Here is a 61,896-nt window from a genome sequence, read left to right as displayed (position 1 = left end):
AGTTTCAATCTTCTGCATGTAGCTATCCAGTTTCCCCAGCACCATTTATTGAAAAGAGATTCTTTTCCCCAGTGTATGTTTTTGTCAGCTTTGTCAAAGATTACATTACCGTATGTAGATAGATGGTTTCATCTCTGGATTCTCAGTGCTGTTCCAGAGATCAATGTCTGTGTTCTTGTGCCGGTACCAAGCTGTTTTAGTTACTATAGCCTGGTAGCACGGCTTGAAATCTGGTAGACTGATACCTCCCGGTTTGTTCTTTTTACTTAAGATTGCTTTGGCTATACGAGGTCTTTTCTGGTTCCATACAAAGCATAGAATTATTTTTTCCAGATCTGTGAAGAATGATAATGGGATTTTGATAGGGATTGCATTAATTCTGTAGATCACTTTAGGTAGTATGGACATTTTAATGATATTGATTCTACCAATCCATGAGCAAGGTAGGTTTTTCCATCTGTTTACATCTTCTACAATTTCTTTTTTTAGTGTTTCGTAGTTCTCCCTGTATAAGTCTCTTACATCTTTTCTTAAATATATTCCTAGATATTTAATTTTCTTTGAGGCTATTGTAAAAGGAATTGCGTTTTTGATTTGATCTTCGGCTTGACTGTTGTTGCCATATATGAATGCCACAGATTTGTGTGTATTGATTTTGTATCCTGAGACTTTGATGAATTCATTTATCAGTTCTAGGAGTCTCTTAGATGAGTCCTTGGGATTTTCTAGATATAATATCATATCATCAGCAAAGAGCAAGAGTTTGATCTCATCTGTCCCCATTTGGACACCCTTAATACCCCTCTCTTGCCTAATTGCTGTGGTGGGGATTTTGAGCACTATGTTGAATAGAAGTGGAGATAGAGGGCAGCCTTGTCTAGTTTCGGTTCTAAGTGGGAATGGTTTCAATTTTTCCCCATTCAGTATGATATTGGCAGTGGGTTTGTCATAAATGGACTTGATAATTTTAAGGAATGAGCCATCTATGCCTATTTTGATGAGAGTTTTTATCATAAAGGTGTGTTGGACTTTGTCACTTTTTTTTATATTTAGACAGAGTCTTGCTCTGTCACCCAGGCTGGAGTGTAGTGGCATGATCATAGCTCACTGCAACCTTGAACTTATGGGCTCAAGCAATCCTCCTGCCTCAGCCTCCCAAGTCTTTGGGACTACAGGTGTATGCTACCATGTATGGCTAATTTTTCTTATTTTCTGTAGAGATAGGGTTTTGCTATGCTGTTTAGGCTGGTCTAGAACTCTTGGCCTCAAGCAATCCTCTCACTTTGTCCTCCTAAAGTGCTGAGATTACAGGTGTGAGCCAACATGCCCAGACATGGGGCTATGTTAGTAACTGTGCATGCCTAGGGAAACGTGAAGGCTCAGAAAAGACCTGAGAGGACCTTCAGTTTACACTTCAGGCTGGTCCCTGGCACAGACACAACCTACAATGGTAATAATAATAACACAGAAAACCCTGGGGAAGGGGGAGAATCTGATTTCCAGAGTTACCACATTATAATTCAAATGTCCATTTTTAAACAAAAAATCATAAGGCATACAAAGAAACAGGAAAGTCTGGCCCATTCAGAAAACATCTCTGGGAAAGACAAGATAATGAACTTACTAGATAAAGACTTTAAAACAGCTGGCTTAAAGATGCTCTAAGAGCTGAAGGAAGATATGGACAAAGTCAAGAAAGCAGTGTATGAACAAAATGAAAATATCAATAAGGAGATAGGAAAAATAAAAGCGAAAAAACCAAATTCTAGAGATGAAAAATCAAGAACAAAAATGAAAAATTTACTAGAGAGATTCAAAAGTAGATTTGAGCAGGCAGAAGAAAAAAATTAGTGAACTTGTAGGTAGGAAAGTTGAAATGTTTGAGTCTGAGGAACAGAAATAAAAAAGACTGAGAAAAGTGAATGAAGCTCAAGGAACACTATCAAGTGTGTAAACATATGCATTGGGAGAGTTCTAGAAGGAGAAGAAACAGAGGAAAGGGTAAAGAGATTATTGAATAAATAATGACTGATTATTTGAGTAATAAGTAATGGATGAAAAGTTCCTAAATTTGAAAAATAACATCAATGTAAACATCTAGGAAACTCAATGAACTCCAAGTAGAATAAACTGAAAAAGACCCACACCAAGAAACATTATAATCAAACAGTCAAATGTCAAAGACAAAGAGGGAATCTTGAAAGTGGCAAGAGAGAAGTGACTCATCACATACAAAGGATCCTCAATTACACTGGTCAGTTGATACCTCATTAGAAACCTTGGAGACCAGAAGGTGTGGGTTGATATATTCAAAGTGCTGGGAAAAAAAGTCAACGAATAATTCTACATCTGGTAAACTGTCGTTCACAAATGAGGGAGACAGAGAGACATTCCTGGATAAACAAAAGCTGAAGCAGTTCATTACAACTACACGTGCTCTGAAATAAATGCTGAAGGGAGACCTTCAGATTGAAATAAAAGACACTAGACAGTGATGTGAAGCCATATGAAGAAACAAAGATATCTGTTAATGGTAAATACATGGAAAATTATAAAGGCTAGCATTATTGTTACTTTGGTTCGTAAATCAGCCTTTGATTTTCTATATGGTTTAAGAGATTAATGCATACAAAACTAATTATTAGTCTATGTTTTTGGACACACAATGCTTAAAATGTAATTTTGTGGCATCAATAACTGAAAGGGAGTGGGGACAGAGGTGTATAGAAGCAGAGTTTTTGTATGTTATTTAAATTAAACTGGTATAAATCAAATTAGAGTGTTATAATTTTAGGATGTTAAATGTAATTCTATGGTAACCACAAAGAAAATAGCTATAGAACATATATAAGAGAAAATGAAAGGGAATTATAACATTTCACTACAAAAGAATCAACCGAACCCCAAAGAAGACAATAATGCAGGAAATGAAGAACAAGAAAAAGCTAGATGGCATATAGAAAACAAATATTAAAATGGCAGAAGTAAGTCCTTTTTATCTGATTACTTTAAATATAAATAGCTTAAACATTCCCGTAAAGAACAGACACTGGCAGAATGAATTTAAAAACAATATATAATCATGTGCTGTCTACAAGAGACTCACAATAGATCCAAAAATACAAATAGGTGGAGGGTAAAGGTATGGAAAAAGATATTCCATGTAAATAGTTATCAAATGAGAGCTGGGGTAACTTTTTTGATTTAAATCAAAAAAGTTTTACAAGATGCAAAAAAAGATGTTATATATTAATAAAAAGTTCAATATAGCAAGAAGATATAGCAATTATAAATATCTACTCACTTAATAACATATTATCAAAACATATGAAGCAAAAATTGACAAAGTTGAAGGGAGAAATAGACAGTTTGTACAATGGTAGTTGGAGACTCCAATACCCCAATCTCAATAATTGATAGAAAAGCCAGATAGAAGATAAGTAATGAAATAGAGGACTTGATGAAAACAGTAAACCAACTAGATCTAATAGATATGTACAGAACACTCAACGAAAACAGAACAACAGAATACCCTCTTCTCAAGTGCACATGGGACATTGTCCAGTATAGACCATATGTCAGGCCACAAATCAAGTCTTATTAGATTTTAAGAAATAAATATTATACAAACTATCTTCTATGATTACAATGGGGTGAATTTAGAAATCAAGAACAGAATAAAAACTACAAAATTAACAAATTTGTGGAAATTAAACAGCACACACTTAACCAAAAGATCAAAGAAGATATCATAAGGGAAATTAAAAAATAATTAGAGATGAGTGAAAATGAAAACATAACATACCAAAACCTGTGGGATGTATTAAAAGTAGTGTTAAGAGGGAATTTATAGCTGTAAATATTTATATATAAAAAGGAGAAAGATTTCAAATCAACAAACTACTTTACAACTTAAGGAACTATAAAAGAACAAACTATACCTAAAGTTAGCAGAAGGAAGGAAATAATAAAGATTAAAGGAAAGAGAGAAGAGGAAAATGATAAAAAAGGTCAACAAAATCAAAGATTAATTCTGCAAAAAGGTTAACAAAATTGATAAATATTTAGCTAGATTGGCTAAGAAAAAAGAGGTAAGACTCAAATTACTAAAATCAGAAATTAAAGTGGGGGCATTACTACTGATTTTACAGAAATAAAGTGAATTATAAGATAGCACTATGAACAAAAGTATGCCAACAAATTAGATAATCTAGATGAAGCAACAAATTCCTAGAAATACAAAACCTACCAAGACTGAATGATGAAGAAATAAAAAATCTGAATGGACCTATAACTGGTAAAGAGATTGAATTAGTAATCAAAACCTCCTGACAGGCCGGGGGCGGTGGCTCACGCCTGTAATCCTAGCACTCTGGGAGGCCAAGGCGGGCGGATTGTTTGAGCTCAGGAGTTCGAAACCAGCCTGAGCAAGAGCGAGACCTCGTCTCTACTAAAAGTAGACAGAAATTAATAGGACAACTAAAAATATATAGAAAAAAAAAATTAGCCGGGCATGGTAGGTGGGCATGCCTGTAGTCCCAGCTACTCGGGAGGCTGAGGCAGAAGGATTGCTTGAGCCCAGGAGTTTGAGGTTGATGATGCCACAGCACTCACTGTAGCCAGGGCAACAGAGTGAGACTCTGTCTCAAAAAAAAAAAACAAAAAAACCTCCTGACATAGAAAATCCCTGGACCCATTGGCCTCACTGGTGAATTCTGTGAAACATTTAAACAAATAACATCAATCCTTCTTAAACTTTTCCAAAAAATTGAAGAGAAGAGAATACTTCCTAATTCATGCTGTGAGACCAGCATTGCTCCAATACCAAAGCCGGACAAAGACATTACAATATGAGAAAATTACAGCTGAATATACCTTATAAACTTTAATTTAAACATCTTCAACAAAATACTAGCAAACTAAATTCAGCAGCATATTAAAAGGATTGTACACCATGACCAAGTGTGATTTGTTCCTGGAATGCAAGGATGATTCAACCAACAAAAACTGATCAATGTGGATCTGTCTTTATTTTGCTTTGATTCTCCAATGAGATTAAACCACTTTTAAAAAGCAAGAAAATATGTGTGAATATACAACTACTCTCAAGTTGGAGTGATAAAGAATGCAAAGATCTCGTGAACTTTGTATATTGATTACATGTTGAAATGATAATATTTGGATATGATTGGGTTAAATAAAATACATTGTAAAAATAAAAAAATTGGTCAATGTAATATATCATGTTAACAGAATGAAGGAAAAAACACCTCACAAGATAATCTCAATTGATTCAGAAAAAGTATTTGAAAAAGTCAATACTCATTTATGATTAAAAAAGCACCACTCAACAAACTGGGAATAAAAGGAAATTAGCTCAACATAATAAAGGTGTATATGAAAAATCTACAGCTAGAATCATACTGAATTGGTAGAAGACTGACAAATTTTCCTCTAAGATCATGAACAAGGCAAGGATGCTCACTTGTCCTGTTCAACAAAGTATTGGAAATTCTAGCCAGAGCAATTAGTCCAGAAAGATAAATAAAAAGGCATCTAAACATGAAATAAAGATGTAAAATTATCTCTGTTTGCAGAATATATGATCTTATATGTAGAAAACTAAAGATTCAACAAAAAGCTGTTAAAAATAATAAATGAATTAAAGTTTCATAATACAAAACTAACATGCAAAAATCAGTTTCATTTCCATAATCTAACAATGAACAATTCAAAAAGGAAATTAAGAAGATAATTCCATTTATGATAGTAACAAAAAGAATAAAATCTTAGGAATTAGCTTAACCAAGGAGGTGAAAGATTTGTATATCAAAAACTATAAAGAGTTGCTGAAAAAAATTAAAGAAGACAAAAAATAAATGAAAAGATATATGTGTTCATGGACTAGAAGACTTAATATTGTCAAAATGTCAATACTACACAAAAAAAATCTACAGCTTTAATGCAATCCCCATAAAAATCACTATGGCAGTTTTTTTTTTTTGCAGAAATAGAAAAATTCATCCTAAAATTCATATGGAATCTCTAGGAGTTTCAAATAGCCAAAACAATTTTGCAAAAGAACAAAGTTGGAAGTATCACACTTCTTGATTTCAAAATATATTACAAAGCTACAATAATCAAAACAGCATGATACTGGCATAAACATATAGATCAATGGAATAGAAAAGAGAGGCCAGAAATAAACACTCACATAAATGATTAAATATTTTTCAAGAAGGTTACAAAGACCATTCAATGGGAGAAAGGATAGTCTTTTCAATAAATGATGTTAGAAAAACTGGATATCCACATGCCAAAGAATGAAGTTGGACCCTTGCCTAATGCTATATACAAGAACTAGCTGGAAGCGGATCGAAGTTCTAGACATAAGAACTAAAATTACAGAACACTTAGGAGAAAACTCATGGGGAAAACTATGTATGACCTTGGATTTGGTGATAGTTTCTTAAATATGATATCAAAAGCATAGACAAAGAATGAAAAAATAGAAAAATAGGACTTCATCAAAATTAAAAAGTTTTGTATATCAAAGAACATTGTGATGGTTTAATTTTATGTGTCAACTTGACTGGACTATGGGGTGCCCAGGTATTTATTTGGTCACACATTATTCTGTGTGTTTCTGTGAGGGAGTTTTTGGATGGGGTTAACATTTTATTTAGTAGAGTAAAGCAGATTGCTCTTCATAATAAGAGTAGGCTTTATCCAATAAGTTAAAGGCCTAAATATAACAAAAAGACTGACCTTCCCCTGAGTAAGAGAAAAAATTCTCTTCAGACTTCATCTGCACCATCAGGTCTCTGGGATCTTGAGCCTGCTGGCCCACACTGCGGATTTGGACCATAATCATGTGAGCCAATTTTTTATATTAAGTTTCTCTCTCTATCTCTCTTTCCCTCTCTCAGTATATATATTCATACCCTACTGGTTCTGTTTCTCTGGAGAACCCTGACTAATAATATAGTCACTATCTACAGATGTAAAAAGGCAACCTACATAATGGGAGAAAATATTTGCAAATTACATATTTAATAAAAGGATTCATATCCAGAATATATAGAGAAATTCTAAAACTCAACAACAACAACAAAACAAGCCAATTCAAAAATGAGCAAAGACTTGAATAGACATTTCTCCAAAGAAGACCTACAAATGGCCAATAAGCATATGAAAAAATGCTCTATATCACTGATAATTAGGGAAATGCAAATTAAACCCTTAATGAGATACCACTGCACACCCATTAGGATGGCTATTATCAAAAAATCAGAAAACAGTAAGTGTTGGCATGGATGGGGAGAAATTGGAACCCTTGTGCACTGCAGATGGGAATGTAAAATGGTGTAGCCACTGTGGAAAACATTATGGTGGTTAATTAAACCTAGAATTACCATTTGATCTAGAAATTCTAATTCTGAGTATATTGACAAATTAATTGAAAGCAGGGACTTAAACAGATATTTGTACATCAATGTTCATAGTAGCACTATTCACAATGGTCAAAAGGTGTAAACAACTCAAGTATCCATCAGTGGACGAATTAATAAACAAAATGTGGTATATACATACAACGAAATATTATTCAGCCATGAAATTCTGACACACTACAACATGAATAAATCTTGAAAATGTTATGCAAAGTGAAATATGCTAGACACAGAAGGTTAAATATCACATGATTCCACTTATATGAAGCATATAGAATAGGCAATTCATAGAGACAGAAAGTAGACTAGAGGTTATCTTGGGGTAGGAGCAGGGGATAATGAGAAGTTATTCTTTACTGGGTACAGAATTTCTGTTTGGGGTGATGAAAAAGTTTTGGAAATAGTGGTGATGGTTTTACATTGTAAATATAATTAATGGCAAGAATTATACACTTAAAATGGTTAAAATGGCAAATTTTATATCATATATATACAATTCAACAGTAATAAAAACAATCAAACTCCCTTTACACAAAAAATAAATGATTAAAAATTTAAAGAAAACGGTGGTGAATATTTACTTGGTCTCTGAATAGGAAAGGATAAATCCTATAAGAGACTTATAAATTAAAATAATATCAGGTTGCTCAAATGGAAATTAAAATCTCTTTAATTTCCCAAGAAGATATACAAACAAAATGAAAATGCTACAGGATGACATTTTAAAAAATCTATAATATATTTGACAAAAAGTTAATCTTTAAACTACAGTGTCATATAATTTAATAAAAATCACACCACATCCCCCCAAATTCATGGGCAAAGAACAAAATAGGATAATTCACCAAAGAGAAACTGCTAGTACTTAGTAATCATTATATACAATTCAGCCTCATTGGTAAACAAACTAAAATTAAAAAATGAAATATTACTTACTAATTGTCATGAGACTACCCAGGACTGGTGAAAGGTTGTAAATTTCTCCAACAATTTTTTAGTGCCTTTTGAGTGGTGTGTACCAAAGAATGTTCATATTCTTTAAAAGAATAATTTCACTTCTAAGAACTTAGCCTAAGAAATGTTTTCCTAACTGTAGAAAATGTTTTATGAAGAATTATTTTCATTTAAACACTATTTAAAATTATGAACAATTGGCAACAGGATGAACAATAGGGGAATATTTTTGAAATATTTTGAAAAAGCCAGAAGACAAAATTGGATACTGTGCAGGATGGCAATGAACCACTGCGTCTGCATAGAAATACATCAACGTTTTCATAGTTTTTGACTCTTGGTAGTGACACTTTGGCTACCTTTTTTTTCTTTTCTACTTCTTAAATTGTCTATAATGAACTGTTATTTTTGTAATGAAGAAAAGAACTTAACCAATAGTATTGTATAGTAAGAAAATGACTTAGCAAAACAGCTGGCTATATCTGAAAGGGTAGTATTTATCTTGATCCCTTGGTGGAGAATAAAGTCAAAGCAACCATCTTTCTAATTAAATCAAAATGATTTGAAGAAAAAAAAATGAAATCCTGACTTAATATGAGAATCTGAAGATTTCTATTTTAAAAGACCTGGCTTCTGGCTTTTCTAGAATCATGTGTAGGCAACAATTATTACTGTTATTGTTGTAGACTCAATTGTTTAGTCTCAAAATATGTAGTCTTATTTGTGTGGGGCTCATATTCATGCAATTAATATTTATTGAGCCCCTACTATGTGTCTTGGACTGCTCACAGAAGGGAAAAGGAAAGTTTATTAATAACAGCTACCACTGATTGAGTACCTACATGAATGCTGGGGGTGTTACAACTCCACAAGGTGGGCACTGTGATTCCCTCTTTACAAAGGAGGTAACCAAAGACCGGAGAGGAACTTGCTCCAGATCCAATAGCCAGAAAGCAGTGAACTGGGTCTTTAACCCATCCCACAGTCTTTCAATTGTACTGTGCTATGTTTCCAAAATAGTAAGTTGATGACATTCCATTAGGGAAAACAGGTACATCACTCCATGACCAATCTTGCTTGTGGTCCCAGACTTGGCTGTGCTCTCTCCCCTGGTGTACTGTCTCCATCACGTGCCCTTCCCACCTCTGAAGTACAAATATGCCAGGTGGACAAAACACCTAGATCTCCATGGGGGTGCAAAACAGGCAGCCTCTCTCTTGACACATGCTGGTCTGGCAGGTTTGCCTTGGTGCCCAGATCCTATCAAGGTCTTGAACCTCTCTTGAGGGAGGACTGTTGACAGACAGGTGTGCAGGGATAACATATTTGTCAGCGAAGTCACGGAGAGGTAAGCAGAGCTCTGCTGGCAGCCCAGTTTCTGTGGGATAAAGAGACACATGCCTTTAGTTGGTGTACACACAAAGCAACCAATAGGCCCAGCCTTTCTGGCTCTGTCTCAGCTTAATCAGACTGAAAATCTCTGAGGTATTAAAACATTTTGGAGAAACACAAACAACTCGGTCTTCAGGTGTTTCATCTTGTACAATTTGTAAGATGGGCTGGAACTAAATAATTACTAAGGTTTCTTTACGGCTCAAAGAGTTCATGATCTTGTTGGTATAAGACTTGGGAAAATATTTATCAGTTAATATTAAATGAAAACCTAAGATATAAAACTGCATTCCCAGGATAGGCCCCAAATAGATTTAAGATAAATTCCATTTGCATAGGAAAAAGGCTGGAAGAGAATTCTAAACATATTTACAATGTGCAATCACAGGTGATGTCAATTTTCTTCTTATGTCTCATGTGGGTCTTCTTGTTAATGATTAAATGTCTATATTTTTTAAGCTGTTACTTGCAGCTGAATGAAACCTAATAGAAGAGGTTATTTTCGACAGAGTGTTTGGGGAAGGCTCTCTGAGCTGGTGACGTGTATGATGTGAAGAAGTGAGCCATGTGAAAATACGGGGAAGCACATTCTTGGCAGATGGTACCAGAACAGAGTCGGTCACTCCAGGGCAGCAAGAAGGAAGGCCGGCGTGGCTGAGGCATAGGGGGGTGGGAGGTGAGGTAGATGGCGAGAGTCAGGGTTGGAGAGGGAGGCATGACCTAAACCACAAGGGCCTTGGGGCCATAGTGTGGGCTGTGATTCTAAGTCTAATGGTAAGCCACTGTTGGGTTTTGAGTACAGTGGCATTCTGATTCATAGTTTAAAAAGCTAACTCTGACTGCTATATGTAGAAAGACCAGTTAGGAGATATTGTATAGTCCATGTGTGAGATGATGGTGGCTTGGATCAGGGCAGCAGCAGCCACGGAGATGAGGAGAAGTGGTCAGATTCAGGCTTTGTTGATGGATTAGATGTGTGATGTTAGAAGTAGAACTCCTGGGCTCTTTGCCTGAACCATTGGGTGGATGGTAGTGCCATATTCCTAGAGCGTAGGAGTGCAGGAGGGAGAGGCTAGACAGTGGGATAAATTGAGAGTTTTACTTGGACATACTGAGTTTGAAATGTCTACTAGACAACCACGTTGGGATGTCAAGGAGATAATTGTTGTGTCTGGAACTTAGGAAAGATTTACGAGCCAGAGAAATACACATGGGTGTCACCAGCATAGAGACGGTGTTTGGAACCAAGGCTCAAAGATTGTTGACAGAGGGAGCATAGAGAGAGAAGGGAAGAGTCTGAGGACTGAGCCTCAGGCACCCTAATGTTTAGAAATACAGAAGGAGGAGCCCGAGGAATGAGCTGAGAAGTGATCAGTAGGGTAGGAGGGAAAACCAGAGAGTTCGGGGTCTTAGAAACATGTGAAGAAAGTGTTTAAGGGGGTGGGAGTAACCAACTATGCCAGATGCTGCTCAAAGTTTAAGTAAGACAAAGCTATGGAATTGATCATTGGATGTGGCAAAACTGTGTTCAGTGGCGTGGATTAAAGAGCAAAAGAGAAGTGAAGAAACGGAGACATCAAACATAGGCTGTACCCAGGAGCTTTGCTATGGAGGCAAATGGGGAAATGGCACAGTGGGTAGAGAAGAACATGGAGTCACAAGAGAAGCTTGTGAAGACAGAGAAGCTGGAGCATGTTTGTACGCTGCTGAGGATGGTCCCAGGAGAAATCCATGCTGTAGGAGAGAAAGAGAATTACAGGGCAAAGTGCTTGGGAGAGGGTAGAGGGAATGGAATCTGGGTAAGAGTGGTGGCCGAAATTTGGATAGAAGATGGGTCAGTATATGCACAAAGCTAGAGGGTAGGAAGCCACGTGGGGACAGAGGCTGCTGGGCTGGGAAGTTTGGTGGTGGGAATATAAGACTGTTCTCCTCTCTTCTGGTTGGTTTTGTTTTCTCAGTGAGTTAAGGACAAAGCCATCAGATTCCAGTAGGAAAGTGAATGGACTAGGTTGCGCAGTTCTCAAACTTCTTGGCCTCAGGACCCCATTACACTCTTAAAAATCCAGAACCTCAAATAATTTTTGTTTATGAGGTTTATCTCTATCCAAATGTACTGTTTTAGAAATTAAAACTGAAAAATATATTTATACATTTTAAAATAAGAATAATAACCTCATTACGTGTTAACATGAAGCACTTTATTGAAAATAACTATTATCCAAAACCAAAGAAAAAAAAAATTAGTGAGAGTAGTGGCATTGTTTCACATTTTTTTAAAGTTGTTTTAATATCTGATTTAGTATAAGATAGCTGGATTCTCATCTCCTTCTGCATTCACTCTGCTGAGATATACACTTCCTCTAGACTCTGGGAGAGTCCACTGTACATTTGTGAGAAAAGAGGAATAGAAAAAGAAAAAGCAAATAACTTAATATTGCTATGAAAATTTGTTTGATCACGTGGGTCTCTTGAAAGCGTCTTAGTGACCCCTAAAAGTTCTAGCCTAGATCACACTTGGAGAAATACTGGACAAGGGAAAGGTGGTAAGATTGCTGGGCAGAGTCCAGACTCAAATTCAGATTTGTCTCACTCCAGAGTTCAAGGGAGATCACCAGAACAGTGGCCCTGGGTTGATGAGCCGCCCCAGACAAAGAAACATGGTTCTCAACTCACCTGGGAAGTTAATGCTGAAATGCTGTGGTTCAAAGACCTCTGTGGTGCAAGGATCAAGATGGGAATGATTTAACCAGGAGACATTTCAGAGGTTAACATTGACCTGAAGTTTCTATAATCTCAATGAAAGGAGAACTGAAGTGTTGGCACAGCACTGACTCAGCTGGTGCTGGTTGGGGCTTAGAGCTGAACTTTGTGTTTCCAGCTGCAGTTTCTGATTTCTTTTGGCTCCATTTTATCCAACTTTTCTTGGAAGGTCCACTGGACAGCAGGTGCTGTGGGGAGGCTAATTTGTGGCTGCTCACTTCTTATACACTGTAGGCAATGGAGAAACATTTCCTGAATGGATTGACCTTAAGGAGGCAAACACATGGGGAACACCATCCCACTTCTTCAAAGGGACCCCTTGCATTCAGCAGACCCTGGCTGCAACACGAGGTGCAGAGAGGTGTCTGATGGACACAGAGAGGAATGCCTCTGTTGACCTGGTCCCTTCGAAGCTGTATCTACCCAATATGGTGCCCCAGGGGTATCTTAATCCATCTTGAGTTTCCTTTAAGTGTACCAATAATGTCCTTAGTGTTCACGTCTGGGGTCATGTTTGCAGCTGCAGGTGCAGCTGACCTTAGGTACTCACTTTGCATTACAACAGGAAAGATGTCCATAAACTCTCAATCCTCATTTCCCACAGACTTCACTGTCCTTGGTGTATTATTTCTATCAGTTCTACTGGAAGGTAGTTAGCACAATTTCTAGCCCAAAGAGGGAGAAATTGCTATAAATATGGATTTGGGGTGATGATAAAAAGCTACAGCAAGGGTAGGATTAGGGTCTAGTTCTACCATTGCACAGCACAGTGTCGTGTGACCTCCACAAACAGTAGAGATCATTTTAAGATGATATGCTCACTCCTGACCCTCTCTGCTATTTGTTCACTGATCTTGTTTTTCATTGATTCGGATCTGGGTGTTTATTCCATGAGCCAGGCCAGCAACATTGAAGAACTTGAATTTCCTCTACTATTCTTTTGATCAAAGCTGTTTTTTTCCTTCTCTAAGCCATTCCCTGTATATGACTGGTGACACCTAGAGACGGTAAAACTGCCGACGTGGCCCGTTTTCTAACCCGGTCGCTAGTCAATCAGCCAGGCTGATTCATGGGCTTCTCGAAGATATTTGTTTATTAAGAACTTGTTTCAGATACCACCTCTTCTGGAAAATCTCACTTGAGTCACCATCAGGTTCCTCTAAGAATCTGTAAGCCACTCCTGACCACAAGGAAACCCCAACACAGGCAAAGAATGGGAACATGAATATTTTTTTGAGAAAAACTTAGAAAGGCCTAATTTAGATCTGAGTGATTCTTTGATGTAAAATAAACGAGATTTTATTTGTGCCAAAGTGGTCCACATGGCCTCCAGTTTTCTCCATATAAGTTAACAGCAGTGCAAAACTCGAGTATATTTCCATCTCTTTCTTCTGTTGCTGTTGAATAAGTTCTCAGTCTGTTGATTCTAGTTAGTAAACCATGTATCTTTATAAACACTTCACTATAGTGAGTGTCTTTCCCTGTTGGTGAATGCCAGTGCTACTGTTATATATTTCTACACGACATTTCTTAATGTTTACTCTATGTTAAGTTCTCTGCCAAGCATCTTCTAGCATTGTTTCACTGACTCCTTGCCACGGTCCTACGAAGACATCGTGATTGTCTTCATCCAATGACGTGGAAACTGAGGCTGAGAGAAATTACCAACTCACCAAGATCACACAGCTTGTGAGTAGAAGAGGTAGAATTTGAAGCCAGGCAGGATAACTTCAGAGCCTGTACTTTTAATCACTATTATTTTACTCTACCCTCCCCAAATAACTACATATTTTTGTGATTGTATTGTTTTCTGTCGTAGATGTACTGGTTGATTTCACCAATACCATAACGTACGCTGCATTTGGTTCAGTTTTCATTACTACAAACTGTGTTGCAATGAATGTCCTTGTGGTCAAATCTTTACAGGTTATGAATGACCTTTCCTTAGGACAGATTTCATAAGCCTGCCCTGCTCAGGTTGATGGGTGTGCACATTTCTACGGCCTTGACGTGTATTACCAAGCTGTTCTTCAGAAAGGTACTACACACCCCATCGCATCATATGACAGCACCCTTTGCCCTCCACCTTTGACTCTGGGTATTATCCATGTTTTAATTGCTGCTGATATGATAGAAACACAATGCTGGCCCATTGTTGCTTTAATGCGTGGGCTAGAACATTTCATTGCACATCTGCTGTGTTCTTCAGATTTATTTCTTGCTCCCATCTTTTGCCTTCTGAGGCTTGTCTTTTTCTGATTTTAGAGCTCTTTCTATATGTCCTACACTTTAAAAATTAATAAATTTAGGACACAAATCCAGTACAGAGAAAAGTAGACTCATTCTGTGTTTTGCATAGCATCCTGTATCCTGTCCTCTTTCAGTATTGATAATAAGTATAAGAAACAATTTGTGTGCCTAGAGGATAGAAGCATATCCATTTTAGCAAAAAGTCACTTGGAAGCATTCACCTTCTCCAAAATAAGTTCCCACCCTCTTTTCCTGCTCTTCAGTGTCACAGAAAGAGGAGATGTCGAGGGGAGCACCAAAACCCACTCCCTAGAGGGCCACACCACTAGAAATCCAGCTAGCTCAGGTCCTATACCATCTTTTATTGATACCATGACGAGGCAGGAGAGTCCAGGACTGGTATGGATGTTTTGGTTGTAATTCTAGGTGGAGTTGTCTTGCAATTATTTATACTTATTTTCCCTTTATTACTATTTATTACTATATTTCTGCATCCGTGCTTCAGTTAAACATCACTTTTGGTCCCTGCACCATCCAGCTGTGCTCAACATTTTGGTTTTGAACTCATATTGCAAAAAAATCATCTTATTTGCTCACACCAACTTCCCTCACCCCAAATCTTGTCAACATTTCCTACAGTCTAATGTGTTTCCAGAAGAGAATAAATGTTCACAAGACTTCAAATACTGTTTTTTAGCAAGACAGTTCCATGATCTTCATGTAGCCTCTATTTCTTCAGGTAGAAAACGAACTGAAATGACAGAGAACATTCCAAAGCATTGCTACAGCCAGAGACTTGAATATTTATATATGCGCTTCTTGGAAGAAAGTACATCTTGATTAGGGTTGTAGTTGCATGTCTATGCGTCTGTCAAAACTCATAGAACTGTATACCAAGAAAATTGAATTTCACTGTATGTAAATTAGAGAAATTTAAAAGTTAACATAAGAGGGTACAAGCATTTACATCAATAATTCAACAGGAGAAAAGAAATTTTTAGTGTCTACTTAAAATGTCAGTCCAGAAAATAGTACAAATGTCTTCTTTGGAAATTCATAAAAAATGATATGCGTGCAAATTGTAAATTATCCTGTGAGATGTACTGCTTACCACCTACTGAGGGCATGAGACTCACTTAGCACATTTACTATAATAGCTCTAGTCCCCACCCTTCCCTTCACATTGAACATGCCTTGTCATTCCAATAGGAAACATCAAGAAAAAAATATAGCTGAAATTTGATTTTTAACTTTGTGGAGCTGTTTGGAATCCAAGTGTGAAGTGTATTATCACATCACCTCTTAAGGTTACCTTCCTTATAATTGAGCAACATACTTCTGAGGCTTTAGAAACTACATGAAAAATATGTATTTATTTGTGGCTCACAAAATCCTCAGCTAATGTGGGTCCTGAGTGGCCCTCATAGGACAGATAGAGGGTACAGAATCCATCTACTCTGCTTCCTAGCAGCACCAGCCTCAATTTCTACTTTGAGCAGTATGAGAAGCAAGATTATAAGAAGCAACTTCTAATTACAAACTGACACATATACATTGTGAAAAAATGTGAATATAAGTAAATTGTTTCTAATTACAATACTTGGAAATAATTCCCTTTAACATTTTAACAAAAATGGAATTAAACATATTTTAATAACATTATGAATGTCACTAAATATCCTCTTGTTCCCTATTATTTTAATAAAAATTTCAAACAGAAAAGTTAAAAGAATTTACAGGCAGAAAACACCTGTATTTCCAATTATATTCTATAATTAAACTTTTGCTACATTTGTTTTATTAAATATTTATTCATTTCTCCATCACTGTATCCATCCATTTTATTTATTTATTTATTTATTTTTATTTTTTATTTTTTTGCATCCATTTTTTTTTTAACAGATTCCAAGAATCTTAGTCCATTTGGTCTGCTATAACAAAATACCACAGACTGGGTAGCTTATAAACAACAGAAATTTATTTCTTGCAGTTCTACAGGCTGAGAAGTCCAAGATCAAGATGCTGGCAGATTTCTTGTGTGGTGAGGGCCCACTTTCTGGTTCATAGATGACATCTTCTTTGTGTGTCCTCACATGGTAGGAGGGCTAGCTATCTCTCTGGGGTCTCCTGTACAAGGGGACCAATCTCATTCATGAGAAAAGAGCCTCCATGACTTAATCACCTCCCCAAAGCCCCACCCTCCAACACCATCACATTGGGGATTAGGCTTCAGTGCATGAACTTTGGAGGACATAAACATTCAGACCACAGCACGAAGTAAGCTGCAGACACCAGTTCACTTCAGCATGCACATAATTAACTAAAGCTCAATATTTGTTTATGGTTCTTTTTTTAAGGGAAATTTACATGCAGTGAAATGCACAAATTTTGAGTGAAACAGTCAATGAATTTTGACAAATGCATACACTTGTGTAATACAACCCCTTATCAAGCTGTAGGGCATAATTATCAACTTAAAAGTTCTCCCACGTCTCTTTCCAGCCAATCCTCCTCCCCACTCCCAAACGAGTGCTGCTTTGATTTTTTTTCACAACGTACTAGTTTTCTGACATTTTCATTTTGGTTGCGTATTACTCCAGTGTATGGATGTGCCATAGTTTAAACAATTTCCTGTGCAGTCATGGGCTGAATAAGGATGTGTTGGTCAACATCAGAACACATATATAATAATTGTCCCATAAAGTTATAATGGAGCTGAAAAATTCCCGTCACTTAGTGATGTCCTAGCCATTCTATTGTCATAGCACAATGCCTTACTCATGTGTTTGTGGTGATGCTGGTATAAACAAAGCTACTGCTCTACTAGTCATAAAAGTATAGCACATATGGTTATGTACTGTACATAATACCTGACAATGGCAACAAACAACTATGCTACTGGTTTATGTATTTACCATGTACCTTTTTTTTATTTCAGCATATTATGGGGGTACAGTTGTTTAGGTTACGTATGTTGCCCTTGCCCCCCCTCCCCCTACCATGTACTTTTTATTGTTATTTTAGAGTATACTCCTCCTACTTATAAAAAAAAGTTAACTGTAAAACAGCCTTAGGCAGGTCCAGAAGGCATTGTTGTCATAGGAGATGACAGCTGCATGCATGTTATTTCCCCCAAAGACCTTCCAGTGGGACAAGATTTGGAGGTGGAAGACAGTGATATTGATGATCTTGATCCTGTGTGGGCCTAGGCTACTGTATGTGTTTTTGTTTTCATTTTTAACACAAAGGCTTAAATATCAAAAAATTTTAAAAATAGAAAAAAGCTTATAGGATAGGGATATACAGAAAGAAAATATTTTTTATAGCTGTACAGTATGGTAGAGTTTTAAGCTAAATATTACAAAAAAGTTTATAATATTAAAAAGTTTCATTAAGCTAATGTTAATTTATTATTGAAGAAAGAAAAACATTTTGTATGAATTTAGTGTGGCCTAGGTGTACGGTGTTTATAAAATCTGCAGTAGTGTGCGGTAATGTCCTAGGCCTTCACAGTCGCTCACCTCTCATTCACTGACTCACTCAGAGCAGCGTCCAGTCCTTCAAGCTCTATTCAAGGTGAGTGCCCTGTACAGGTGTGCTATTTTTTGTCTTTTATACATTGTATTTTTACTGTACCTTGTCTATGTTTAGATATGTTTAGATACACAAATACCAATACATTACAATTGCCTACAGTATTCAGTACAGTAACATGCTGTACAGGTTTGTAGCCTGGGAGCAATAGGCTATGCCATATAGCCTAGGTGTGTAGTAGGCTACCTACCATGTAGGTTTGTGTAAGTGCACTTTATGATGTTCCCACGAAAAAATCGCCTAATGACACATTTCTCAGAAGGTATCTCCATCATTAAGCGATGCATGACTGTAGTTACAGTTAGTTGTCTCCAGTCTGTCAGTGCCATGAGTTCTCTCCATGGACTTCTTTGTGGGTAACCTAGTGGTCCCCTGTACTTATTGGGGGAGGGGGTAAAGTCCTTGTAAGAGAATTTCCAGAGCAAAGAGGATGTCTATTTTCAAGACCTCTGACACATCGTCTAGTTGTTCTTTCAAAGGCTGCCCCAGTCAATCTACCCCTCACCAGTGATTTGAAAACTCCCTTATCCTGGGTCATAGCCGGCTTTGTGCCTTGGCTGCATCTTGGCTGGGCAGAGAGCGCGTAAGTTAAGGGATCCACTGAGACTCAGGATGCCTCGAGGATGGGTGTGTAGTACATTCCCATGGATTCCAAAATGCACATTTAACAGGGAAGAGACGAAGCTGCACAGACTAGTGCCCCCTCTGAAACTTTCTATGGCACAGTAGAAGAATGGGCTGGCTTCTGTTGCAGGCTTCTGGGGAGGAGAAAGAAAACAAGATTTATTTATTGAAAATGAAAGAAAGATTGAATTCTCAAGAGCTTTAAGTCACCAAAATAAAATAAATATAAATCCATGTCACCATCATGACAAAGACACTCAAGCCTTTTAAATATACTCCATTTATTTATTTTTCAAGAGTTGGAGCTTCACTCTTAGAAAATCCCTGTTCTGCCAATAGACTAGGTCTAGGAAGATGATTTTAAAACCCAGTAACCTATAAATTCCTCACTGCCAGTGCCTTATGCATGGGTGGTCACCTTATTACTCCCATTTTGCAGATGAGGGAGTGGAGGCGCCAGGCTGTTAATGGCCTGCTCAGGGACAGCTGGAAAGGAGCGTCAGGGAGACTGGAACACTGTATCCCCTGACCCGGCTGCCACTCTCCCACAGTATGTGTAGATGAAACTAAAATGAGCCTGACAGGGGTTTCCCCCAGTTCCGGACCATTGCTTCTCCCTGCAGAGCGGCTTTGATGAGGACCACCTCCACAGGAAAGGAATAGTCAGAGGAATCTGCCCTGGATGCTTGAGAAGCCAAGGTGCAGTTTAATAATTTCTACTTTCAGAATCCCCAGGACAGGCTAAGTAGCCCACCCACCAAATGCACACAGGGTGACCGTCATCTGTCCTGCACATGAGACGCCTGGGAGGTCGAAAGGGGAGGCCAAAGCCCGCGAGGAGGCTCGTGGCACACAGCAGCCTCGGCCCCCCGTTCTTTCCCCCTTCCTTGACAGCGCAGAGGCGCGCATGCGTGCAGCCTGCTGCGAAATCCTGCCTCCGACCAGCCAGTCTCAATTCCACGAGCACACACTTTCCTAAGGCCTGGAGTGAGAAGGGGCTCCCCAGATGCAGATGTCTAGGAGAGGATCCCAGGCAGCTGGCGGGATTTGCTCTCTGATTACTCCTCATGCCACTTCCATCTTCGTCACTTTGGATCTACTGCCTGTTTCAGACACTCGGTCTTCCGCGGTTTCTCCCAGGCCAGACAGGAGGCAACACCCATTTGAAGCTGTGCATGCATCTGAGTGCCGGCCAGGGCTGAGATGGTGTGAAAACCCGGCCCCCCCCCCCCTACACACACCCCAGCCGCACCCCGCAATTTCCCAACTCCCCCAGGCAGTGACAGCCTCTTGGCCCGCTTGGCTGGCAACGGCTGCCTGGGGTCCCACCGATTCATCACGTCTCGAATGTGTAGTTGCTACAGGCAGTGCGATCTCCTGGCGCTGCGCTGGGCTGCCGCATTTGGAAGTGATTTGGGACTCCAAAAGGCTGCAGATCGAGGAAACTCTGAAGTGTCGTTCCCTTCTATTTCTGGCCACCCACTTTCTGAGCCGAGAGAGAGAATGAGATCTGGCCAAGCTGAGCCGAAGTGAAACTGTCTGAAATCAAGAAAGATGGCAGCCAAGGCGATGGGGGTGGGTGGGTGAGAATTCCCTTCATCCTTCTCAGCTTAGTGGGCTGTCAGCTCGGACGCCTGGGTGGGGTCTTCCCCAACCCCTCTGCCAGGCCTGGCATCCATTTTCCGTCTTTCCATCTTTATGTGATTGTTCGTCCTGAGCCCTGCAAGTGCCTGATGCATCTGTGGCTTCCACAGACAGCAGCCTGATTTCCCAAGCTGGACATTGATGTGATTTCCTCTTGGCCTAGAGACCACACCACAGTTCCCCCTCCTCTTCTCATAAGCCCAAGCATTCCTTTGCAAAACGTGAAGGCTCCTTATGCAGTTGTGGTCCTTTGCGATTCTCCTCCCCTAAAGCCACTGCCCCCCCTGTTGTTCTTATTTCTCAAATCCAACCAGATGTTGAACTTTCCCAACATGTATTTCAACCGGACATCACCAACTGCATGCCAAATGGTGATGTTAGAAACGACTTTCCCTAATGATCCAGAAAAAGTACCATTTTTCACAAAGTTTTTCTTTTTCTTTTTTTTCCATGACTTGGTTTTACGTATGACTGTTGTTTGCTATAAAGACCAAGTTTTCCAATCAATCATGCTCCCTTCCGACTCCCCTCTCCCTACGGTGCTGTCTCCCCTTCCATGTGCATGTGCCTCCCTCCTCGTCCCCAGCCCCCGCCCTTTTGTGGGCTGTGCCAACAGTGTAGCAGGAGGAATTTCTGGAAGGAGGCCAAATTTGGCTTCAGATCATTTCTCTTCAACACACACTGGCCTCTGAAAACCAGATTCTGTTTGTCATTTGGTTTGCTCTCCCAGCATTGTGTCATTCCGATGGTAATGCTGATGGATTTCAAGCTTGCCTCGTAGAGTAACGCACAAGGTTTTCATAAGCACATTAATCTTAAAAGAAAAACTGTCAGATGCAAACAATACCCGTATGACTGATGTTGTAAAGACGCAAACTAACTCTTAACATCCATTCCCAAAGAATATTATCTTACAGGGGCCTTATGTTGCCTTTAACTCCCTTAAAATATATGTACCTGTGTTGCAGGGCTTTGTGACACCTAAAAAGCTTGCTTTTTGCACCAAAAGGCTAGGGATTAATGGCATGTCTGCTCATTTGCCAAGTCCAAATAATAGGCTTGTAAATAAGACCATGATTATAAGAAATATGTAATTTCATTAGTTTTCACAAAATGTAATATAAGCAGTCCTTATGAAAACCAAATTGGAAAATCATTATTACCCAAGCAAAAAAGACTCTGGTCTCCGAGAAACACCAAAATCTCATTAGCAGATGAGACATGCTGCCCAAACTGTTTCCCTGGTGGAAGCGTTCCTAGCTCACAAGTGGATTTGTGGGAGGCATTTTCCCATTTTGTTCTGAAGTTAGCAAAATGTGTGGTATGAATTAAATATCTGATATTGCTGTAAACGTCATTTGGAGGTGTGCCAGGCCACGATCAAGAACAAGCTAGTAGCTTGTTTTAATTTAATGGTGTTGAAGTGTTCCAATGTAATTAAGCATCTGAAATTTAAATAGAAACAGTCATTAGGCTCAGCATACAAAGCCACCAGTCCAAAGATTATAAATTATTTCAATTGGAGGCCTCTGAAGAGCATTATGGGGTCTGAGAAGGGGGGATCTTCAGCAGGGGCTTGAGCGGTCACTGGCTTTAGGGCCATCAGCGTTAATGAACACAGGCAGTTACTCTGGGGGTCGAGGCTACCATTTGCTGGCAGTAGCCATATCTGGTTAAAAGTTTCTAAACAAGGTTAGGTCCAGGTACTATGATCTCACCTTACTCCTACCAGGTCGGTGTGAATCGTCACCTGAGACAGAGGCGAGGCCAAGCAAATCGATGACATAAAAAGATAAAGGAGACTGAAGCCTTTAACATTCACTGTCATGCCCAGAATTCGTGGTGAGGATCTCCTCTGGCTACAGCCAGACATCATGGTGCGAGGGCCACTTAGGAGTCCAGAGTCCTTGCAACCTGAAAAAGCAGCAATATTTTCCAATGTCCAACACAAGACAGGACAAACACATGTCTTTCTTTTAATTGGAAAAGGAAAGTGAAAGATCTGTTGGGTACCCGGCCAGGCAAGAGGATTGCTTGTCCTTTAGATCACTCTCTACACCCGAGGGAAATATGGTATATGAACTCCGTGGACACTTTCAAGGATTAAAGTACTTTCACAAGACAATCTTTATTTTTTAAACCCACAGCTGAGCCATTGCATTTAACAGGCCCGGCAAATCTTGTTATGACCTTGAAGTCTGATCATCAGCTGTATTTGTATTTCCCTGGGGGCTAAATATCCAAGTTGGCATTTTTCCCCACTTCAGTTGGCATATGTGCCCAAAAGATTGGTCAGGTAAAAATGTTTTTATCAGTAAAAGGCCAGTGTTTTTGAAAGTGACTGCGCTGTCTCCTTCTTAGCTCCCTTTAATTGTTTATTTGCTCTACGTCTGTGGCTGCTGTGGTCTTCCAGGATTTCCAATGCAGCTCTTGCCATTCAGGGGTTTAGCACTGGGGTATAAAACTATCCTTACCTGGGGAGTTCAGCACCTGAAACAGCTTCTATTTCTATGTATAGAAGAAATGTTTCCTCTAAGCAGTTTTTTTTTTAACTTAGAAACACCATTTTTAACTTAGAAACAAACATTTTCATGATCTCAATTGTCAGTATAATGGACTTTGGGTTATTTCTACCTGGAAATATTAAAGAAAAAATATATATATGCTCCAAGGACTGTTGCAGAAAGGGACACTTACAGGAGCATTTTTCTTAATTGGGCACAGTTGCCACCCTGCCTTGGGCAGCCATTTCTCAGTGGGTGCTCTTGTGTAGGGCAGCTCGGGCTTGGGAGTAGAGATGACTCAAGATAGTCAACTGGTGGTGGGACTACTCAGACCTCCTCGCACTGCCAGGAGCCAGCTGCTCCACATGGCTTAGGGAGAGGACATCTGCAGACACCTCTGTGGGGATGTGTGCAGCTGAAGCAAAGGATCACGGAGTGCTAGGGGTGACAGCACTGAAGGCTGTGGTCATGGCATTGCTGTGTCTGAGTTCCACACCACTCTGTGGTTTCTGAGCAGAATCTGCCTGTGGTTACCAGGAATAATGGGATGATCTTTTTGTGTCCAAAATGATTCACAAAACAGTTGTAAGTCTAGAGATGAGGAAAACAAAGGAATGGGATGACCAATGTCCCATTCCGGAGAAAACATGTATCCACAGGTGGGGGCTTTATGCAAGACCATTATTAATAGTGGGAGGACTTCTCTTCAAAATACCAGGCCATCACTTGTCTTTTTGCCTCCCAATACATCAAAACCTGACATTTTTCACCATCATAACCAGTAGCATCTGGCAGCTACTACACATGTTAGACTTCCTTAAAAATTCTAAATATCTGTCTTATTTTATATCAGTGTGTCACTACATTTCGATATCAATAAAGCTAATAAAATAAAAAATAAAGTAGTAAAGTCACAAAAGGATGATGAATTAAGTACTCTGGCAATGATAGCCAATATAATTATCATGTGATAAAATGGGGGGGCATGATGCATTATACAGTTCCGCATCTGAAGAGAAAGCAAGCCAGCTCTTTAAGAAAGATAATTTGGGGTGGGGAGTCTAAAAAGAATTCTTCCCAGCCGGGCGCGGTGGCTCATGCCTGTCATCCTAGCACTCTGAGAGGCCGAGGCAGGAGGATCGCTCAAGGTCAGGAGTTCAAGACAGCCTGAGCAAGAGTGAGACCCTGTCTCTACTAAAAAAATAGAAAGAAATTAGCTGGACAACTAAAAAAATATAGAAAAAATTAGCCGGGCGTGGTGGTGCATGCCTGTAGTCCCAGCTACTCAGGAGGCTGAGGCAGGAGGATTGCTAGAGCCCAGGAGTTGGAGGTTGCTGTGAGCGAGGCTGACGCCACGGCACTCTAGCCTGGGCAACAGAGCGAGACTCTGTCTCAAAAAAGAAAAAAAAAGAAAAAATAAAGGAATTCTTCCCATGGATAATATTTGGAAACATTGATGGACAGGTTTTTTTTTCAGTGATCCCCCTGCTCATTTGGTGATAGATTCAATGCTAGAAAACTGTGCATGAATAGACTTAGCCTCAAACTTTAGATCTATGTATTGTATGTGAGCAGGAATTGTAGATCTGTAAATTGTAGATGAGAAAGAAGTTAACATTTAGGAAAAGAAATGGAACAATTAACTCTGACTTGTCTTTGGAGAGCCATTAGAGTTCAACCATGTTTGAGAACAAAACAATAAAAGTCTCAAAAACCATTTTAAGTTGACGATACAGTGTCTTATTTTCCTGTACCCCACACAAGGGGGTTGGTCGGATGTCACAATAATGATGCTCTTGTTACTGCCATTTTCTAGGTTCCTTTTGGGGGAAGGAGACTAGGTGCCAAAGATAGGTTTGAAAATGTTTTCAATAAATACTAAGAATGCCAAGTCTCACCAGACTACCATCATCTTATCACACTCATGTGATGACCCAACTTACCCAATCCTCAAACTGAGGAACATTTGGAAACCAAGGTATGTTCCTGCTCTAATGTGACTCTGTTCTCAGGAAATTCAACATATGCCTTCTGGAAAATCTACACTCAAGGCCTACCAGAAGGATGTAGGACCTGCTTCCTGACCTTGAACAGCTCTGACATAATGAGCATGGGTAAGAAATGTACTGGCAAGCATCTTGTACATTTGCTGGATTATGTTGAAGTCAGTCTCAAATGCCATTTCATGAGAAAATATTCTACTATGCCTCACTATGAGATGAGGATTTTTAAAAAACAAAACACACCACTATACACCTAAACAATCAACAATAATTTATTAATATTTTCTAACATTTTATCATGTTCACATTTCTGTGATTGATCAATAAATGTGTTTTTACAGTTGATTTGTTAGAATCAGGATTCGAACAAGGTCAATTCTTCTCATTAGTCGATCTATCTCTTAGGACTCTTATTTATTTTAATTCTACTTTTATATATTATACATTCTTTTTTAAATTTCCATTTATTTGTTGAATAAATTGGGTCACTGTTTCATAGAATTTCCCACATTTTGGATTGAGCTAATTGCATTTCCATGAGGTCATTTATTAACAACTTTTATTTTATACTTCTGTAAGCTAGTGATTAGATCTAGAGTTTTGATCAGATTCAGGTTCACTCCTTGGGTCCAGGGCTTCCTACTACATCACACAGAGGCACATAGGGTCTGGCTGTTTTTTTTTTTTGCAATGCTAAGATTGATCGTTGGGTTCAGATGTTGTCAGCCTTATTGGTGAACAGGATTTCATTAGGGCCATAAAAGGCCTGAAGACAATTTTTGAACTCTAACATGTTCCAGGTATAGCTAATAGGCTAGTATTAAAAATAGAGACCTCATATAGGGAAGCAAGGTAAGATGAAGCTACAGGTGCAGATAGCAATATTTTTTAAACACACAAAACCTAGGCCCTGTGCTAAGTGCTTCGTAGACATATAAAGTACTTAGAACAGTGCCTGGTACACAGCAAGACTAAATAATCAATATTATTGCCATGGGTAGTTTGAACCACTTCGCTCTGCTACCTCCCTAAGACAGGCTGGTAATTCACGGAAGGGGAGGATTCCTCCCTGGGCAGAATGACCTGATTGGTCAGAAGTGAGAAAGGGGAACTTCCATGCCTCTGACATTGATCCTGGGCCATTTGTGGAACGTTTTGCCATAGGCGCTGCAGAGTAGGGGTGGAGGGGTGCTGAAAGTTTTAGACTGGAGAACAGCATGGTTGAAGAGGCTTTTTAGAATAAAAACCTGGTGAATCACTTATACGTGGAGCAATGGCATGGGATGGCAGGATCAGAGGCCGAGAGAGTGGGTCTGGAGCTCTGGTGATGGTCAATCTCAGAGTGCAGTTCTGCGTGGTTCCTCTACCAGTGGCCTAAAGAAAGGCAAATCCACACCTCACACCATACACTTGGGTCAACTCACTGTGAAAAACATTTGCATCTTGTATCACAGATAAAGTGCAGATCTCTCTAATACATGAAGATTTCCTGGAAAATGAGAAAAGGGCCAACAACCCAATACCTAATAAAGATGAGCAAAGATATTTCACAGAGAAAGGGCTACAAAAGGCCTTAAACACATGAAAAGATGCTCAATCTCATTCATAAGAAGAGAAATACAAAATGTAAATGTAATAATATGCCATTTATCCCTTATCAGATTGGCTGCAAAAAGTTACTGTTGGAGCAGGTGTGCTGGTACATACCTGTAGTCCTAGCTACTTGGGAGGCTGAGGCAGGAGGGTTGCTTCAGCCCAGGAGTTCAAGGCTGTAGTGAGCTATGATCTCACCACTGCACTCCAGCCTGGGCAAGGGAGCAAGACCCTGTTTCTTAAAAAAATAGTTACTATTGGCTATTGGGAGTACAAAATGTTACAACACTTGAGATGACCGTTTGGCAATATTTATTAACACCAAAATTACAAATGCATATATGCTTGGGCACAGAAATCCCCCTTCTGGAATTTATCCCATGGATGCATATCTGTGTGACCACAGAATGACAAAAGACTGGACACAATTCAAAGGGTGAATACACTCTGGTACCTGAGACAGTGGAACACTATGCAGCTGTTAACAAAGACTGAGTCTCTTCATGTGCCGCTGTGGAAAGCTTGCTGGAGTGAATGAACATGCCCAGGTGCAGAACAGTGTGCCTGGCACCCTGCCTTTGGGGTAAGAAAGGGAGAAAAGAGACCATGTGCTCTTATTTGCATTTTCACAAAAGGATACAAAAGAAACTGATAAAAATGGGTCTCTCTCTGTAGGTTTCCGGGAGGAAACCGGGCAGGAGGAAGTGGGGAATAAAGTGGACCTTTTTATATATTTTGGGCAGGCACTTGAATCATGCAAATGTCTTACCTAGTCACAAAAAACAAAATAAAATTTAAAAACATGAATGGTGCCTGGTCCTGAAGGTGTTTAACTTCCTCAGGGAGGAGAAGAAGCCCCAGTGACAAGGACATGAAAAGGCACGATGCAAAAAGCACTCACAGGGGAGGGGCTGGCCCACGACTTTGGGGATGGGAATTTAAGAAATGTGTCATGGGAGGGGAGGCATGCGAGCTGGGTCTTGGTTTCAACAGGTGTTGATTGAGGAGAAGCTGTTGGGCAGTAAAGGCAGGAGGAAAAGCTCAGAGGGGCGACATCCCAGGTGAGTTCAGGCAGGAGTTGAGAGCACTGTGAACCGGCTGGGCCAGAGTGTGCTGGAGGACAAAGATGCTGTTTGAGGTCAGCGCTGGAGGCCCCCAGATGGGAGCCTGGACCTCATTCCGCAGGCAGTGGGGTGCCATTAAGGAGTTTGGGGTCCATACATGAACCCATCAGAGCTGCAGTTCTGTCTATGCTTTCAAGCACTTCTTGTGTGCCTAAGACAGCAGGCACTGCACCAGCTGCTTGCTGGGGCCTGAGATGAACACGTACACACCCACTGCCGAGGAGCTGGCGTTTTCCTGGGCAGACAGGCTTGTCAACAAATGACGAGGGGCCATATGCCCATGGCGGAACTAGCAGTCTGAGTCAGGTAGTGGGAAACAGGTTCATTCATTCATTTTAGGGGAAGACTGAGGCCTAGAGTAGCCTCCAGGGAAAGTCTAGATGCTTGGATAAGAGGCGGAAGTGCTCATCTGGTGGATGGTTAGTGCGGTAGAGATTTGTGAGGTGAGAAGATGCTGGAGGCAGGAATCCAAGTCAGCATAGCAGGTGAATCAGGGCGTCTAGGAAAGACTGCTCCGAGATGGAATAACGGGGCTTCCAGCTGTAGGAAAAGTGCCAGCGAAAACAGGACGGGGTTGGGAATGCTGGTGGTGAGCTGAGAACAAACATGGAGGGGGTGGTCAGGTAAAAAAGAAAGTGCTAGAGTGACAGTCCTGAGATAGGCAGAGCTGGGAGAAAGAGCAGCTTGCCCTCCTAGCGCCCCAAAAGCATGAGGCATGGGGTGTGTGTGCTCCAATCAGCTGGAAATGCAGAATCAAGTCTCCAGAAAGAGGTAGCAGGTGAGGACGTGAAGTTGGGATCACAGTGAACATGGCTTAAAGAAGTGGGTACAGCTGAGGTCTCCAAAGGAGAAAAAAATGAAAAATCAGGAGATGTTGAGAACAATTACATTTTGGGGTGCAGGAGCGAAAAGGAGGCATGAGTGAAGGAAGAGAAAAAAATTGCAAGATGCAGGAGAGCTGGGGGAGAGCAAACCCTCGAGGGCAAGGCAGGGAGAAGGGCTGGAGGAAAAGGCTGTTCTCAGCCGCATGGGGTGATGCAGAGAGACCAAGGCAGAGAAACCTCAAGCACACTCTGATCCAGCCAGCAGCCCTGGGTACCCCAGCAAGAGAGGCCGGCTAAGGATGGAGGTTCCTTCCATGGAGATTGGAAGTGAGATGGAAGATAGACAGGGAGAGGGTAGGCCAGGGGTCTGCAGGAAGCAGGAGCAAGGTCCTACAGTGGGTTTGAAGATGGGGTTCACCATCCTGCAGGACTGACCCTGCAGTCATATTGGCTGCCTGAACGCCGGACCCAGCCCTTGGCTTTGGGGAAGCCCCAGTCACTAGCAGCTGGGCAGAGACCCAGAAGACCCAGAAGCCCACAGGGGAGATGCTGGTGTCTGTGAAAGTCAAAGCTAAATGAAGCAAACTGGTGATTCTGCCCATTGTCCCCACCCGCTGACGCCCAGGGGGGTCCTGGATGGGGTGTCCTCCTGCCTTTGCCTTCTCTGCGGCCCCAGCCCCTCAAGGCTCTCCTCCAAGTGTTCCCAGGGCTGCTCCCAAGACTGAGTGTCTTGTGTGGGAGTAGAGGGAGGCAGAACATTTTGAAGGTACAACTCAACTCAGAAGAGATTTTGAAAATGAGGTTCTGTAGTTCTCCAGGGATAACTATACAGGAAGCCAGCAAGCTGTGGCTTGCAGAAATGCTGCCTTAGTGAATAACTGAGATCGTCTTACAATCGGTGGAGCAAGATGCCTGCCCAGGCATCTTTCTTCTCTTGGCAGTCCTGGCTCACAGCTCATCTGGCTTCCTCGATTTCTCACAGCTTTAGTAGTTAGTCTTGAGAACCATAATCATAAGTATATACTATAATGTATGGAAATTATCTATTATTATAGTTATTATTATAATACCAATCATTTATCGAGCACTTGGACATCCTCACAAAATGGGTTCTATTGTGATCCCGTTTTCCAGATGGAAAAACTGATGTTCCGGTCTCAGGATGAAAGTGGGTGAGATGGGAGTTCTCTTCAGTCTGAAGTCAGCGTTCCACCCCTAGGACCTGGGCTTGAACTTGTAACTTCCTCCTCTTGGGACCCCCTCAATAGCAGGTGCACTTTAACCTGCCTTTCCGGGGTCCCCCTGCACAGCCTTGACGCTCTTCCTTGCTTCCTCCACCACCATGGCCCACATGGCTGTGCTCCCCTCTGGAGCCAAACTGTTTGCTCTTCAGCCTTCTTTCCTGTGACTTCACGTTTGCCACCACTTTTTCCTTCCTGGAGAGGCCCTTCCTGCCCTGCCTTTGCCCTCTGGGTTGCCACCTGTCAAAATCCACCCACCCTTCAAGGCCCATCTCAGATACCAGCTCCTTCCTGAAATGCCCTGTGGCACCTGGCCATTAGTACCTCCTCTGCCCCAGAACTGGGTTTTTACCTTGTATTTACTCTGCTTAAAGTGGGCTCAAAGGTTTCCAACACAGCACCCCTCCTGACACCCAGAAGTAAACAACCTGCCATTCCCTAACAGGAGCTAAACTTGGGCTTCAGGAAATCAGGGTGGCATTTTTTTTTTTTTTTGGTGTTTTTTATTCTGTCCTGCAAATGAACAAAAAATTTGCATCCTATGCCATGAAGAATCTATGCTTGTTTTGACATCAAAATAATGTTATTTTCCAAAATCATTAGGTGAGATTGAGATTTCAAGAGCATGTGCTTTTCCCCTGGCTGGGAGCTCCCTCCATCCCACTGCCAAGCCCCTATAGGAGATGCACATCCAAGTTTGAGAAGCAGGTGACCAGAATACAAAGTCTTCAAGGGTAAAACTGCATCTCGTTCCCACCCCTGTCTCATCAGCCAAGTGGTGATTATAGAAAGAACTTTCTTTATATTTGCCCAAATGAATTACATGTTAACACGACCACCGAATGGGTCTGTAAATCATTTATTTCTCTTTAGCTGTATGTTTTCTTTGAAATCGAAACTACTTGATTAATTTGCTCAATAAACCTATTTTTTAGAGCTGGTACAAGCCCACCAACACAGTTCATGTTCTCAAGCTCTAATTTGTGGGGTCCCTAGGAGGTTCTGTTGTATTTCCATTTCAGAAATTTACATGTGTTGGAAACAGAGCCAGACCACACTTTTAAATTGCTGCATTTGTCCCGGAGCCCTCCTACCTCCGTATTTGTTTCCTTTCTCTTGCTTCTCAAATTCTAAGAGCCCTGATGCCAATCTGACAGGGCTCCACTGGCTGAGCTGCCCCCTCTTTGCCCTCGGGGCACCTCAGGCTAAATCATTTCCTTTCCACGAGAACTCCCACCTGTTTAGAAAAACTTCCCCAGCTGGGGCGGGAGGATGGCGATGACACCAGCTGGGAGCCACCCCGGCTTCCATCCCTGTGTGATTTCGTGGCAAAGATTTTTATTTCCAGGCCTTCATCTTTGCAGCAAGGAAGCTGTTATAACAAATCCACATGGCTGGCAAAGGACAGTCTGTAAGTCACGGGCTGGGTTCCCCAGAAAGCCTATTTGTGGAAGACAGTTGGTCTACTGGGGCATGTTCTTGGGATCAATACCTATGAGGAATGAGGGCAGGACTGACCAGGGGGAGAAGTTCAATGGTGACACAGTCTCAGCAAAGACCTGAGCTGATCTCCTGTGGCGCTCTGGTGCCGGGATGGCCCTAGGAGTTCTCCTCTGTGGAGGCTTTTGTGTCCCCACCATGAGCAGTCCCCAGGAAGAGGGTGTTTGCTTGGGTGTTCTGGCTCTGGCTCTCTTTAGCCGAGGGCCATGGGAAGGAGCTTGGCCAGAGCCCTCAGCATCCGCACTCACAGCCTTGAGGGAAAAAGCACCCCAGTCCTTGGCAGGGGAGGCTGGATGCACAGGTGGTGTCCACCACAGCGGACCCCAGAGGCCGTTGGGTTACTAAAGTGCCATGCCCAATTAATAAGGTACCAGTAACTAGTAGCCTGGTTATCCCAAGAGTATAACCTTTTTAATAATAGAAGATGTCACCTGACTAAAATCTTGGATTTGAGGCATTTCGGGGAATAGGAAAAAGTTGAAAATGTGGGGCCACCCACGAGAGATGTGAATTTTGGGGGAAGTGGTAATTTGTGACAGGTGGGAGAGTCAGACCTCACTCCTCCTCAGTCAGGAGCGCCCTGTGGCAAGCAGGGGCCTGCTTAGAGACAGTCCCTGAACCCCAAGCCCAAGCTTGGTGCATGAGGGGCTGGGCCCGTCCCCCGAGGGAGCTCCCGGTGAAAGAACACGCTGGAAAGGCAAACAAGGAAGGGAAAGAAACTCCACTCAGGACACAAAAGCAAGAAAGTAAACACAGAAGTAAAAGATCATCTTATCTCTGACGAAGGAAGAGCTTGATGTTACATGGGTGAAGCCAGAGCAAGCCTGCAGATCCCATTTGGTGCAGGGCCCAGCATTTCAAGAAGATTCCACCTAAATAAGAACTGCAATTCTCCCATGTTATGGGCCAACTATGGATTTCCTCCTTCCTCGTTTTTCTCAAACCAGAGAGTGTATAGCTGCCACCCGACACCTCCGTCACACACCTTCTGTGGAGTAGACACTGCTGGTCCTGTCTCCCCATGAGCGTCACCACGGTGTCTTCTTTCCAGCCCTGTGAAGTGCCTCAGAACCATGAAGAAACTCAGCAAACAAATGAAAATGCAGGAAAATACTTTAAAGCTGTTTTTTTCCTCAAGACACAATTTAATATGGTGTGATTTATAAATATTCCTATTTGCAAATCATCTACAAAGTGTCTAATAGATATCCTATAAAAGAAACAAAAATGAAATATATTAGTTTCTTCAAAGTATAGAAAAATAATATAATGAGAATGATGGCCAGTGTTGAACCTCCTATCATCAAGCATTTTCCATGGTTAGGTCATTTAACCCTTATGATGATCCTATTTTGTAGGTGAGGACACTGGGGCTCAATGACATTAAGTCTCAGTAAGTAGAATCCGGAGCCTGGATTCCATCCTGTGGACTTCTGAGCTAATGAAAAGCCTAGATGTGTCAGGATTGTGCTTTTCTATAGCCAGGTGGTTTCCTGAGTTTGAGGTGCATATGCATTTTTTGAACTTGTAAATACTGAGAATATGTAAACCCTCTGTGTGTTAACTCCACAATGAAATACACGCACACACAAACACACACATGCTCTTGCCACAGATAGTTGCTCTAATCATGTCTGGTGACAAATTTCTCCAACTTTCCCAGCAGCTTAAACACTAGGGATGCAGAGAAGCTCTGAAGGCACACTGAGAACAGAGGACCGTCGAATTAAGTCTCAGTCCCTCTATAATGAAGGGCAGCTGAGTACAGCCTAAAACAAAGGACAGAGGAACCTCAAGCCTAGAGTCATATTAAAGCAACCATCAAATCTCTCCTAAATTGAAAGCTCTACTGAACGCCAAGCCCCAGCCAATTCCACGGCTCCTCTTCCAAAGTTACCTATGCCCCAGTTTAAAGAGAAACTGATCAAATTAAAAAGCTTCTGCATGGCCAAAGAAACTGTCACAAGAGCAAACAGGCAACCCACAGAATGGGAGAAAATTTTCGCGTGCTACAAATCCGACAGAGGGCTGATAACCAGAATCTATTTAGAACTCAGAAAAATCAGCAAGAAAAAATCAAACAGCCCTATCAAAAAGTGGGCAAAGGATATGAACAGAAACTTTGCAAAAGAAGACAGAAAAATGGCCAAAAACACATGAAAAAATGCTCAACATCTCTAATCATCTGGGAAATGCAAATCAAAACCACAATGAGATATCACCTATCTCCAGTGAGACTGGCCTTTATCAAAAAGACCCAAAACAATAAATGTTGGCGTGGATGCGGAAAGGTAGGAACACTCATACACTGCTGGTGGGACTGCAAATTAGTGCAACCTCTGTGGAAAGCAATATGGAGATACCTTAAAGAGATACAAGTAGAACTACCATTTGACCCAGCAATCCCATTACTGGGCATCTACCCAAAAGAACAAAAGTCGCTCTATGAAAAAGACACCTGCACTCGAATGTTCATAGCAGCACAATTCACAATTGCAAAGATGTGGAAACAACCCAAGTGTCCATCAATACATGAGTGGATTAATAAACTGTGGTATATGTATACCATGGAGTACTATTCAGCTTTAAGAAACAGTGGTGATATAGCACCTCTTATGTACTCCTGGAAAGCACTGGAACACATTCTACGAAGCGAGGTATTCCAAGAATGGAAAAACAAGCACCACATGTACTCACCATCAAACTTGTATTAGCTGATCAACATTTAAGTGCACATATAAGAATAACATGTATTAGATGTTGGGCAGGGGGTGGGGAGGGGGAGGAGGGGACGGGCACATGCACAAACAATGAGTGCGATGCGCAGCTCCGGGGGAATGGACACACTTGAAGCTCGGACTTGGGAGGGAGGGAGGGTAGGGGCAACATACGTAACCTAATCATCTGTACCCCCATAACATGCTGAAATAAAAAAAAAATAAAAAAAAATAAAGAGAAACTGAGATGAAAGTGCCAGATTCGTTCTGCCCAAATCAGTTGGCTGACATTACAAACATGAACACATGTCCTGCACATGCAACGACCAGCCCTTCACAAAATGACCTGGGTTCTATTTTGAGTAGTGGAATTGCAGAACAGAGATTAAACCAAGGAGAATTGTGGCTCATCCAGAGGTTTTATTATGTAAAATGGAATGGATGGTACTGTTATAGGCACCTGTTATAGGGGAGCAAACTCCTCACCTGTTGGCCTGTCAAGAGGCAATATTCCAAATGCCAAATATTTCCTGGTCCGATGGATATTAACTCAGTTATGCATTTTGCTGACATCTAAATGCCTAGAAACCCTGTCAAAACTCATTTTCTCAGCATATGTATTCATAAAGCCTACAGTCCTGTAGCCTTGTTGAGCATCTCTTACTGCATTTCCTACAATCCTAAAATGTGTAAGCTTCTGGGTGTTGCTGAGAAATACCAAGTATTGAAGGTCATTTTAAGGACATTTCAGTTTTTGTTGTTATTATTAATGTTCATGTACCTTTAAAGTATTTTAACATCATCGTATAACACACAGTATAATTTTATTAAAGTAGATGAACATAAAGAATTTTTTTACAAGATACTTTAAAAAAAGGATAAGATTTCTAAAATATGCATTTCAAGATTTCCTTAAGAGACACCCATGTAAGATTTTAAAAAATAAACAAGACCTAAGGGCCCCACAAGAATTAGTGTATTTGTTCTCTTAGTTTTAATGGTGATTTAGCAACAATATTTTACAGCTGAAAAGAATCTTAAAAACCATTACATACAACCCTGTACTTTTAAAGTCGAGGACATAAAGGTCCTGCAGAAACACGGTTACCCCACATTATCTTGGGACTTTTTAAAAAATGAAATGAGGCTCATATTTTGAATTATGCATAAGCTTATAAAATAATAAAAATCAAATCACATAAAGCAGTTTAGGTTTCACCATTTGTTACCAAGGTGAGGCTAATGGAAATGAAAGGAGTTTTCTTTTAATTGATTTCTGAGACTTTAAAGAGGATAAGTGTTTTATCATTATCACATATCTGGGTCTGCGGAGGAAGCAACTCTCATGTATAGTGTAGCACCACCATAGCCAGTGTGAAAAAGCCCCTCCTTACCCCAGGTGCTTGGCAATTAGGCAATGTTAACATCAGCAATAATCATAAAAATACAAAACTATGTTGGGCCCTTAAGAAGATTCAGTATTTCTCAGATGTCATCAGAAGCCTGAGGGTTATGCCTGCCATGCTACCTTATATATGAGAGAACTGTTGTTTATTTAACAGTGTTAAGAGTGAAGTTTAATTCCCATCTCCCGGGACAATGCAATTATTCTGACTCCCCCTTGGGTAGCATTTATGATTCATTGCTACCTCTCCCAAAGTTGGTCTTCATCAGCCTAAGAGGCCAGGTCGGTTGCTGGTTGCTGACTCCCTGCCACAATCCCCCGCCCGCCACCCCCCAGCTTAATGTGCAGTGAACCTGCGCAGATGGTTACACTTAACCAGGAGGCTGGGATCACCTGTGCAAGGGCAGGAAGAGAGCTCTTTAAAGACAGCAAACCTAGGGCAGCAAACTCAGATTGAGAAGGCAGCATTCTCCCTTTTCAGCTGTTTCCAAGAGGGATCAAAGTGTCACAGTGTGAAAATGCATAGACATGGATTTAAACATATTTTCGTGTGTCATTGTAGGGTGTTCACAGAGGTGAGGCCAGTCAGCTACCAGCCTTTCCTCTGGAATCCTGGAACACACTTGCTAAGCAAGAAGTGTCACATTACATCATCCCTTTCTAAAGCAGAGATTCTCAAACTTTAATGCACATTAGAATCACCTGGGCAGCTCTTTAAAATCCCTATGTCCAGGCTGCAGCTCAGACAAATTCAACCAGAATCTCTGGGGATGGCGCCCAAACATCAAAACATTGTAAGGCTTCCCTGGTGATTGCGATGTGCAGCTGTCAGTGGAGATTCAGCATTTTTTAAAGAATCCTTTGCAAAAGCAGCACTGGCTGAGATGGTCTCTATTTGACAGCCTCCAAATTGAACATTGACTTTAGATGTCTGTGTAGTTGGCTTATTGTAGTTCCAGGGACAAGTACTCACCCCACGGTGGTGATGTGGGTCTTTTCCTGTATACAATCTGCAGACCCTGTCTAATATTTTCCATACCAGGCAATGAGATCACAAACTCCAAAACACTAAATCAAAACCGGAGGCATTACGGGTCTTCAATAAAACTCCATAGCCCATACACAAGGGGGAGGGAGATGAAAATTAAAACCATCACTGAGCTGCAGACATATTTTATATGTGTGTGTATACATATATATGTATATGCAGCAGGCATCGGGATGTTCCAGCAATTAGGGAGAAAAAGATATCAAACAGTAATTAGAGGTGATCGGCTAGGCAGACAGTAGAAAGTTACTCACAAGTAAAAATTCCAGTTGTGCCTTAGAGAAAGCCCACCATAAAAGACATTTGATTTCTGACAAGGAAAATGACTTAAGTGCCATTGTGGGTAGAAATAACATAGCGATATGTAAATGATAAATGAACACGAAGGAGATCTTACTTTGCTGAGAATATAAATTACAGAGGCCTTCTAGATTTCTGAGCTTACACTAAACAAACATCTGCAACGCTGAACAAAGCCTTTATTCCAAAATAGCGATGTTTCTAAGTAGTATGCCATATATGCAAAATAAAGGCCTTAACATTTAATTATAAATCGTAATTTTAATTATGGAAGAAATGGGTAACCAAAGATGGGTGCCGTACTTTGGCTTCATTGTCCATTTGCAGGAGGGGAATCTGGAAACTGTTTCCCTGTAGGTTTTGTGTTCTTTTATGGCCAAAGTATTATCAGAACAATCATTCTGCAAACCCCCTAACTACCCCATTTCCAGAGCTTGAATTATGATTTTTACACCGAAGATTGGAGGGGACCGATCTTTAATAAGAAACCAGGCAAATCCAGGTAAACAAGGACTGGCTGCGCATTGTCTTTAATGAAGACAAAGGGCTCCACACGTGTCTTTTAGTTTTCACATCCATTCTCCAGGCTCTACGTCCAGATAGGAGCAAAAATTTCCAAAGCATTGCCCTCGCATTCAAGGGCAGCACACTACAAGCTGGTTCCAATTAGGCTGGACCAGTGTGGACGTCTCACACGTGTCAGTATTTGCGGCTGAGCAAGTCTGATCTGCAGGGGCGTCCTCTAGGCAGCAGGAGCTCCTTGCCCACCGCTGGCTTTGCAAGAGTCATCTTGCAGGCATTTACACCACCACCTTCTCGGTTTCCTTGGTAAGCGACACTTCTATCCTTTGTACCCCTGTGGCTACTCTTAGATCTCCCCTTTTCCAAGTACCCAGAGACATGCCCCATGGACATTTTAAGTTTCCCAAATATTTCCATTTTAATATTGCTGTTTAGACTCTCAACACTGTCACATAAACATTTTTGAGAGCTCACTGCAAGGGTGGAATTTCGGCCAGTGCCAGGAGCCTTCTGCAGGCATTTATGTTGATAAAATAAAATAGATCCAATTGCACAGTATAGGTACAATTTTATGTAAGGGAAAATTGAAGCTTATTCGACATGCTCATTGCCAAGGAAAGGAGGAAGACGTAGTAGCAATAAGCAGAACTCTAGCCTTTGCACCAGTGAGGATATATGCACAAGAATGACAAGGACATGAGCTCAAAGAAATCGTTTCTTCTTACAAAGGGCACCAACCCCCTTAAGTTTATTTTTATCACCTAAATGTGAAAATTAAAATGTTCTATTCCCAAAAATATGTTTTCAATATAGTAGTCAGACCCCAGCATCGCAGGATAGAAAATATCTTAGATCTTCATTTGGGAAGCTCAATTTCCCCATTTATTTCTAGCGGGGGGTTTTGCAGCAAATGTTTTCCGATTTGCTTTCTTCCTACGCCTCTGAACGGAATCAAGGGCCCCTGGACGTCCACTGTTTTGTTAATCACGCAGAAAATGTTCATCTATTCTTGTTTATTCATTTCATTTTAGGAAAATGATAAAAGTTTTGTTTGCTTCTCTCGCCATGCATTTCCAAGGACATTCCCGGCTGTCAGTAGCCAGTATAAACGGAAACGGAGCTCCATCCCACCAATGCCGACCTAGCTCGCTTTCCGTCTTCATTTCGACATTTCCAGGCTAGCAAACATAATGCAAGACTGGGCGAAGAACGGACTTTAAGACCACTGCGGTCACAATCAGGCCAAGTGAAGATAAGCTGAGGGAAAGGATCTGTGCAAAGCTGTGCACAATATTTCTTGCTCTTGGGGCCGCGTTTCAATGCTAATTGGCACGATGTTCAACGCCTTCCATATGGGGTCTGGGGAGTCTGTGTAACCCCAGTCTGGGGAGGCAGGTGCTGCTCGCCCCCCGCGCTCACGGCCTTGTCCCTGAGAGTCCACGCGGTGGGAAGGACGCAGTGGCTCCGCGCTCGGTGGCAGCGCCACAGGGGCCAATTCAGCTTGCAGTCCTCCTGCCGTCTCCCCATCCCCTCCTTTCGCTGCCACAGTCACTTTCCTTCGGGTTTTGTTGCTTTGTCCCACATTCCCGTTTTTTTTTTTGTTTTTTTTTTTTTTTTGGCGAGTGAGTTAGCTGTTCGCCCATTCCCTGAGGGTTTGCAGGTCTCTGATCTGGCTCAACTATTCTTCCCATCTGTTTACTTACATCTAGCCACTCCTCGGTTCTCTTTTTATTAATTTTCTTCTTATTGTTTTTAAATGTTGTGTGGCGGGTCTTCTTTGCAAAACTCCTGTGCGTTGCGTGTGTGTTTTGGGGGGAGGTAGTGGTGTGACAATATTACCTGGCGCATAAAGCCTGCGCTGCTTTTTTACAAAAGTAAATTTAAAAAGAAAATCAAGAGACTCGGTCTGATTTTGATTTTAAACCACATGACTGATGGCACAGTGCTCTTAAAAACATAGCAAAAGCGCGGGTCCTGAGCTGAGCGGGACACGCGCACCAGCGAAAGTGGCCTCATTCCGCCTGAGGTGCGGAGGTCGGAAGGAGGACCCATGATTCCAGCCCTGCGGTCCCTGCGGGCGGCAGTGAGTAGCAGCGTTGTCGTTAGGCCCAGGCATGGCCCAGGGTCCTCGGACAATGCCACCTGTGTTTTCCGCCCTCGGATACTTCCCACCAGAACCGAAACGATCACCTGCGGAACCCGGACTTTCATCTGCTCGTTTAAGTTTCTCCTGGAGACCTTGAAACGCATGGGCCCCGGAACACGTCAGCCGGTTGCACGTTTCATTTTGCACCCAAATGACTCCCCGAAACAATCCCACAAAAATCAAAGCGACTCAGGAGACATGAAGTGACGGAGACTGTCGCTGCAAGGATGGCCTTGTCACCGAACCCCTGGCTCTCTCGCAGCCTGAACTTTCGGGATCTGGGTTCAGGGCTGAGGGAGTGTACAGCCAGAGAGTCCGGTAACCCTCCCTACCTCCAGTCCCCAGCTCCCAGCAGCTCTGGCACCCACTTCGTGCTTCGTCTTTGACTCATGCATTTGGCACGGAGCATACCTCTCCTTTCCGTGCCTTGGAAAATCCGGGTCACGTCCCAAGACCGCTATGGGACCCTCAAATTCGTCCTTCGCCCCTGTAGGCGTCCAATCACAGTCGGACGAGTCATATCCCGGGTTTCTGCGTGCGCCCTCAGCTCCGCGGCACCAGCGCGCCTGGAAGCACTCTTTACTTTTGCACGCTGCGCCCAGGGCGCGCAAAAACTACAGTGCCAAAGTCAGCCAAGCAAAAACGCGGAATCCCCGAGCTCTTTACCTCTGTGTGCTCAGCATTGGCGAGTAGCCGTCCCTGGGCCATGGAGAGGGTCAAGCTGCATTCCTGTGAGGTGCGAGAGACGTTTCTTTTTCTTCGCAATCCCATCTTTGGGTCACCTCTCCCCCAGCCCAGCCCGCCGCGCGGGAACCCGCAGAGCCGAGTCGGGGGCCGACAGGGGGCGACAAACTGTAAGATTTTCCAGATGCCCGGCTGTGCAAAGGGCGGCAGCGAGCGCTGTGTGGTCCGGATCCCGTGCAGCTGGCTTCTGAGGAGGGGCTGGGGGCGAGGTGAGAGTCCCAGAAAGATCCCCGGGGTCGATCCCCCAACTCTCTCCTCCAGCCATGGGCCCCCTTCGGGGGTGGGGGTGGGGCAGGGTGCCGTACTGTCAGTTCCTCACGCTCTGCAGGCAGAGGCGGAATGGATGTTCCCCTGAAAGGGTAGGTGGGGCGAATCAGCTCTCACGGTGGCACGACCGGCTTTTTTCCCCCTCTTCTTCGGGCACGCCTGTAGACTCCTCGTCTATAGAGAGAAAGAAAGGCTTTGGTGGCTTTTCCCAATTACCCAGTGCACTGAGTTGCGGCTTGCGTTTCTTTACTTCCGAGATCCCAAGGTCTAGGAATCAACCTTTTTTGGTTTTGAGAGCCCGACTTGAAATTCAGACAACGAAAGTCTAGATCTGAGGTTAGGTTCCAAAACACCTGGAGAAGACTGAGCCGGGCGCATCCCCATTCCCCGAAACCTAGGAGTGTCGGGCATCCTGGGCGTGCTCAGTCCTCCTCTAGGGCTAAGTGTCTTCGCAGAGCTCCTAGCACTGGGAATGTCCACTTTAATCAAACCATTCTCTTTAGCTGGTCCTTACCCCTACGCTGAGCTGTCGTGGACAGGCCTGGTCTTCCAAATGGGTCCCCCTGTCCCCACTCTCGCACCCTGTGGCCAGTGCACTGACCCCCAAACCTTGTCCAGGTCCCTGCGACCTCCCTGAGGCTCCCGGAGCCGGAAGCTGCACAGCGTTCTCCGTGCTGGTGGAGAAGAGGAGTCCTCACTTCTTTTGAACCTATTTTTTTTTCTCCTAAGGGTAATTCTTGCCCGTGGCCCCGCGTGCTCCCGCCACAGAGCCCAGGATTTATGTCTCAGGCCGTCCTAACAGACTCATTGGGACAGGTTGATTAGGAGCCCGCAATTCTCCTTGGCCCCGCAGCGAAGGGAAAGGGGTCAGGGCCTCCATCGCCGCAGCTCCCCAGGCTGCGATGAGCCGGTCCATCTGCGCTTCGGGAAGCGTCACTGCGTCGCTGGGGTCACGTCTCTGGGCCGCTGTGGAGAGCTAGACCTTAGGAGGGTGTGCTTGTGTGTGTGTGTGGGGGGCGCTTTTCTCAACTTCTGAGGACAGCTGTAAACGCTGCGGAGTCCCAGGAACAACGGCTGTTCCTAGTCTCCCTTCTAGGCCCTACTTCCAGCTCCAGCACGTTCAGCCCAATGCCCTTGGCGCTTACTGGCCCCAACCTTGGAACTCTCAGGTCCCGGCCTCCTCAGGTCAGTTCAGGTATAAAACCATGAGCTTTCCCTTTCCACCTGCTCTCTCCTGGCCCTTACCGCTTGGCTTCCTCTGAATTGCCACGGTTAGCGACACAGTTGTGGAGTCCAGAACTGTCTGTTGATGCAGGGTAGAAACAGAGAAAAGAGTTGGCATTTAATGCCAAGACAAAAGAATTCAGGGCTGCCTAAAACCCTGCTTAAATGAAGGAGAAAGGACCATTCTGTGGTTTAACAGAGACCTTCTGGAGGCTCCGGGTGCTGGGGGAAATGCAAGCCAGGCTGGCCTGGGATAGAGTGGTGCGGGGTTCCATCGCCAGGGAGACAGGCACTGTCCTTCAGGCCTAGAGTGGGAGCTATGCATGGGGCCTCCCGCCGATTGCCAGGACGTGCTTACGGAGGGTGTCGGTTCTATGCTCCTAGGGGCAGCTGTTTGGAATCCCTTTCTCCCCTGCACCCCGTGTCACCTGTGACCCTGGCTGCAGGAGACAGAATCTGGAATGTGCCCCTCTCCTGTCACTGAAATCACCCCACTACGCCAGTGGAGTGGGTGGCTATTAAACATTGTAAAGATTTCCTGAGAGCAGTATTGGGGACCTGACCAGGAATGGGACATGCTGGAATCATCTCCGCAACAAGCCGCCGTGGGCCCTCCCAGCCAGGCGCCCTGCACCAAGCTGGACGCTCACCTTGGCGCTTGCACTGAGCTGCGGTACTGACCCCACTCTTCAGGGGTCTCTGCTCAGGAAGGGGGGCAGTAGGGACAGCCAACCCTAAACACCTTGCCATGATCATCTTTTATTCTTTATCTTATTAGTAATAATGGTGGATGCGGTAATAAAACTAAAACCAAAAACGAAAACTATACTAGTGCTAATACACTAATCAATTTGAGATGACTTCCCCATCATTCCCAAAGCCAGAGGAGTGAGGGTCTGCAAGGGGCTGGAGCTGGTGAAAGGTCCTAGGCCCAGCTGGGATTGGGACATGTGTGTTGTGTGTGTGTGTGTGTGTGTGTGTGTGTGTGTGTAGAGGGGTGGGTTCCGGAGGGGGGTGGAGGAGGGCCGAGGGGGGAGGACAGAAGGAGGGGGTAGAGTTTCAGGGAGGGGAGGTGGAAGCCGGGGCGCAGTGACGGGAACCAATGAGATGCCAACTCGCGCGTCTCCGGCGTGACTGCCGAGATTGACGTGGAAAACGCGTCAAATTGATTCCCGCACGCTGCAGCCTCCCGGTCAGACGAATTTCTCCCAATCGGATGAAGTTCACCCTGGGCCTGGGGTCGCGGGCGTGGAGAGTGTCCTGGGAGCGGGCGGCAGCGGCGGCGGCAGGCCGTGGGGCGGGCGGCGCTCTCGGCGGCGGCGCACAGCGCGTCTCCAGCCCGCGGTCGGGCCGCCGCGGCTCTCGGCTCGCGCGCGCCCTCCCTCTATGCCTCTCCCGCGGCGGCGGCGCCCGAGCTCTCCCGGACTGCGCCGGGCCCAGCCCCGGCCGCCCCAGCGCCAGGCAGCTGGCTGGCCCGCGCGCTATGGGTAAGGGGCGGGCGGCAGGCAGGGCGCGGGCGGGCTGAAGAGGTGGGTCGTGTCTCCGCGCTTTCCTTCCCTGTCGTCGGCTCTTCCTGGGCGACCCAGTCCTGGGTCCCGGACGAGCCGCATTCTCATGTCTCCAGCCTTCGGGGGCAGTTCAGCAACTCTGGGAAGGGGGCGTCCCAAGTAGACGTGCCAAAAGTCGCGAAAGGGCACGGAGGACTGTAATGGGTAGAGCTCCCTCCGCGGTCCCTGCGCTTTCACCCACTCTCCATTTGCCTTCGGGCTATGAGCTGTCTGGGGATCCGCGGGTCGCGCCTGGTGCAGTCCCATGCCTCGCGTGGCCACCTTGGCTAACCCGCCGGTGTTTTCTTCCCCTCTCGCTCACTCTTGACGGGCGCATCCGCAGAGCAGACGTACGGCGAGGTGAACCAGCTGGGCGGCGTGTTCGTCAACGGCCGCCCCCTGCCCAACGCCATCCGCTTACGCATTGTGGAGCTGGCGCAGCTGGGTATCCGACCCTGTGACATCAGTCGGCAGCTCCGCGTGTCCCACGGCTGCGTGAGCAAGATCCTGGCGCGTTACAACGAGACCGGCTCCATTCTGCCCGGGGCCATCGGGGGCAGTAAACCCCGCGTCACCACCCCTAACGTGGTCAAGCACATCCGGGACTACAAGCAGGGAGACCCTGGCATCTTTGCTTGGGAGATCCGCGACCGGCTGCTGGCCGACGGCGTCTGCGACAAGTACAATGTGCCTTCTGTGAGCTCCATCAGTCGCATCCTGCGCAACAAGATCGGCAGCCTGGCGCAGCCGGGACCTTATGAGGCAAGTAAACAGCCGCCGTCGCAACCTGCGCTTCCCTACAACCACATCTACCAGTACCCCTACCCCAGCCCCGTGTCACCCACGGGCGCCAAGATGGGCAGCCACCCCGGGGTCCCAGGCACAGCGGGCCACGTCGGCATCCCGCGTTCATGGCCCTCGGCACACTCAGTCAGCAACATCCTGGGCATCCGGACGTTTATGGAGCAAACAGGTCAGTCGTGGTGGCCTTCTGTAGCCTTCTATTAAGGGGCATATTTGGGGGTGGGAGGGCTCGCTCCTCTCGGGACTAGCTCTGGCTAAGGGGAGGGATGGGGCTGGCCAGAGGAATTGGTGTCCTGGGCCTTCTGTGGAAGTCCTCATACATCTTGAACTTTTTATGACAACTATGGAAAATATTTCCCAAATGGAAGAGCAATCGCCGACCACAAATTCGGAGGCCTGAAATTGTGCTTTTTCATTCTTGCAAAAAGTATGCATGCAAACCCCTATTGCCAAAGCCAAACAAACCGCTCAGGCAATTCTGTGATCCTTTCTTTAGCTTTCAGAATCCCTCACTATCCCCCAAGGGTTCTGTTTCCCTTCCCAGGCCCAGTGGCTCTTTTGAGTAAAAGTAAAAGGAGTCGTGTGGCCTTGTGGAATGGCCTGGATCTCCAGCAGGCCTGGAGGCCTTGCAGGTCCTGGAGTTGGGATAGCTGGTGATACCCTACCCCGTACCCCAGGATTTGCCTTCCGCCTGCAATTAAACTCAACAAACTGTTGGTCATGTCTTGGGGGAGGAAGATGGAAGGGGTGAGAGGTTTGGCGCAGCTTTGTTGCCCAGATGAGAAAAAACCGTAAGGGGCCAGAACCTGGTCTGTTCCTACTGTCACCAGCCGCCAGCAGCTGGCCAAGGTATGGCATACTCTTACATCAGCAGTCTCAGGAGGACGGTAAGAAGCAAAATTCACGGTAGCCCTGGAGACATGAGGGGCGGCTAAGAAGGAACTGAATATTTACCTCCAGCGGCAGCGGGGAGCACCTCTGAGCTCGCGCACAGGCTTTGTTTCCCCTGGTGGCTCTAACCCAGTCTGGGCTGCCAGCTGGGGCCAAACTTCCCACGGAGCGGCAGTGGGCAGCTGATTGGGAGGGGACCCCACCCAGCCTGCGCTCAGATCTGGAGCTTTCCCTTGGTTCCATGCACACTTGAGAGCTCCAGGAGCAGCCGTGTGCCCAGGACGGGCGCGGGTCCCTGGGTGGAGGCCTCTTTTAGAAGATCGGGGATGTCTCGCGAGGCAGTTCCGGGTAGAAGGTCTGCCGGCCCTCCAGACTTTGTTGAGATGTTGAGATATCCGTACAATGTTCATGAGGCTGTTGTGCATTTGAACTTGGACCTTTCTGGGCGCCCCGTTCATACAGAGGAGTGGCCGCCTCTGAGTGCGCCCAGCCGGGTCCCGCGAGCTGCCACTCCGCTACCCCCCACCCCTAGATCTCCGGTTTTCGTGGGAAGCGGGTGGAGGGCTTGGAGGAGCGAGGAGCAGGCCCCGCCGGTTTTCTTTACTCCGCGGGGCTAGGAGTGAAAGAGAAACCCCAGGCGCCACCGGCCCTCCATCTCCGACTGCTCGCTGACCGTTTGACCACAGCCAGGTGTTGGGGGACCCCAGGCACCCTCGGATACCAGTCGGTGGTTGTAGGCACGGGTGTAAACGTCTGACTGGGAGGGCTGCACGAGTGCCCAGGCCGGATCCAGACATGCCTTATAATCGTCGGGCGTCCCCGCAGGGGCTCTGGCCGGGAGCGAAGGCGCCGCCTACTCCCCCAAGATGGAAGACTGGCCCGGCGTGAACCGCACGGCCTTCCCCGCCAGCCCCGCAGTGAACGGGCTGGAGAAACCTGCCTTGGAGGCGGACATTAAATACACTCAGGTAACCCAGAGGCAAAGGAGGGAGCTGACCTTAATTAGAAGAGCAGAAGGGTTGGGGATGTGGGGAAAAAGAGACAGAAAAGAGAAAATTCTTCCACGCACTCCGGTCGTCGTGTCTGGCCGCTCGGCTAGCGAGCCTCTTCGAGCCGAGCCGCGTATTTCTGTCTTTTCCTCGAACTTACTAGTTTAGGGGAGACCGGCTTTCTAGGGCATTGATTTGCCTTTTGCCGACGAACCTTTGCTTAAAAAGCTGGACCACAGATCCGCAGTGAGGACCCCCTTTCTGTAAATCCTGGTGGTCAGTATTATGATCCCTCACCTGTCATTATTTATAACAATTTGAATGGATTCTTAGAAATCACTTTGCCAGAGTCCTTACTGAGAGAATTAGAGGCCGGGCCTTGCGTGGGCACAATTGACGGGGTCAGCAGGGGAAATAACCCATCTCCGTGGTGGCGTGCGCTGGAGAAGATGGCAGGGTTATCCCCTGCTGACTGCCTGTCCCTCTCCATCCCCCTAGTCGGCCTCCGGCCTCTCCGCGGTGGGCGGCTTCCTCTCCGCCTGCGCCTACCCCGCCTCCAACCAGCACGGCGTGTACAGTGCGCCTGGCGGCGGCTACCTCACCCCAGGCCCTCCGTGGCCACCGGCGCAGGGCCCTCCGCTGGCGCCCCCCGGGGCCGGCGTCGCAGTGCACGGCGGGGAGCTCGCGGCAGCCATGGCCTTCAAACATCCCAGCCGAGAAGGTGAGGGGCACAGGCAGGGAGGGGGTCGGGTGGATGCCAGAAGGGTTATGGAGGGTGGAGGGTGCAGGGTACAGGGACGGAGGTCCGGGCCTGGGTAAAGGAAGGGAGTGAGGGGGAGTGTGAAGAGAGAGAGAGAGAGAGAGAGAAGGAGAGGGAGGGGAGGAAAGCGCTGGGGTGGGTGGTGGGCCCTTGGCATAAATTCTTCCTTTGGGGTAAACATTAAGCCCGTAGCTTCTTGGAGCAGGTGTCCCCACTGTCTATCAGTGTCCTCAGAAAGGCACACTGAGGTTGAGAGAGGCCCCGGAGGTCCCCCACTCCACTTTTCCAGAGAGAGGGGAAAGAGGGCCAGGCTGGCACACAGGACTCCTGGGTTTGGATCTGGTTCTTGCATCCTTGGCCAAATTATTGCTCCTCTCTGGGTCTCAGTTTCTCCACTCATAGAAGAGTGTAGAAGGCACCTCCAGGCATACACTTCTGTGGACCTGTCCTGGCACCTCAACACTACAGGTGGGGTTAGAGTTGCCAATCGTGCCTGACCTCCACACCAGGACCCTTCCCATCACTGCCCATCTTCCAAATTCCCTTTTAAAAACAAAACAAAACAAAAAACAAGCCCTGGCTTCCCGTTGGGTTCTTTTTCTTAAACACATACCGTGGACAAGAAGAGAGCATTTAGATCATGCGTCCCTAAGTCCAGACTCTTTGGAACTCTGTGTGGTTTGGGGTCCATCTTTCTGTGAGAAAGGTGGCTGGGAGTTCTGCCCCCTTGGCTTCTTCCTCTTCCTCCTTCTCTTCTTCCATAAATCTACTTCGGATAAGTCAGCTAACAGATTTCAGGTGTTTAATGGACAGTCAGCAGTGTGAGGGCATCATCTTACACTGCCCTTCGGGTTCTGTTTTTTTCTTTAACTTGAAAAAAGCTCACCATTTTTGAATCCTCATTTTCCTCTTGGAGAAAGGGGTAGCTGGATTTGGTAATTTCAAGCCTGCCTGTATTTAGGTTCTAATCACCAGAAATTTGTAATTTACAACTAACCTGGGAAAGGAAGGAGTCACCCCAGGGGGTCCCAGCCCCAGCAGAGAAGGGGACAGGGCACAAACACGGGGGAAGGTATGGGGCAGGGGCTGTTCCCAGATTATAAAAGGATCTTCACCAGCCGATCTGCCTCACACCTGCTTGGTGTGGCAGGTGGCATTTGGAAGGCAGGGGATAGGAGAGACTTCCTCCTTGGTACCACCCAGACAAAAAGTGCTATTTCTAAGAATTCTAAGTAGTCTTGATGAGACAGGATGGCTTGATCTATGGGTTGGGGTAGAGACTAAGATGCCATCCATAATAGTGAAGCGGAGGAAGAAAAGTAGTTTTTCTATTTCTACTTTTCCTAGAGCACAAATATCCTGGGATATTAGAATAATGCTCACCTGCCTAATTATAAAGACATCCAAGTTAAAATTATAAAAATTAAGAATTAGAACTCCTATAAACTTTGAATTTAATTCAAATTATAAGATAACATTACTTGTTCATTTATGGGGGAATTCAAGTAAAAGAAATTGTAAAAGTTGAGAATGAGAACTGCTTTGAACTTTACATGAGAGGATACTGTGGGGTCTCAGGATGAGTGCTTCCCTCGGTTTCCTGTCCTTGGGCTCCGATCTACCTGTTTTCTCTACATCTGAGGATATCCATTGAAATCGAAATTGAAACGGAATTTACTTCATTACACAAATCACATAACTAAGCAGGTTCATTTGAATTAGAAAAGCATATTCACAAATTTAAACGATTTCCCCAGATTGAGCCAAGGAGGACGACTTAGAAAAAGGACTCACTGTCTTCACAGGGATGCAGTTGTTTTCCAGTAGAGCCACTTTGTCCTGTAGCATTTTAAGCTCTACCTTAGATACAAATTATGACATATAGGTAACAATCCAAAGGTAACACTACAGTCCCTAATTCTAAACTACTTGTTAATTTGGGGGGAAGGAGGAGATGATTTCAATATTTCGGCTCACTAGTGATTGATTTTCTTTAGAAGATACTTTCCTTTTCCGAAATATAGAGCCACTGAATGACGCTGGTAGTCAAGTCCTTTTTATCATTATATCTGCTTCCTATTATGAAATATCCCACCTGCTTTCCAAATGCACAGCAATAATTAGCCACATTAGTTATTAAATTAACAATTTAATTTCCTGATCCTCACAGTTCTTTGAAGTTTCAGGTAATGGATCATCAAATACCTCAGGTCCACTGTTAATGACAATTTCTCAAGCTGGCATGCGATTGTTGTGTTTGAACAGGAACATAAAAATAATCGCTTATCTATTTTTACAGCATGAGAATTACATACATATTTGGGTTACGGAGTTTTACTTCTCTTCTCAGTAGTAGAAAAGCTCCTTTTAAAGATCCTCCTCCTCGAAAAGACAAAGCAAAGTAATATGAATCGCTGCCTTTTATTTTTAAATCATTTCTTAAGAAATTCACATTTTCAAAGAAACCTATCCCACAGGACAATTTACTATCATCAATTGTTGTTCAATTCATAAGAATAGTAGGAATAGCATTTAATGAATTTCTTTTCAGTAAGAAAAAATTTCTTTACCAAAAGCAACTTAATATAATGAGTCCTCAGTAAAAAATAAATACTTCTGATCATTCAGTACACACACACATACACACACACACAGACACAAACACAAACTACCATACCAAATTAGGTGCAAATGAACATCTTAAAGGTTACCCTCAGTGAAGCCTAATGGAATGTGAAAATTACCCATCAAAATTTATTTTTATCTTGGTAAAAGGTAGTGAGTCTGGGTTCCCTGTTATATAGGCAAGAAAGTATGATTTACTTACATTTCCCATCCTCTGAAAGGAAACTTCAATTCTTGGGAACAGAGAAGAACAGGAAAATTCCACTTTTCACCTTCATGTGAAGGGGCTGACATTCTAGGAATCTGGACACTTATCCAAATCCAGATGTCTTCCATAGCCAGAGCACAGACACCCTCCCCCCCACCAGGTGACAGACCTCACTAGACGCTCCTTTAAGACAGCGGGTATTTTACAGTTCATTTTCAGAAACCGTCAAAATCTCAGGGTTTTAAATCCCTCCCAGTGGGGCTCTGGAAGGACTAAAGATTTGGAAATCAAATCTATAAGATATTTCATACACACAAAGAAAATGTGTTGCTTATGTTTGTTAAAGACAATGTGCAGCTTCGTTCCAGTTATCTCTACTCTGGGATTAGTTCTTGGAGGATCCTAAAAGCAAACTTGGTCCAGGAGCACTAGGGTGCCAGCGTCTCCAGAGCCAGAGCACTTCTCCCGCCACCAGCCCTGGTCTCATTTGACCCCCCGGAGAAGGAGATCCCTTCTCAGACACCCTCCATAATCGTCCCACTGTGCCCTACAGTCTAAATTCCAGTATTTTAAAAATGCCTGTCCCCGTTCCTAGCCCCTGAGGTTAAATGAGCCTGCAGCGTGCCTAACCCTGTAGGGCTCAGGCCTCAGAGACCCCCAGAAGTACCCACCCATGTTGCCCAGAGTCCTGTGGGAGGGGATAGAGGAGAGGGGGTCCTGTAAGGAGGGACTGGCCTGGACAGAGCTAAACTCCAGGCAGGGTTCGCCCCTGTAGGGTGGGGTGGAGTCCATCTCCTCCCTCATGGCTGTTTGTTTTTCAGTTCAGTTTCTTAACCGTCTCTAAGGTAACCAGCCCTTGGCTGAGAAACCTCCTCCTCCTTAGATGTTTCCTAAACAGGTCCTCACCTTGAAGTGTGTGTAGGGGGTAGAAAGAAAGGTCTGAATACTTTGTTGACTGGATGGTCACAGTTGTGTTTAGGAGTAAGAGCTGAGAAGCTGCAAGAAGCCGAAGTTTCGCTCTGTCCTGGAAAGGTTTTTAGACCCCTTTAAAACCTCTATGAAATCCTGTGTGTGTGTGTGTGTGTCTGTGTGTGTACACCCGCGCGCGCCCTTCCCTATCCCCCTCGCACAGAGGTGGTCCCTCCAGCTCCTAGGAACACAGCAAGTTTCACCTGGGGCTGGGGCAAGGGCGAGGAGAAAAAAATCCAGATCCTCCTCCCTCAGTTGAGGCGCTCCCAGTTCTCCTTCTAAAGGAGTACTTGTGGCGGGGGGAGGGGGGGGCGGTGAAAGAAAATTGAAAATAGGCCCCTTTGGGTATAAACAAGCTGTGCCTCCTGGTGTAGGAGAAGCTGAGCTGCCCAAGGTTGGTAAAGGAAAAACAGAGTTGCGCAATCGTGGCGTCACTCTCTGGCTTCCAGTAGCAAAACTTGGGCCCCTTCCCCAAACCCTAAATAATAGAGCAACGCGCAGAATAGCCCGATCTGGCAAGCCCACTGTCACTCAATCCGGAGGCCCATTAGGCCCTGGGACGTGCTGTGCCCACAGTGGTGAGCGCATCTGGATCCCCGGACCTCGTGGGCACAACGAACTCTGCAGCTCACTTAAAGCGCGACCACCTCTTATGTCCGAGGGATCCAGGAACCCCCACAGGGATCTTATGCCGCCCCAGGGAAATCTTTGGTGACCCGTTGCCCATACGATTTCCCCCTGCCCACAGTCAGCGTCTGAGCCGCGGGTGTCGGCTGACTGGATGCAGAGCTGCTCTGCGCACCTACGCACGGCGGGTGCGCGGGGGTCAGTTCCCCGCTCCCTTCTGCTGAAGTCTCCCTTGGACCCGAAACCCTCCCCTGTCCCTGCGCCCTTCACCTCCTTTACTGAGCGGGTGGTGAGGGGGTCGAGGAGCAAAGGAAATTGCACCGGGTCAACGGCCATTGCAAACAACCTTGCGAGGAGCCCCTCTTGCCCAGGTTCTCCTTGCAAGCGGCTCTCTTGAGGGAGAGGGAAGGGTGGGTGACCACGGCCGCAGCGGGCCTCTGCAGAGCGAGAGTCTCTGCTTCCTTCTTCCAAAGCCCCGACAGTTCGAGCGCGCACGGCCGGCCGCGGGCTGCAGGTTTCCCGGCCTCGGGTCTTTCGCCTGGCCCGGCGCTGGGCAGTGACCCGACGCCCCTGTGCTTCCTCCCGCAGCGGCCGATCGGAAGCCTTCCAGCCCCGGCGGCAAGGCCCCGGACGCCCTCAGTAGCTTGCACGGACTGCCCATCCCGGCCTCGACCTCCTAGGGGCAGCTGTGCCCGGAGCCGGAGCCCGGAGGAGACTGCGGACCGGCAGGCGGACCGGGGCGCACAGCTCGGCCCGCCGCCCTACCGAGCGGCGCGGGAGGGACCCGAGGACACGCGGAGGAGGAAGCTGGCGCCGGCCCGGTGGGAGGCCCGGGCAGTCCCTGGCCTCGTCCTGCCTCTGGCCTGGCCCGCCACACCTCCTTTACTGGCCGGTGTTCTTAGGCTTTTCTGAACTTTGGCTTTAGGCTGTTGCACCCTTGTGATGAACCATGGCCTCCCTGGCTCTGCCAGCCTTAATTTCTTTTCTGCCCTTCTCTTCTCCATCTCCCTCCCTGCCTCCTCCCCTCCCTTTCCCCCTTCCTCCCTCCCTTCCTTCTTGTCTTCCTTCCTTCCTTCCCTTTGTCTTCTCTATTTTCCTTCTCTGTTTACTGCCTTCCTTTTCGTCTGGTCAATTTCCGTCATCGATGCCCTACTCTCTTTCTCACTTTTTACTGCCAAGGGCTGCATTTCCCTTCATTTATTCTACTTCTCCAACCCCCCCACACCTCCACCCGTCCCCCAATCCGGGAGAGCCCTAGACATGTCTCCGGGACAGACCCTTTTACAGCACCTGGGGCTTTGTAGCCCCACCCCTCTCAGCCCCCCAGCCCTAATGGGGGGACTCAAACCAAGGAAGTGGACATAGAAGCCACACCTTTTGTTTTATATTTGTATAATAACAAACCGTAACAAAACCTCCATGGACTATTCTCTCCCCCGGCTCCCCCCAGTATATTGTCTGGAAATCTGTATTTTCTCAGTGCCCACTGGCTGAGCTTCCCTTCGATTCTGAAATGATGTCGCCCCAAAGGAGATTGGGACAGGAGTAGAGGACACTGGGGCTTTTGGGGTGTTTAATGTAGTTAAAAAGCTGGATGTCCTGGAGGTGCCCCCTCCTACCCCTCCACTCTCAGCACTGGGGAATCTGACAAATGGTGATCGCATCATCAGCGCTGTTTTTGGCGTTCAGGTCAGCGTAGTTGTTAATTTAAACCACAAACTGCTTCTGGGTACAAAGGTTCACTCTGGCTTCTGGTTTGCAAGGTGTGGGGGCTCAGAAAAGCCTGGAAAGTGTCTTCTAGGGCCAGACACAAGAGCTGTTAACTGCCTCCAAGTTCAGGTGCACTGGTGGCGGGACCCTGGACATAATGCAATTTTGTAGTCATAAAAATATCACTGGTGAGAGTCTGACATCACCTGTTAAAGGTGGCTGCCTTTGAATAAAGGAAAGTGTCTGAAACCTGCCTGGGAAGGGTGAGCATGTCTATGTCTGAGTGTAGAGTGTGTACTTATGCTGCAACGCCTCTGTCCCCTGAATTCCTAGGATGAACACTCTCAGAGGAAATTACTGTGCTGGTTTATTCATGAAAACTTGCTGCCCAGGCTGGGCAAGAAGTGGAAGAGAAAGTGAAACAGGAAGGTATTTGCCAGTTGAGTGGGCAGCCCCATGTGCCTGGCAGCCCCTCCCCAAAGGATGGGTGTGGTTGTTAGTGTCCCAGGAGACACCAGGTCAGCCCCGGGAAACTGAGGTAGGGAGGCAATATGCAGAAATCATCCTAAAATGAAGTTAATTCTTAAAGGAGTAAGGCAAGCAAAAGGCAATGAGCCACAGTGGAGGACTTTTCCAGAACATTTCTAACATTCTAAAAGCTAAAGAAAATTATCCCAGGGGACCAAATAATCCAGGGGTTTTTAACTACACAGGAGTTTCTTGCTATTGTTTTGTTTTTCCTCCCTGGGTTTGGCTTTCTAAAACTGATGGAAGAAGTTTCTGAATTGAAATTTTTGCTTGTAAGTAGAGTTGCCTGCTTGATATGTGTCTGCTCTGGACCTATCCAGGAAACCAGTTGGAAACTATTTATTGCATCTCTTTGCAATAGTATCTGTTGAAGGTATCAATCATAAAATAGTACTTACTTTTTTCCTATAGAGAATTTTCTTCTCAGGTTTTCAAAGTTTCTTGTCTTTAAAAAAAAGTTTCATTTCATAGAGAGGACTATTGAAGGCTAGAGATTTGATTTATTTTCTCTAGAACAGTGGTCCCCCAACCTTTTTGGCACCAGAGATCAGTTTCACGGAAGACAGTTTTTCCGAGGGATTGGGGGTGGTGGGATGGTTTCCAGTTGATTCAAGTGCGTTACATTTATTGTGCAGTCAAACCTCTCTGCTAACGATAACATGTATTTGCAGCCACTCCCCAGTGCTAACATCACCATCTCGGCTCCACCTCAGATCGTCAGGCATTAGATTGTCATAAGGAGCAAGAAACCTAGATCCCTCGCATGTGCAGTTTACAGTAGGGTTCATGCTAATCTAATGCCTCTGCTGATCTGACAGGAGGCGGAGCTTATGCAGTGATGCGAGCAATGGGGAGCTGTTGTAAATACAGATGAAACTTTGCTTGCCCCCCTGCCTCTGACCTCCTGCTCTGCAGCTCAGATAGCACCAGGGATTGGGTGCAGCAGTCTAAACCATATAGCAAGTTATGAGTTAGAGATCTTGGGCATGGAAACTAGGTGACACCATCTCGTCAGAGAGCCAGGATTGGGACTTGAGCTGAGACAGGGGTCTCTCAGCCTTCCATGCCAGCACATCCTGCAGAGAAGCTGGTTATACTGATCATAGGAATAAAGCATACAAAAGAAGCATGTTCCCGAGTCCCCGTCCTCTCAGCCTGTCTTTGTGTGCTTAGATGAGCTTTACATGCTCAATCATGACATCCTGGTGGGATTTTCATGTGTCCTTTCTTGCCACCTGGAGAAGGACTGCTTGCTTAGGCCAGAAGGATGGCATCTCACCCCTTTCTGAAGGAATGAGAAGAATCTATACAACAACATGTCCCTTTGAGTTGACGCCATCCCCATTTCTCTGCCATTGTCCGTTTCTGTGTTTGGGCTGACCAGGGTTAAGGAGGAGAAGAGCTGGGAAATGCAACCAGGATGGATGGAAGGCTGCTGTGTTTTAAATGCCACCTGCAAATAGAGGCATTTTCCAAATCTGTCCCCTGTTGTTTCTCATACCCTGTGGTTGGAAGTGGATCTTTCAGAGTTCCGTGGCTCTAGGATGAGGATTCACAGAGGACAGGTGGCCTTTAATCCCAGTGTCATCAGGCTTTGGCATCTCCTGTGGGATATGGAGGCATATGCTTTCTTTCTTGAGGCTGTGTGCAATAGAAAGTTCCAGTGATCTTGGCTTAAATCCTTGCTCCGCTGTATGTGACAGAAGACTATGACTTCTCTGAGCTTTTACATTTCTGCCTGTGAAATGCACCTTTAGTGCAGTAAAGCCCACAGTGATGACGTGGCCTGTTGGAAGACTGGCACTGGTGCGGCTTCACCTCTCTGGAGATAATTTTGCTTAGCTGTTATCAGAGGTTAGGGAAGTCACTTCCAAGGATTGTGGGGGATCCGGAATTTAAATATTTTTCGAAAGATCCCTTTGGAAGATTGCAGTTTTGCTCTCCGTGCATATAGAGCTGTAGAGGTACTTGAGACCCATAATAAAATCACATAGTACCATGTCAGGTAGAATAATTCCAGAAAGAATAACCCCCCAAATTGGTTTGTCTTTGCCTTTTACTTTTTAATTTAAGAATAAGTTTTTTTTAAATAGAGATGTACCCAAAAGAAAATAAAGATGTATAATCACTCAGATATCCCTTTGATTTTTTTGAAAGAGTGAAAGTAATATATGTACATCACTAAAAAACTCAGGCAGTACAGAAACATTCAAATGAAAAAGGAAACTTTCTTCCTACCCTCATCTCTATCCATAAAGGTGATTGCTGCTACAATATCGTATGAATCCTTTTAGGGAAAAAAACACATGGGGCGGAATATCTGCTTCTGTCTATGTGCTGTTTAAAAGTGCACAGGAAAGAGTTGTGCTGTACACACACAGACGTGGTCTAGAGATTTGCTCTTTGTGTATTTCAGCTTCAACTCCATTGTATTCACTTTATTCTCTTGAATGGATACCTATCAACAAACATTTATTAAAAACAGGATATTTGTAAAGTGGGCCAGCTTCGTGCTTTAAATGAATAAAGACAGGATTCTGTTGCGCTCATTACTGGAGGAAGTACTTAGAACCGATTGTAATAACTTTCCCGACAAAGGTGGCTGCTTTTTGGCAAGGAGGAAGGAAAACAAACCAGAGAAAAGGAGGACAGAGGGACAGAAGGCACAGAGCTTTGCCTTTTTCAAAGGTGTCTTGGCTTGTCCTTCAGATCACTGAAGGGCATTCTAAGCTGTGAGGGATTTGGGGAAGGCAGTTTTCCTTTCCTTTGAAGGGAGCAAGTCTCTCTGGGCCAGAAAAAGAGAAACAGAGGCAGAGGTGTGGGGAAGAACCTTGTTTAAAGAAATATTGGATACAAATAAAAGTTTAAATTTCCAATATTGGCACAAGGTTTTTTTTTTTTTTTAAACCTATCCCCAATTCACTGACATCCGTGTGGAATTAACCTCCTGCCAGGTGAACCCCACTCACCAACAACTGTGTTTCCCCTGTTTGCATGTTTCTTGACTCTTTAAAGAGGATGAGATTTATTTAATTGAACTGTGGTCGAGGTTAAAGCACACTGTAGATATCCTGGCATCAGCTTCCCTAGCTAGAGTTACATTAGCCTGGGTTTCTTCTCAAAAGAAACTCTACCTGCTCCGTGTTATGCAGGATGATATGAATTTAGAACCTTGCCAGAATGTGCCTGAGGAACTCAGTTGAAAGGATTGTGCATACAGACAGGCTATGTAATAAGAAACATTTGATTCCCTTCTTTTAATGGGCAGGAATTATGCACAAAGTGGCATTTGTTCTTCACCCTGACCTTGCTCTCTGAACTATAGCCTCACTCACTGAAGAAATGTCCCGTGGCTGAGATATTTCTGGCCAAACCTTTGTATCTCAACTTAAAAAAAATTTTTTTTTCTGTTCTTGGATCTTTTTAATTTTTTCAAGGGAAGAACAAGGAGGAAGCACAATCACACGGTCTTCTTTTTCAAGGCCATAAAATGAGAACCACACATTTAGTTAGCCCCAATCCAACCTGGGAATTCTGAACACTTGGAACAATTATACTCAGTTTAGTCTAGTCCCTTCCTTGGAGTTGAAACCAGTTGAAACTCCTGTTTCACTCTAAAGAGCTCTTCTCCGGGAGATGCAGCCTGGGTTTCTTGTTGGAACACACATCTGTTTCTGGGCTGGCCAAACTCGAACGTGGAATCCCAATTACAGTTTTCATGGGTGATGGAATTTCGACTGTGTTACAGTTTAACCACCTGGGTTGCCTCCTTTTTCTTTCTAAGGATGAAATAAGCTGATCAAGTGTTCATTCAGCTATTAAATTACATTTCCATCCTGTAACATTTTATTTCCTTTTCCTCTGGTGGGGAAAAGGAATATATATTGACTTGATGGATTATCTTCAGTGTCATTGCTTCTACTGACCACACAATTTTAACATTTGAGATTTCTTTCAGTTGCTTGTGGATGTGGTTTTTAACTTTATAAGATTTTATTTTACCCCAAACAACAAACAACAAAACAAGAATTCTTTAACTGGATGGTTTTGATTTAACAACAAATCTCTTGGATGAAAACGAAGCAAGATATTTAAGTTCATTGAAGGAAATTCACTTTTTGGAAAGTAGAATTGGAACCTGAAACTGTGAGATGTAAAAAATAAAACGCTCCTTTGGCAAACTAGTTGTAATCTTATTAGTTTGCTCTAGAAAGCTAAAAAGTATCATTCTGGCCACCAGGGGGAGCACATATTGTTCCATGAAGATGAAGACAGATAACTGAATACAAAAAAAATTCGTCATTCTGTTAAAGTGGTAACCTTTTCTGTTGTGAATATTTATTTACAAGAGAAGTACTTTTGTTGTTGTTATTATTGTTATTAATAACCAGATTCTTGGCCATGTGATGAAAAATGGTCTTTCTAGGCTCATTCCTATGGAAATTATCAAGTAAGTTACCTTAGAGGTCAATAGCACCTTAAAAATAAGTTTTACTTCTAACTTTGACTCTGATATATAAATATATTCAAGTATTTGAATATATAACAACAAAATATGAGTTTTAAAAGCAACCTGATCTAAACTGATATTTTTAGAAAATGAAAATCAATTTCTTTTATATTTGTGAAATTTTGATTAATTCGGGTTTGAGTCTCCCGTTTTAAGCAACTTGTCCATTTTTAGTGATCTTTCGAAGTTTTTAATAATTAAAGTCACAATTCAATGTTTCTCTGTAAGGGCCAATATATTATAGTGGCAGCAAACAGCAAGGAAAATGCCTTTCTCCTTTTTATATTTATTTTAGGAAAATTCAGAAAGATCATTACAGATGGGGCAAAGAGAATTTCTTTCCTAGGTTAAAAAGAAGGAGTCTCTCTTACCGCCTCTAATTTGGACTTTGCACATATATAACTGAGACTACCAGCTGTGGAGCAGCCGTCTGCAGGAAGCAGTACAGGAAGAGATGGGGTATGTTGTAACTAAATGTCGGCAGAGCTGGCTAAGTTCAAATCTGAATTTTACCACTTACCAGTTGTGTCACTTTGGGCAAGTTTAGACAATACTTCCCAGCTTCAGTTTTGTTATCTATTTAATAGGAATTATACTTCCCTCCCTGGGCTGTTATGAGCATTAAATTTAATAATATATGTAAAGAGTAGAGACTTGCTTTGGATCACGTCACCTCTTATTAGAGTTATTGTTGTTGTTTTGTTTTCTTTGTACATTAACATTTTATGGTGAATTAAATCATGTCGTCATAACCCTGCAGACCATATTGGCTATATATCAGATCTGGGAAAGATCCGGAGCCCATCAGGACTGCTAATGTGAGTTTCTGATTTTACTGAAACATTCTACAGCATTAAAGGGAGGAGCCATTGTTAGATACTAATCAAATCTGATAGCCCTGGGACATTCACCAATATCTTAAGACTGCTTGATGATTTTATGGCTAGACCTGTGAGGATTAATGGCTGGCAGGTAGCTATCATTGCTGCATTGAAATAGATTTTGTGCAGCAAGTCCACTTGGATCAATTTTATATGACCATGCTTTGTGTCATGTCAACAGATCTAGGACTTGATGTACAGAGACCTTGTCCTACTTGGAAAATGCATTCACCTCAAGGGGGATGAAAAGCCTGTTGCATCTGCTGCTGACTTGGGCAGCCATGTTGGCCTTTGGTTTCTGTCTTGATGTTCTTTAATGAGTAAATGACTCCATTCCTCTGGCTAGCTGCCACCAGGGACACCAAGAGATAGCACAAAAGCCAACTTATTATCTTCAGGAAGAGTTACGTTTAAAATCTCCCCTCTTTGAAAGCTCCTATCAGATTTTTAGGGCCATCAGGAGAAAAAATGCCCTGTCCTCCTTGTGTGTCCATTTTGGAGTTGAAAGTATAGGTGAGATCTTCATATATTGCTGAAGTTTAACTAGAGGAAATCCACAAATGCTCAAAGCCTTCCTAAAACACACACACCAAATTTGTGACAAAATACAATTAAAAAGATAGCTGTAGAATTTAGTAAAATAGCAGTGTTCACAAGCATCTGTTAGGTCTTCTTACTTAACAATGCTCCATAGATTGTCTATCAGTTTATTCCAGATTTTTGTGGCCTTATCAGTCATGTGTGAAGGTTGCATGTTAATTGAATATGGCAGCTGGGTTCTGACTCCAAATTATTTGGAGTTTATTCTCATAAACTGGATCCTTTCAAAAGTAAACAAAGACATTAAAAGATTTATGAAAGACTCTGTCATATGTTCTGAAGTGCAAAGTGTAAATGAATTTTTATAAGCATATGGATTTCATTTCTCTGATAATATGCATGAATTTAAAAATTAAAAGAAAATGTGCTGGCCACAATGTGTTTTTAGTTCTCATTTAGACTTTGAAAATAATCAAAGGTGCCTAACATATGCAAAACTGAGCAGACTCCTCCATCCTATGATGTCATTTGTGAACCATTGGATAGTGATTAATATTACCCCAAAAGGGTATTTTCCTAAAAGAAACTCTAGAGAGGGACTTGCAATTTGAATTTCTATTTTTAAGTACATTCCACAGTTTATGGCCAGACTCATTTCTTCCTGTATAAACTTCCAGGTTGCTATGCTCAACACACTATCATTCTCTTTTAAATTTGGATAACACTATCGTCAAGTCAAACAGTTGAGGCTTCATGATAATATTTACATTGAGGCAGAAGAGGACCGACAGAGGGAAAAAGGGCAGGGAAAGCATATTCGGCTCCTTGTGGTCACATGGAATGGATTCTGTCAAGAATGTAAAATAACGTTTGTATCTGAGTCGTGCTCAGAATTAATGAAAGATCTACCAACTCTGTCAAGAATGCAGCCAACATTTTACTTTTAATTGTCGTGATAACACAGCCTTAGAGAATTATTCAGGTTACACTAGGCTCAACATCAGAAAGAATTTTGGCTGCAAGAGTTTCGTTTTATTTAGTTAAATAAAAACAAATTAACACAGATTTTTTTTTCTTGCAAGCTCCACTTTGAGCTGTGATGTTATCAATCCCTTTAACAGTGGTAAGTATTGGTCCCAGTGAAAGGTTTCTTTTGAGAGTTTAATACAAATGAAAATAATAAATGGTCTAGTTAACTCCCCATCTGTTTTTATCAGTGTGGAGCCTTTAAACTCATGATTCCCTTGGATAAAAATAAAATTCTCATACCCTCATACATGTATTCAAAATAAGTATGATGGTTTTTTAAAAAAGAGGTAATACCAGGAGAAAGAAGTTCTAATCTTCAAAGAGCCAGCTGCACAAATGGAGGCTGGAATAATATTAAATTTGCTTTTATAAAGTACACAGGCTTCTTCTACCCCCAATAATAAAGGCTAATATTTACTATGCTCTTACTAGGTACCATATATGTTTCAAAATACTTAAGAACGTTTTCTAATTCAATCCCTGCAGCCTTCGAGGGAGGTACTATTTCTATTCTCGTTGGCAGATGAAGAAATTGAAGTAACGGAGAGGCAACATGACTTGCTTGAGGTTACCCACCCAGTAATGGCAGGTCCAGAACTTGAATCCATACACTTTGGCCTCAGAGCCGGTGCTTAATCCCTGCAAAACCAGAAGATTCTGCTAAGTCCCTCAGTGGTTTCATCCTCTCCTCTCTCCCTGCCCACAAGTGAAGAGTCTCTGCCCTTGAAGTCTTACTTGTTTCTAATGTCTGTATTATGTTACAGTTGGAGAATCCCTACATTTGTAGCTCGCTCCAAGGCAATGAAGAGTTATTTGTACATGATATTTGCAACATTACTATAGATGTATCAGATAAGTCTATTGCTTTGTAACCAAACAAAAAGTAGGGGCTTAAAGCAACAACAATTTATTATTTCTCATGATTCTGTGGGTTGGCTGGGTTAGCAGATTTCCCCTGGTCTCAGGTATAAGCTTCTATCAGCTGGAGGTTGGCTGGGCTGAAAGGTCTATGGTGACCTCACTCACATGGTTGGCGATGGTGCTGGCTGTTGTCTAGGGTTCCCCAGCTTTGCTCTGCATGGCTTCCTCTTATCCAGTAGCTAGAACAACTTCCTCATCTAGTCATCCCAGGGAATCAGTTTAAGAGGGCAAAGTGGAAGCTGCAAGGTCTCTTGAGAGCTAGCCTTGAAAGGTGGATAATATCACTTCTGCAGCATTCTGTTTTGGTCAAAGCCAAGTCTCAAGGTCAACCTAGATTCAAGAGATGACAAACTAGACTCCTCCTCTTTATGGGAGAACAGCAAAGTCACATTCCAAAGGGGCATGCATACCTGAATGGGAGAAATTTATGGCTAAGTTTTGTGCTCTACCATAGTAGACACCACCGAAAACATAAATAATTGATATTGAAAGGGTTTATTGGTTTCTAAATAATCATAACAAAATA

The 61,896-nt window shown here is 43.8% G+C and overlaps 1 protein-coding gene across 1 annotated transcript; it reads left to right on the top strand.

Moving 5' to 3' along the window:
* The first annotated feature begins 43,047 nt into the window (after positions 1 to 43,047).
* Positions 43,048 to 52,189, top strand: PAX1 (paired box 1). Its single transcript, XM_012653122.1, has 5 exons — positions 43,048 to 43,318; positions 43,722 to 44,351; positions 45,899 to 46,041; positions 46,561 to 46,783; positions 51,840 to 52,189. The coding sequence occupies exons 1-5, from the start codon at positions 43,048 to 43,050 to the stop codon at positions 51,929 to 51,931; spliced, it is 1,359 nt and encodes a 452-aa protein (XP_012508576.1). The 3' UTR covers positions 51,932 to 52,189.
* The last annotated feature ends 9,707 nt before the right edge of the window (positions 52,190 to 61,896 follow it).

The sequence above is a fragment of the Propithecus coquereli genome, unplaced genomic scaffold, assembly GCF_000956105.1.
Source record: "Propithecus coquereli isolate 6110/MARCELLA unplaced genomic scaffold, Pcoq_1.0 Scaffold411, whole genome shotgun sequence".
Taxonomy (NCBI): Eukaryota; Metazoa; Chordata; class Mammalia; order Primates; family Indriidae; genus Propithecus; species Propithecus coquereli.
Note: the sequence above shows the minus strand (reverse complement) of the source record. Positions and strands in the feature narration are given on the sequence as shown.

Bases quoted from the DNA above. Each gene is read 5' to 3' on its own strand.
- PAX1 (XM_012653122.1), top strand. From the start codon at position 43,048: ATGAAGTTCACCCTGGGCCTGGGGTCGCGGGCGTGGAGAGTGTCCTGG. The intron at 44,352-45,898 runs GTCAGTCGTGGT...GCGTCCCCGCAG, and splicing joins GACGTTTATGGAGCAAACAG to GGGCTCTGGCCGGGAGCGAA. The intron at 46,784-51,839 runs GTGAGGGGCACA...TTCCTCCCGCAG, and splicing joins CAAACATCCCAGCCGAGAAG to CGGCCGATCGGAAGCCTTCC.